General features: G+C 43.0%; 2 protein-coding genes and 1 long non-coding RNA gene across 5 annotated transcripts; 2 read left to right on the top strand and 1 right to left on the bottom strand.

Moving 5' to 3' along the window:
* The first annotated feature begins 16,861 nt into the window (after positions 1–16,861).
* On the top strand, positions 16,862–36,839 carry LOC133897552 (uncharacterized). Its single transcript, XR_009905930.1, has 4 exons — positions 16,862–17,067; positions 17,165–17,288; positions 17,753–17,827; positions 36,570–36,839. It is a non-coding gene; the product is annotated as an uncharacterized LOC133897552 (long non-coding RNA).
* A 5,427-nt stretch (positions 36,840–42,266) lies between these two features.
* On the bottom strand, positions 42,267–44,952 carry LOC133897386 (UDP-glycosyltransferase 82A1-like). Of its 2 annotated transcripts, none has more exons than XM_062338108.1 (2): positions 44,305–44,952; positions 42,267–43,758 (listed from the first exon to the last, which is right to left on the bottom strand). In XM_062338108.1, the coding sequence occupies exons 1-2, from the start codon at positions 44,792–44,794 to the stop codon at positions 42,782–42,784; spliced, it is 1,467 nt and encodes a 488-aa protein (XP_062194092.1). In that variant the 5' UTR covers positions 44,795–44,952; the 3' UTR covers positions 42,267–42,781. The 2 variants fall into 2 exon arrangements, with proteins under 2 accessions (XP_062194092.1, XP_062194093.1); XM_062338109.1 differs by having other exon boundaries at positions 42,269–43,737; positions 44,305–44,948.
* A 10,736-nt stretch (positions 44,953–55,688) lies between these two features.
* Positions 55,689–59,635, top strand: LOC133897517 (protein NOI4-like). Of its 2 annotated transcripts, none has more exons than XM_062338278.1 (3): positions 55,689–55,869; positions 56,889–57,083; positions 59,323–59,635. In XM_062338278.1, exons 1-3 carry the CDS (start codon positions 55,861–55,863, stop codon positions 59,368–59,370), a joined length of 252 nt encoding a protein of 83 aa, XP_062194262.1. In that variant the 5' UTR covers positions 55,689–55,860; the 3' UTR covers positions 59,371–59,635. The 2 variants fall into 2 exon arrangements, with proteins under 2 accessions (XP_062194262.1, XP_062194263.1); XM_062338279.1 differs by having other exon boundaries at positions 55,693–55,869; positions 59,326–59,635.
* Positions 59,636–72,089: the final 12,454 nt, after the last annotated feature.

The raw sequence follows: 72,089 nt of genomic DNA, 5'->3' as shown, positions 1-72,089 counted from the left end.
TTAAGACGTAGAATTATAGGCAGATACCATACCACCTTAGTAGGAATTCCTTTCCTCACCTCGCCATCGTCTGATTTACTCTTATGCTTATATCGAGATGCTTTGCACACTGGACATGAATGCAAGTCTGATAGATCTTTATAGTAGATTTCACTCATTCGGACATGCATGTATACTTTCCACATCAATCCCCAATGGACAAAGAACCTGCTTTGCTTCGTATGTGCTTTTGGGCAGCTCATTTCCATCTAGAAGTATGTCCGATAGGAGTTCTAATAGCGCCGTGAAACTCTTGTCTAACCAACCATCACTTGCTTTCAATTTAATCAGTTCAAGCATGGATGACAACTTTGTATATTCCGGTTTGCATCCAGGGAACAACGGCTTCTCCGAGTCCTCAATCAAGCACATGAATTTGTTAAAGTCTCCCTGAGTACTCAAGTTCATGTTTGCATCACACAACATCTGATCCAATCTATCGTCGTCGCCTGCACCACCACAATCATAATCATCTGCACCAAATTCCTCATCATCTTCTCTTCTTATGTCGACTTCAGGTTTTTCGACGATACCAACGTCTTCGTGTAACACATTCTGCTCTCCACCATATTTGGTCCAACACATGTAGTTTGGTTTGAAGCCCTAATAATCAAGTACGCTTGGATCTGTAGGGCTACTTTATGTCTAAGAAAGGATCTTTCGTTTCAACAATCGCAACAAGGACAATATATAAATTCAACACCCTTCTCCAATCGATCCTCCTCAGCAACTGCCAGAAAAGCCATCACACCATCAAAGTAACCTTGGTTCATACGAGAACCGTACATCCAGCCACGATCCATCTACAATGTACGAAGTAAATTAATGTCAAATCAACCTAATAAAGAGAGCAACTAAAATTTTCATCAATAAATGCAGCTACCATGGATGCATGCATGAATGAACCATACAAATGACAATTAATTCGAAAATAATGAATGATTATTATTATATTATATACATGAATACCTAAAAAATAAGGGCAAACATTAATTCAAAACTTGTCGTTAAATACTATATAGTTATTGATAATTTGTGTTTATATACCAAAAATCCAAAATTTATCTGCAACACTAGATTAAAGCTAGCCATTTATAGTAACACATAATTAAACTTTCATCTATACTTTGAGCTTCACATATACCTAGAACAACTAATATATTCTAGATCATCATGAAAAAAATCTAAGTCTAGATTTAGATTTACTTGATCTCTCAAGACTAAACTAGAACACAAATCTACATATCATCTAATGAATAGAACAAAACTATATCATTATGGGAAAAAAATCTAGATCTAGATCTAGCTAGCTCTCCAAACCAAAATCTAGACCATCTAAACCAAAATCTAACATAATGTTTACCTTAGAGTAAAAAATGTAAATGAATCTTCAAGTTTTCACCGAAATCTAACAATTTTTTGGGAAAAATCGCCCCCTCTCCCTCCAAAATCTTACACTGTTCTTCACTATTTGGTTGCCACTGTTCTGCTTCGATCTAAAGGTAGGGGATGATGTACTATCAATAGTACAGTTGGCTTCATGTTTGGAGCCATCTGTAATATACTATTGTGTTTCACCTCCCCTGAGTATTTTCTCAGAGGGCTCGTGTTTGGAGCCGTTTGTATTAATTTTATGGATGGATGTGTTTGGAGCCGTTTGTGATATTCGTTTTATTACAGACGGCTCCAAATATGAGCCATTTGTATTTGGAGCCGTTTGTAATATTCGTTTCATTACAAACGACTCTAAATACAAGCTATCTATAATATTAATACAGATGGTTCCCAATATGAAACGTTTGTACTAAAAGAGTCGTACCACTTCTAGAGGGTCTCGTTATTATCACATATGGTTCTTTTTAGAACCGTCTGTAATAATTTTTCATAGACGGCTCCACAGAACCGTCTGTATAATGGCGTCCTACTAAATCATTTCTGTAGTAGTGGTACCTAAAGGCCAAGCTCACCATGGAGTCTCTCTAGCCCTTCCAAATTTGTATCGGCACCTTGCGGCTGCACACCTCCCGTTCTACACTTGTCGCCTACACGTAAGCAGCCCTCTTACAGCAACATTTTTTGAAGCTTAGCTATTTTGTCACAATAATTAGCATATCCATGCTACTCACTACTACAAAAACTATTTTTTGGGATAACCAGGGTGCCTTTCCACAGACAGCTCATATGACAAACCGCCCAAGTAGTTGGCGGGGACCCTCTACAGTTTCTGGCCGCCCGTGGAAACAAATTTCTACATGTGACTTCTCAAGATAGCCGCATGTGGTAATGGTATGATTACTAGAGGTAGGCGATATATGAAGCCGCCTGTGTTAAACGTCATTTACTTGTAGTTCCTTATGTGAACCGCCTCTAGTATTAGGATGATTACTAGATGCGGGCGATATAAGAAGCTACCTGTGCTAATCATCTCAATTCCAGAGGTGGTTCCTTATGTGAACCGCCGCTGGTAATGAAATGATTATTATAGGCAGGCCACATAGTTAGTTGTCTGTAGTAATACATTTCTAGAGGCGGTTCCTTATGTGATCTACCTCTGGTAGTCTCTCTATAAAATAGTGTTTGCCCAGGAGCTCTATTAAGATCGAGCTTGCTCTGTCCAAATATAGCAGCTCAAAGGTGGCCGAGGGATTTGAAACAATGAGGGAGATTTTGTTTTTGAATTCCTCGGAGGAGATTGCTAGCTAAGGTAAGAGTATCCCATCCCTAGCTAGCATCTGTTTGAAGTTTAGGTCTAGATTTGAGGCTTAATTAGGGTTTGGATGTGATCGAGACAAGCACATGATTCTAGCCATTTTGATCCACGAATTAGCTAAAATTTGTGGCCAATGTTGATTCAGTTGTGTAGATTCACATGATTCTAGCATTATATTTTAAAAATGTAGCTTCAATTTGATGTTTTTTAGCCTCTACGAGGTTTTATCATAAATAGGGATTTTTTTGGATATATCTAGATCTAGATCTAGATGTAGAGGGAGAGAGAGAGTAATGAATCCGCAATGTTTTAAGCCATAACTTTGCGCCAATATAGATTCAATTGCGTGGACATATTATAATCATAACAAACCCAAATTTTCCCATTTTTTCAAAAAAATATTTTTTATTATGATTTTCTTATTGGAATAATTTATGGATCTAATTTATTGGTTGAAGCTAAAGATGGACAGAACATGGATGTACAATGTGCCAAGATATGGAGAAATATACATCAAATGACTCTCTACTTTTATTAAAGCCATCAAGAAGCACGCTTTGACTAAGGAGACAAAGGAAATATATTGTCCATGCTTTGAATGCAAGAACCAGAAATTGTGAGACAAATCAAGCATAGTCAAATCACACTTGATCTTGAGTGGTTTTGTCAAGGGTTACACATGTTGGTACAAACATGGCGAAAAATGTACATGCGAATCAAACAACAACATCACTGCTAATCAAATGGATGGTGAGCATGAGGGAGTCGAAGGCGACACTGATGTTATGATGGATGATGATGATAATGATTTCAATCTGGAGGAAATGTTGTGCAACACATAATCTCATGTTTTAAGGGAGATTAGAGGTTTAGATAATTTTGAGGCGTTACAGAAGGCAGCGAAGGAACTTTTGTATGAGGAATCAAAGGGTTGTGATAAGGAGTTTACGGTGTTGCATTTGTTGCTTGAATTCTAAGGTTGAAGGCCAGCAATAGTTGGTCAGACAAGAGTTTCTCAGATCTATTGAATCTCTTAACGAACATGCTTTTGAAGCCTAACTCTTTTCCCACCACTACTTATCAAGCGAAGTACCTTATATGTACATTGTCATTGGATGTGAAAAAAAAACATGTGTGGTGGAACCACTGTATCCTCTACCATAAAGAGTATGAAGACTTGGATAGATGCCCAATGTGCAATGCAAGTCGGTACAAGAAGAATGATTATTGTGAGGACGATGATGCTTCCTCCAACGCGAAGAAGAAGAGTATTGCTGGCCATGACAAAGAAGACAATTTTTCCAACATAGAGAAGAAGAGAAGAAATCCTACCATGGTTATGTGGCACCTGCTAGTGATCTCCTGCTTGCAGCGTTTGTACTTGAACCCTAGGGACTTTGAACTGATCTGTTAGCATTTTGATATGTGTTTGTACTAAGCTTCGACACCCCGTTGATGCTAGCCAATGGACAAAGTTTGATGTCATGTATCCTGATTTTGCTAAAGAACTAAGGAATGTAAGGTTTATGATGAGTACTGATAGAATAAATCATTTCGGTGACATGAGGACCTCACATAGAACTCGGCCAATGGTCCTGGCCATCTACAACCTTCCTCCATGGCTATGTGTGAAGCAGAAGTATCTTATGTTGTCTATTCTTATCCAAGGACTGAAATAACCTGGTAACAATATAGATGTATTTCTAGAAGATTGATGGAAGATATGGCGAAACTGTGGAAGGTCCGGGTATGGGATGAGTTCCAACGATAGTACTTCACGCTAAAAGCAATGATTTCCGTTACCATTAGTGATTACCCCGCCCTTTTTTGCCTATCAGGACAGGTTACAGGGAAGCAAGGATGTGTAGTATGCTTGGATAAAATCGCGTTTGTGTACCTTCCGTACTCATAGAAGTTAGTGTACACGTGACACCGAGGGTTCTTACTCAAAATTCACAAATACCACAAGATGAAGAAACATTTTGACAATACGATTGAGCAAGGTACTGGTCCAAAACCTCGCAGTAGGGTACTAGTGTTTGAAATGGTCATGGACATCGAGGTTATTTTTGGGAAGCTATCGAAAGGTAAAAAGAGGAAGAAAAGTGATACTTTGATTGGCATGCTATGGAAGAAGATACCAATTTCTGTAAGTATTTGCCCTACTGGAAGGACATGTACGATCGCCACAACATCAATGTCATGCATGTTGAGAAGAATTTGTGTGATAGCATCCTTAGCCTCTTATTGGATATACCGAGCAATGATGGAATCAAGTCACGTAAAGACTTGTTACATTTTTAAATCAAGCCAGAGCTACACCCTAAAGACAGACCAAATGGAAAATACTACCTTCCTCTGGCTAGCTACTCTATGACACCTAAGGAGAAAAAGGCATTGTGCAAGTGCTTACGTGGGGTGAGAGTCCTGTCTGCTACTTATGCAACATCAAGAATCTAGTGTCAATGAAAGTTTTGAAGCTAATCGACATGAAGTCTCATGATTATCATGTGATGATGACAGATACTCCCAATTGTAATCAGGAGTATCAAGCCAGGATACATAAAGGTGGTCATCACATGGTTATGTCCCTTCTTCAGTGCAATTGCACAGAAGGTGATCGATGCTGAATAGGTGCTCTACATAGTTACTTGATAGAGACTTTGTGCCAACTTGAGATGTGCTTCCCTCCATCCTTTTTCTATGTCATGGTACATCTCTTGGTTCACATTATGAATGAGATAACTGCACTAGGCCCTGTATTCTTAAATCAGATGTATGTGTTTGAGCGGTACATGGCATTCTCAAGGGCTATGTACGGAATCGTGCTCACCCAGAGGGTTCCATGATTGAGGGCTATAGTATCAAGGAAATCATTGAGTGTTCTATTGATTATATAAAAGATGCAAAACCAATTGGTGTACCTGTATCTCAACGTGAGGGCAGGTTGTCTCGGAGAGGGACAAAAGGAAAGAAAAGATTCATCGATGAGGATTACAAAGCAGTGGAAGAAGCACATTTCACCATCTTGCAACTGCTTAAGATAGTGGAGCCATACGTTGAGCAACACCTGAATGAGCTTCACACAGAAAATCAAGGCTGCTCAATTGACTCGTGAGAACTATTATGTATATATGTGTGTTTGTCGATGCCTATGACTTGAAATATGTGTTCATTACTATGTATTAATGAAGGTGCTTCTATTATTGATTTACATTCAATATATGTATCATTGTATGCATGTATTGAGAGAGACATAGAGATCGATGAGTGAGAGGGAGTACAGAGAGGACAGAGAGAGGGAAGAGGGGAGGGATGTCACGTCCCAAGTTCCATAATTGTGTGATTAAGATTAATCATGTGTCATTAGCATCATAATTAAATTTGAGGTAAAATATTTTGACATACTAGAGTTCTTCGTTTTGAGTCAATTGGATAAGAGAAAGAAATTTGGGAGAGAAAAAAATAGAATTCGTAGTTAAAGTGGACTCCTTTCTCTAGCACGTGGGCCCCACTTGGTGGGCCAACAACCTCTCTCTCCCTCACGTGCACCCACCTGCTCCCACTCCCTCTCTCCCATGCTCAACCGAGCTAGCAAGGGCAGCAGCTCCCTCTCACTCCCCTCTCAAGCTCTCTCTCCCTTTCTCCCAAAATCCGACCTCAAGAGAAGGATTTGATGTATGCATGTAGTACTGACGCGATCCTTAGCTCATAAGCTTCCTATCCCTCCAATTTGTTTGCTCTTTCTCGAAGGATTTGGGCCGACCATTTGATGTCTTTTGGTGTTTAGGGTTGAAACGTGAAGAACATCGGATTTCTTCGTCTCCCGAGCAGTTTCCCTCTGTTTCCTCCTTCAACTGATGGTCCTCAAGCCCGAAAAAGTGTCTTGGTTGAGTCTCCTAAGCTCCCATGGCATGGATGCACGAATTGGTTGGTCAAAATCTAAGAATTTGGAGCTAGGGTTGAAGTTCATGAGTTCTTGATGTTTTGATAGCAATAGCCAAGTTTTGGTTGATTTTGGCTTATGCGTGTGCTCCTATACGGTAGAGGAGGTCAAGATGATGATCTAGGTCCAAATATCCACCCCAAAAGTCACTGGAATGGTCACCGGCGAGCTCACCAAGTTCCCTCGGCCGCATACAGTGGTCTGACCGCGTTTCTTGGCGGTCTGACTGCCGTTCCAGGAGTCCGACTGCCCCGCGGGCTGATCTGACCCCCAAAACCCAAACCTCTCTGCACGGTAGCGGTCTGACCATGATTTCCAGTGGTCTGACCGTGACTCCCGACGGTCTGACTGCCCTATTGGTGGTCTGACCGCGGTCACTCAGACATAACTATTTTCAGCACATTTTATTGTTGTCTGAAACTTGTAAAATTCATAATAATTTCTCTGTAGCTCAAAAAATTATGAAACCAATTTTTTTGGTTTTATAATAACCAAATATACCTATTAAAAATGTCTCCATCCATTAAATAATTAATTAATTTTCTGAGGTTAATTAATTAAGTTGAGGCTTCGTTAATTCACCATTAATTCTTTACAAGTCCAAAATTAGCGAAACCAATTTTTCTAGTATCCTTATGACTTGTCTAACTGGAAAAAATGTTTTCATGCTTTATATAGCATATTTTATGGAAATTCATCATATGCATATTGTAGCATGCATTATGCATTTCACTCATGCTCATCATTGCATGCGCTTTTCTTTAGTGACCAAGGAGCTGTAGCGTGATACGACCGTGGTTAAAAATAACTCTAATCTTTCAAATTTCTGCTAGTGTTGCTTGGGTAATTATAGGCAGCCACCTGAGCAGCAAGGCAAGCAACTAAGTATAGTGCACCTTTGTTTAATTGAATGAAGTCTAAAATTTATGAACTATGCTTATGTATGTTTGTATGTGTCGAGTCGAGATTGGGTACAAGTGGGTAGATCCTATGCTGAATGCATTACTTCTACCTTGAATTGTTGTTCATCCTTTCCTTGTCGCCTTGAGTATGTTGTTGGTGTCTAGATTACAAGTTAAATCAAAATGCTTAGCAATGCATAGGTCATTCGGTAGAAGTCGAGCGGTGAATTGTTTCATTGTTCGCGAGCATAGGCGTTATTTACTTTCGTAATGATCACATTGTTGGATATGGGTTGATGATGGTTAGATGAGTGGTGAGTATGAGAAGAGATGTGGGCGGTGCTAGGGGTGTTATCTGCTCCGGAGGAAAGTCCTGGGTAGATCGGGAGGGGAACCCGGACACCGTACATCGCTTGTGTCATTTAAGCACCGATCGTCGATGTAGTTAGTTTTAGTACTTACCTTACTCACCACATGCCGATCTAATGGTAAGGGGAGCCGAAATACCTCTATAGCTATGATCATTTGGGCGTGAACATCGATGGTGTGAGCGGCCGGGCTTGTAAGAGGTACTAGTTTGCTCACATCTATATATCTAGATTGCTTACCGCTTATGTTTAACTTAACCATGTGGCTTTTCCTTGTTGATGGCTCAATGCATAATCCTTGGAGTCGAGCTATGTATATGTGGTCTATATGGTTTAAGTCTTGCGAGTACCTTCATACTTATGCCTACATTTTTAGGTGTTGCTGGTGAGGAAGAGTCCGTGTTTGGCTACTTCGTGCCTGCCGATCAGGGTGGTGGGCAAGAGTAGTTCATTCTACTCTCGGAGGTCATGCTTTTGAGGTGGAGCCTAAGGGCATGTGGCTCCACTCTCTTTTGTTTTATAGGTTTATGTTTTTGCTGCGTAGTTGTTGTTATCTTTGTTGTAAATTAATGCAAATGGTTGCAAACTAAAGACTTATAATATAACTTTAATTATTTGCTCTTTCTTAAGGTATGTTTTGATGCTAAATGTTGAAAGGCATGTGTTTCGATCTTAAGCACAAAACACATGCTGGGACTACCGGTATGATATTATGATTAATCATCGAGGTTGTGATTATGAATAATGATCCTCCTGGTGATTAATTAGAATATTATTTGGACGGCTCCTCACAAGGGAGGAGAGGCAAAATACTGCCGGCTGAAGGATTTAGTCAGCAGTGATGTCTTGGGTATCACTGCCGGTTGAATCCTTGAGCCGGCAGTGATAAGGCTCTTCATTGCCTGTCCACCGAGCCGGCAGTGATAGTTCACGACTATCACTACCTGTTGCCCATTGTCGGCTCCAAAACCGGCAATGAAAGTGGTTTTGGAGACGGTAGTGAAGAGGATTTCTGCAGTAGTGCCATCACCAGCAACCTCAAAGGTTGCCATAAGAGATGTAACACATTGCGAATAGAGGTGAAGAGAAGGCACAATCCCTATGTACATTTGTTCTAGCTTGTGTGCAGGCATACTAGAAACAAGAGAGATTGAGAGAGATTGAGAGAGAAATCAGTTATTGAATTCTTCAGAAAGGAGTTGAGTGATTGAACTCCTGGAAAAGGACGGTTTCGGAGCGAAACAAGAATCTAAAGAAGAAGAAAAATCTGTACATTTGCTAGCTAATATACGATGAGGCCAGCAGCTTGTGGTCTACCCCACTTGCTCCCCGGACGATGGTCCTATGAACTAGCCAACCCTTATCTTAGGGTAAAATAAAATTATTTTCCAAGCGTCGTTGGGCTAGGTGAGAATATGGAGACATGTAAATTTCAGGATTTACTGAGTAAGGTTCACCTCTGGACAACATCGGAAATGTTGACAAGGTTAGGAAATCCATATACCAGTGGGCTAAGGACAACAAAGAGCCACATCCTGATGATTTAGAAGAGTTGATGTCTCATTTGAGAGCTCTGATGGAGCACTTAGAAGGTGGGCCAACCCTAGCCGTTTTTTGGGAGAAGATCCTCGACTTAGCTGAAAAATAGACAGGTTCCTTCTAGGCAAGTAGGTGTCGCATGGTCGATGGTGATGCTCGGTGGTGATGTCAGATTTTAAGATCATCAAGGATGGGCGTGCTAATAGTAGACGCGATGTGATAGTGTCAAATCAATACCCGACAACATATCTGCTGAAGCATCATATAATGACACGAGGAGCCAAGTTGGACACATCGGCCAAGAGAAGTGTCTTGAAGCTAAAATACAGCCAGACATGGCCCGTATTGTCTTATTTCAGTTTTCAAGAACCATGCATATAACTAGGCAGCATACAAAAACACAGTATATATATAACCTACCGACTAAGTTTATTCAAAAAGGATGAGTACATGTCTTTTTCAAGCAAATACTCACCGAACCAAAGGGTCCATAGATGATGCCCCGACCTTATCTAAAGCATGTAGAGTTAATCTTCTGACTCTAAGGACCCAAACAAAGGAGTACTTACATTATGCTGAAAAGACTATGATAAATACCAACCACGTACAGAGCCAAATCTAACACACTAATTTTCAAATTTTTAAAAATAGTAATAAAATATCCCTTCTTTAGAGTTAGGGTGTTCTTTCTCGTCTCAAAACCATAGGTGGAAATTTATTTTCTAAATTAAATAATTAATTTAGGTTGTATTTATTTTTATGTGTTACTTTCATGCAGAGTAGAAGCATTACAGCTTTATTGTGTAAAAAATAAATTTTTGAAAACATTGAGGATCACCGTTTGAATTTTGAAAAAGTATTTGGAACAATGCTTTCATAAAAGAAAATTCTCTTTTTCCTCCCCAGGTCAAATCTCCTTCCTTTTCTTTTCTTTTCTCTTCCCTTTTCCCCCTGTAGCCCATTCTCCTCCTTTGGCCTAGCCAAACCGGCCTCCATCCTTTTTCCTGTCTGGGCTGCGCCCTGGCCCAGCCTGCAGCCACCGCCACTCGCCCCTCCCGCCTGGGTCACACCCAGCCCTCCACCCTTCTATTTGTTTCCCCAAACTAAGCTGCCCAAAAACCTAGTGCTACCACCATTGCTACGCCACCATCGAGCTCATCGCCCGATGCTCTCCCTACCTTCACACCACATCTAAGACCAACTCTAGCTCTGCATGCTCACAAAGAGTCAATTCCACCGCTCCTTCTCGCGTCTCCACCACTGGAACGTTGTCACCGATGAGGACCCAACGTCCTTCACTGCTAGCGTATCTCACCGCTTCTTGGAGCCACCCGACGCCCTAGGTGCATTTGTCAGTATGGGCCATGTCATCGTCCACATCATTGCTACCTCAGCCGTTGTGCCTATGTGTCTCGCCACATAAGTAGAGCTTTTACTAGTCACCCAAAGTTGTCAGTGTCTGCAGGGAGGCGGCGTCAGCGACGAGGACGGGAACGGCGGGGAGGCGGCGTCGGCTTCGGGGACAGGGATGTGGGGAGGCAGCGTCGGCTCTGAGGACGGTGATGATGGGGAGGCGGCGTCAACGATAGGGAGGCGGTGTCGGCGACGAGGATGGGCACGTTGAGGAGGTGGCGTCGACTCCGGGGACAGGGATAGCGGGGAGGTAGCCTTGGCGACGGGTAGGCAGCGTCGACAATGAGGACGGGCACAATGGGGAGGCAGCATCGGCTCCGGGGATAAGGACGGTGGGGAGGCGGTGTCGGCTCTGGGGACGGGGATGGCAGGGAGGCGATGGGGACTGTGGGAAGGCGGCATTGGCAACGGAGATGGGGACGGTGGGGAGGCGGCATCAGCTACAGGGACGGCGGGGAGCCAACATCGGCGACGAGGATGGGAATGGCTTGGCTCCGTGAACAGCGGCGTAGGGGAGACAGCAGGAATCAGCACTGGTTATAGTCCGGAGAGGCTGCGGCCTAAGTCTGGCTTAAATAGGAATATACTATCAGTGCCGTTTGTAAAACTAGCTGGCACTGATAGTAGAAATATCAATGCCGGTTCCTGCATACAACTGGACTAATAATTATTTTCCCCTTGAATTACAATAAATAGTTTTCAGCTGATACAAATTACAGCTCCTTATTTAACAGTCAAAGCATACAGTTTGAATATTTAGATACAATATTTAATTTTTCTTTCTAATGATGTTTGAGGCGGTCGTTGACTGTAGATCGATTTTGAGTGAAATAACACAAAACATAACTTATTTGGTCAAAGCCCCAATATTGGCCACACTTTTTGACATACCCTGATATAAATTACAGCAAATCCTAAATTAATTATTACATCAAAACTGCTTTCATTTAATGATTATAGCTTCGTTATGATCGCAACGTATATATGTAGGTTCCTCAGTGTCATCAAAGAGAGGCAGGTTGACATTCTCTTTGAAAGGAGGCAAGTTGTCGAATTGATTGTAGTGTTCCTCATCGACGACATCCTCAAGACCGATAATCTTTCTTTTTCCTTGTAGAACCGCATTGCATTCCTCCTTGTTAACTGGGTCCAACCGTGCATTGAGGTTGACGGTAGTCATATCGTACTTGTCAATATTCACTCCACCTGGGAGATTGACCTATTGGCAGCGGAACAAGGGGACATTCAACTGTTCTCCATATTGAAGCTCTCAAATCTCCACTATGAACCCATGTAGGTCTCCCTGTTGCCACCGTGGTCGTACGCATCAATACGGACACTGCTATTTATGTTAGTGCTCTTGTTGTACTGTGCTCTCATATAAAATTTATATCCGTTAATGTTGTATGCTTTGTATGTATGAATCATAGTTGACGGCCCATTAGCAAGCATTTCTAACAGTGAGTCATTTTTATCTTTATCCATCATATGTCTACGTAATCAACTACTGAAATTATCTCTGTGCGCTCTTGCAATCCAATCTTCTGACTTTGTTTGATTTGTGGACCGTAGTATTTGCACATGCTTATTGACATACGGGTCCACTACAGTTGCTTGTTGCAAAACTGCGAAATGTGCTTGGGTGAATGAAATATAATCGTTGGAACGGACTGTATTATGACCTAACGTCCCTTTCCCCTTAAGCCTTCCCTCATGGCGAGGTATAGGCTTACCAATTGCTTTCAGATCCATGTAGTTGATAGCGAACTCAACGACCTCCTCCGTTCCCCAGCCTTGCGCCATGCAACCTTCCGACCAACCTTGGTTACGAATATATTTCTTCAAAACTAATATGAACCTTTCAAAAGAATACATCTAATGCAGAAACATGGGGCCAAGGTACTTTATCTCATGCATAATGTGAACAATAAGATGGGGCATTATGTCAAAAAACGATGGAGGGAAAATACTCTCAAGCTGGTATATAGTATGGACCATGTCTTCCTACAGCTTTGTTAGTTTGCTCGGATCGATGACCTTCTGTGAAATTACGTTAAAAAACGAACACAACTTTATGATGGGGTCTCGAACCTTATCCGGCAGAATACCTCTAATTGCAACAGCAAGCAACTGTATCATCATCATGTGACAATCATGGGACTTCATACCAACTGACTTCAAAGTTTTCATGTTCACCAATCTCTTTACGTTGGAGGAGTAATCAGTCTGAACTTTGCACAAGCTCATCTTCTCTTCCTTGCTCAGGGTGTAGCAAGCCTTGGGAAGTTCGTTTGCCCCGTTGCCTAGGATTTTAGGATGCAGAATTTTCTGTAGCTTCATATCTTCCAGTTCCAACCGTGCATTGAGTGTATCTTTTGTTTTGCCAGGTATGTCCAGTAAGGTACCAATCAAGATGTCAAACACATTCTTCTCCACATGCATGACGTCGATTGCGTGTTGGACCATCAAGTGCTTCGAATAAGTTAGGTTCCAAAAAATTGATCTCTTCTTAAACATAGGAGCGAGTTTTCTAACTGGGAATTTTGTACTGCCTTTCCCCTTTCCAAGGACAACTCTAAGATTATTTACCATCTTATATACATGCTCCCCAATGTGAACCTTCGAAGCTCGACGAGTCTCCGCTGTCCTGTTAAAAGCTCTTTTATTCCTGCGGTACGGGTGATCCAAGGGAAGAAACCTACGGTGACCCATGTAGACTATTTTCTTACAGTTCTTCAGCCACAGCCCCCCTGTTTCATCCAAGCACCATACACATCCATTGTAGCCTTTTAAAGTGTTTTCTGACAGGTTAGCAAGAGCAGGCCAATCTTGGATCATTACGAACAGCATTGCATGTAGGTTGAAATGCCCACGTTTGTATTCATCCCAACCCTGTACGCCATGTGTCCGTAGTACAAGGAGATCTTCAAGCAATGGTTGGAGATACATATCGATATCGTTGCCAGGTTGATTTGGGCCACTGACTAGCAAAGGCATCATAAGAAACGTCCGCTTCATACACAACCAAGATGGAAGGTTGTAGATACAGAGAGTCACGGGCCAAGTGTTATGACTATTGCTCACATTGCCGAAAAGATTCATCCCATCCGTACTCAACCCGAACCTTATATTCCTCACTTCAGCTTTGAATTCCTTGTATTTTGTATCGAAGATCCTCCATTGCATTCCATCAGCAGGGTGTGTAAGCATTCCATCTTTCTTGCACCCTTCGGCGTGCCATCGCATCAACTTGGCATTCGCTTTGTTGGTAAACAATCGCTTCAGACGGGAGATTATAGAGAGATACCAAACTATCTTAGCGGGGGGTCTTTTATCCTTACTCTTCTCCCCTACGTCATCGCTATCGATATTGTCAATGTTGCGCTTGTACCATGATGCACCGCAAACATGACATGCTTCCAAGTCTGCATCCCCGTTGCAAAACAACATGCAGTCGTTTCAACATGCATGTATTTTCTCTATTTCCAACCCCAATAGATAGACAATCTGCTTGGCTTGGTACATGTTTTTAGGCAACTCATTTCCCTCTAGAAGCAAGTCCCTCAAGAATCATAACAACTCGTTGAAGCCCTTATCAGACAAACCATTGCTAGACTTCATTTGCAGCAATGTCAGAACAATATGCAACTTGTTGTGCCCTTCCTTACAGCCCAGGAACACTGGTGCTTTAATGTCCTCCATCATGCGCTAGAACTTTTAGTGTTGCCTATCACTACTGAAGTCTCCCTCTGCATTGTGAAACATTTCGTGAAGGTCGTCATCATCGTTGCCAACAAAAGTATCTTCGAACACTAACATATCAATGTCTTCGTCAGCCGTCATATTGTTGCCTCTGTCTTCCTAGATTGTGGGCTGCTCTTCATGCACAACCTCCTCATGTTCACCATGCATGGTCCAGCGGATATAGCCAGGCTTGAAACCCCTGCGAAGCAAGTGTGCACGGATCTACTCTATGCCTGAGAACTGCTTCTCATTCTTGCAATCAACGCACGGGCAACATATATAGTGATTATCACTTTTGGTTTTTGGTTTTCTGTACACCGCAGTAGCCTTCAAAAAAAGCATCCACACCATGAATGAATTCTTGGCCGTGACAGTCAGACTTGTATGTCCATGTCCAATCCATCTGCAAATGATTATCATTACATCTTAGCAATACATAAAAAACCAATGAAATGATAACCATGCAATATTTCAAAATGCACATCTAATTTATTGAATTACCTCGCATCTTGATTGCTCCATGTTAGATGGCCCATCACCTTCCGGCACTTGGTCTGGATCGGAGGACCCACCTTCTAAATACTGCCGCATCAGGTTGCGACTAGCGGGTGGATTTGCTATCCCTACAGCACAATATCATATTCAATATGTTGATCTTATTAGAGGTGATTTTAATCTTTTTTTACTAATTCACTACTAATTCACAATATTCATATTCAATATGTCAAAGCACACATGCTCTAAGACACATGCAGCTGAGAGCATGAGAGACTTCGAGTTCAGAGGTTGGAAAACAAAACAATATTAATCCTCTCTTTTCGAAAAAAATATTAATCCTCATTATTGAGGCAATGAAGTTGAGCCGAGTCAGGTCTAAATCGAATCGCCACAATAGACTTTCATTGTACCTACTTAAAGAAGTTTACAAGGTAACCTAAATTTGCATAAACTGAAAAGGAATGTGGTGGAATTTCTGACAAAAATGAGCGAAGTCACCAAAGCTTGCCATCTTTCACAAAGTCACAAATAAGCAGCGCAACACTTGTATCTCTTCCAAACAAAATCATCCACATAGATGGTGGTTTCAAGGCATAGATTTCCAAGTTCAGATGAGCTGTAGCCTGCCTCTTCTCCATCTCCTTACTGAGCTCCCTGACCCATCCATTCATTCATTCTGGCCGAACTCGCCGACGACAACAGCCACGCTGTTCGGCGGGTGTCAGCGGCAGGAGCATTAGTGCAACCACGTGGGTCCATTGGAAGCACGGGTGGCCGACGGTGATAACCGGAGCACAACCGGCGGTGTGCAAGGCAGCATGGCGGTGCACGGCGCCGAGGGCGGTCACACAGACTTCGTGCCAAGGGGAAAAAGAGGCACATGAAAGGAAGAGGATGACCCCGCGTAGCTCACCATGTGCTCGGTTGGCGCGAAGAGACGATGGTGAGGTGGCTCCACGGAGAGGGGCGCAAAAGGTTGGCGCGAAGAGCTTCGAAAAGAGTTGGCATGAAGAGCTTGGGGAAGAGGAAGACACCTTTAATAGACAATTGACTTATTAGTACAAGCTCGTAATATGAACCAGAACTGATACTCATTATCAGTGCCGGCTCATAGTTACCAGCAGACACTGAAGTATCAATGTCGGTTCAACCCGGCTCGATCGTTGATTGACCGTGGGAAGTTATGAACCAACACTGATACTTTATCAGTGCCGGTTCTATCCCGGTACTGATGGGGTGGCACAGAAGACTGATTTTGTTGTAGTGAATCAGTTTGACAACATGCCACCTTTGAAAGATCCAGAAAAGATTAAACTTGTAGAAGCAATCCTCGATAGATCTGTGATGCCCTACATGCGCCTTGATAGTGTAGGGAAAATAGTTCAAGGAAAATAGTGCCATGCTATGTAACTTAGTTTCCAATGTGATTTTCATGTTATGCAATTTATTTTCCAATGTGACATTAATGTTATGTAACTTAATTTCCAACGTGATTATTGATTTCCAAAAGTGAAAAATAATAAAAATATTAAATAGACCTGTCAACAACATATATAAAATTATTTCCACGAGACGGTTTATTACGTCCACCATATGTGGAAATGCATTTCTATAAACAGTTTCTTACATCCACCGCCTGTGAAAATATATTTCTATATATAGCTCGGCGTGAGGCCCCGAAACCCCAGCCCCGATTGACGAACTTAGATAGCGCCAACAGGCTACCTACGTGCGCCACTGCCATTGATGCCCTCTTCGGTGCTCTCCAGCCTTCGTTCCCCCACCGACACCTACTGCCCGAGCCCCTCCTCCCGGTAGGTGAAGCCAAGCCACCTCACTGCTGCCGTGGGATTCTTCGCCGTTGCGCTCCTTCTCCCTCTCCGGCCAAGCTCGTCCTACAGACCACCAGTAAGTGCTCTCCTCCGACTCCAATTCCATGGCTGGTCATCTTTGCTGTCCTCAAAACCTCCTCTAGTGCTAATGTGCCTCCCAATTTTTGCCGCAGGTAGCCACCTCTTCCACAGCTAGGCTCCTCATCAATCTGCCATAGGCACCTCCAACCCTAATTCCTCTTCCACCATGGCAATATCAGCTCATCTTCTTTGGTCTCCTATCTGTCCATAATTTTGGTGAGTATAGACTACTTGTGCCCCCAAATTGCTGGTTCCAACGTTTTGTACAATCTTCTAATTAGGTGATTGGGGACTGATCTTTTGCAGATTTGTAATGTGTATTTTCTTATCTGGTTAGAACTTGTTGTCTCCTCTTTTGTTTAGTTAATTTGCTGGTTAGAACTTGTTGCCTCCTCTTGTGTTTAGTGGATTGAACCTGAACCTAAAACGAAGAAACCGAAAAATGGCAAAAACTGAAAGCAAACCATTTTTCCTCTTGGAAAATTGTGATGTAGTAGAATGTGTATGTGTTCTATTACTGTCATTGAAAAAGTGAAAGTCCACCTGAACATGCCAATTTTTTTTTTAATAAACTGCATGAATAGTTACCAGTTTTCTGTATTGCCTGGTACTTATTGTATTAGTCTTATATCCTATCACATCTTGAAGTCAAAACTGATCTGCAAATCTGTCTCTTGTAGGTGGCTTCAAGCAAAACACCAAGGCAAAGTTTGGTTCTGCACATCCACTGGGACCTCTCTTACTAGAACTTAAAGGTAATAGACCTCTTCTTTATGCTACGATACATCAAAGAAGCTTGTGCATAGCCTAGGAATGCACACCTCAAAGAAGCTTGTGCATAGTCTAGGAATGCCAAATTGCAATGGTAGCTGGCCAAGGAGCCCCTCCTCTCTGCTTTCAAAAGTTAGTTTGATTTATAAATCTTGGTAGTGCTCTAATCCTAGAATATCTGCAAATTCTTCTGTATGTAACATTTATCAGTATATGTCTCTCCTAGGTTAATAAAAATTCAATTAATGAAATGATAGATTTTGATCGGACAATTAATAAGATGAAATGAAATGATACATATTGTTCTGGGGAATATTCATCTCAATGCTGGGCAAGAGATCTGTTGAATTAGTAGAACAGGAATCTCTTGTTAGACTTCATGAGCTCATATGATGAATTCAGTATCTCTAAGCTTCTTACAAGTTAGCTTGGCCTGGTGTGATGAGTTTTTTTGATTCTACATTGGACTTCATAATTCATGACATGCTATGTATGCATTCTATTCATGCTTCGACCTGTTTGCCAAGCTGGGTTATGTTTTTTGTCCTGGGTTATGTTCTTAGGCCCCAACCAAGAGCCCTGCCAAATCCTAATCTGGAGTGGGCCTAATTCGTCTCTCTAACCTTCCTGTCAACTATGCTTGCCACAACAATATATACTTCACATGATCACAAGATCAGTGATGGGAAGATGGATGGAGAGATATGACCATAGGTAGATAAAGATCACCAAAAGAATTCAGCACCTTTGCGTTGACCGAATATGACCAGCTGGTGATTCTGTTATAAGCAAGCCAATAGCAGAGTTGTCTTCCAGCTCTCTGTTTTTCTTTTTCTTCTTTTTTTTCTGTTGGAATATTCTTTCCAGTAGACAAACTTTTCTCTGTATATTAATCGATCATGAAGTACATCTAGAGATTAGTTTGTACACACTGGAATTTATACTAAGATGGAGCATTCAACCGCTTATATTCATTGTGTGCTATGAAGATGTAGCAACAATGAGCTCTTATTCTCAACCCATTATATATAGTTAGCAGCTGATTTACCAAACTAAATAAGGCTAAAGAGCAAGCTTGTTCTTATTCTCTTTCTGTTTTGCGAAGAAAAAGAGCAAGCTAGTTCAATGATACCCATCTACTGTGTTATTTTCTAGGCAAACAATAATCTAATGGTCGATTAAGTACTATAGGGAAGAAGATGACATGTACTCTTAAGAAAACCCAAGCACAAAGAATGCTCACACTAGAGGGCACCCCAACACAAGATGGGGCGGATGCAAGCAGAAGGTCGGATAGGAGCCTAAGCCCGTATTCGTTGTCCTTCTCCGACAACAGCGAAAGCGAGCGCTCATGGCACAGCCTGAGCCTTGTTCCGTGTGAGTGGGAGAGCCAACGTCGGACAAGTAGCCATGACTACGATCCCACCGAAGAGGTATTGAGATGATTCAATGCATTTTATACTTCTTAAATGGAGAAATATTTTTTGTTATGTAAACTCCCCTTATTTTCTCTCCAGAGGGTGCAAAGATCTTTGCGTCAATCATCTACGCCATAACTTTCCGCTTCCTATGTGCCTAAAACTTTAGGTCCCTCTGGGAGTACGCCGAAACGAGGACGGGATGAGTGAAGCTGAAACAAGTTGTTGTTTGGCACATACAATAACATAAGTTGGTGTTGAAAGGGACCTTGATGCACCTCGTGAGGCCTGTGCCAAATTCCGTAATAGTTGTGGATTTCTTATCAAGGAGTACATCTCGATCACAATAACTAATTTGCGATTGGTGCTGGATGAGACGAAGGAGTTCATGTGGGAAACATTGTAGAGAACCATCTAATTCCCCTCATGAACATAGCAAGCCCGGCAAACAGAATGCGTTGAAAACTATGGGAAAGAGCTTTCGGAGCTAGAAGAATAAGCTGAATAAGGAGTTTGTGAAGAAGAACATGGTACCCTTCAAGAAATATAGAAAAATTATGCCAGGCCAATGGGCAGAGTTTGTTCAGCAGAAGACCACACCTAAAGCCATCAAATTGAGTGAATTGTTCAAGAACCTTGCAAAGAAGAACAAATATCACCATCACCTAGGCATGGCTGGGTATGCCCCCAAAATTACTGAATGGAGGAGGCAAGAAGAAGAGGTTGGGTTGAGAAACCTAACCCATTGAAAAATTATGATGAGAAAAGCAGGAACTAGGTCCACTCTCGGTCAGAACCAACCGAGAATGGGGACTTAACCTTCAAAATCCCTGAGACCATGGAAGTGACCCAAACCATGCAAGAGATCAATAACGAAGGGTCTTCAGAGCCCGACCGTGAGAAAGACTTGCTTACCAAGGCCTTGGGGAGCAAGGAATGTCTGATCACACTCAAGGCATCAGATCAAAATTAGGTTGGAAGTATGGGTTCCCAAACGCCGCGGGCTAGTACAAGACCCGTAACAGATACAAGAAGACCCTAGTAGAAGAGGTACAAGAATGGATTAAGGTCCAGTTCATGAAAATGTTGAATTGAAAGAAGAAGGTAAGTGTGACATTAATGACGATAGAGCAACCAACTAGCCCAGGCTTTCAGAGTAGAGTTGGGTCCACTCAAGTCGATAACCGGAGATATCATGTGGATAATATCACAGAGGCTACCCCTTGCATGCTACATGTTTCAATCAGCAAGGGAGACTTCACTATCAAGGCTGCCACGGGCCAGGCCATTCCAAGCTGTGTGTTACACAATCAAGACATTCCGACTGGTTACGTCAAGGTACAAGTGGACTCAGTACAACCACTTTTTATTAAGTACAAGCTAGACATCAGCATACCTATGTATTGAGATTCTCGATGAGGCAATTGGCAACTTCACTCTGTGGCCCAGATGAGATATAATCTTTAGCCGTCAGTAGTCAAAATCACAAGCGTCGCGGCCACCCCTGTGCCTAGCATCTCCGCCTTTGCGCCCAACCTCTCCACCTCTAGCTCCTTCGCCCCCACGCCCAACCTCTCCACTTCCAGCTCCTTTGCCACCGTGCCTAGCATCATCTCTGCATCCGGCAGCTTTGCCTGAGCATCTAGCACCTTTGTTTGCTCAGGCATCTTCGCATTGTGCTTCAACGTCTGTGACTCTGGCACCTCAGCCTCCAACGTCTGCGGGCCTCTGGCACCTTGCGTCCTACGATCAACATTACTCTGATACCACTTCTATAAAACCGAGTTTAGAAGCAACAAAACCGGGCATAACACATGTATGCCAGGATCAAGTTTCATATATGTATTATATCATCAGTGTATCATCACAGTGTCATTATTACAATAACGATATTAACTTATTACAGAAGGACCTGAGGTCTAGAAGAAAACATAGCAGAAAAGAAAAGCTTCAGCGCTAGAGGGTCTTCCATCTTCCACAAGTGTCAACTGGGGGCACACTAGCCTAGAACTGGAGCTCCAGGCCGGGGGCACACTAGCCTAGAACTGGAGCTCCAGGTCAAAGTCATCATTATTGAAGGATGCAACTTCATTGTTGGCTTCTGAACAACAAAAGGATGCAATAAAGGGGGGCAAGGGGTATGGGTACATAATGAACTCCACAAGTGTAGGGAAAAATATGCTATGGGGCTTAAGTCAAGGAAATGTTAGACACTGGTTAACTGCACTAAGCAACTATGAACTATAACTCTTATAACAGGCATCATATTTACTAAGTGTGGAGACACAACTATGACAAGGGGGAGCAACTCATCGGAATCCATTCGACTACCAAGACTCACCAGGTAATTCCATTACCTGACCAACTATACCAAAATCCTGATCCTAGCTAATCATGAAGAAGTCCAAACCCGCTCTTGACTGTGAGCATGGCTGATCGATCAGATTGATACTCTGTAGAGTTTGAATAGCTTTCCACACGAGTCATGATTCTCGTGTTGCTTCACACATTTGGGGTGAGGAGTTGGAGTTTCACTACAAGGCCTATACAAAGCTCCCACCGATCCATAGGCACCAACTGAGGTTTCACCGCTAACAAACGATTCCATCGCTTCAGAAGCCCCCTCTTGTGCCACTCAACTATCCATTAGTGCCCACAGAATTAGAGAGTTGGCTAATTAGTTGGCCAGACCGTAACCATATAAGCCTCATGGTTGTGCGGTTTAGCCAGGTTACATACTTCAAGAACCAGTCCTTAGCATTACCCTCACACGTGCATTTCTGCACCATCATCATACAAACATTCTGTTGGGATCCCTATACCATGTTGCTATAAAATTACCATACCTGATTCTTGTTGTATAATTATTAGTCAAGATTAATAGTTACCCAACTATGATAGCACTAGCATATCCACCATTCGTTATCCATGATTGAACAACGGTGACAAGGATAATCATATAAGAGCTAGTAAACCCTAACATGGGATTCCAAATTAGACAAGCATGCAATGCAGTATAAACAACTACATATAAATCCTAAAACCAGAGCAAGATGTTCAAGGACACTTTCCTTCAGCTGAGAGTTGCTCGAAGTCTTCAAAAACTTGATCTTGTAGATTCCTAAACTGATTACCTCCTAATCGACACACCGGAAAAGCATACAAGGAAACTACTAAGAATAGTACAACAAATAGTACTAAAACTAGGTAAAAACCCTATAAAAAGATTCTACACATCGCTGCGAACATTTGAGCATGAAAATCCCCTAAATCAGAGCTACGAATAAAAAAGTTATAAGCTTTTGAAGTTCCAGGGGCGTTTCTACCAAAATTTTTTTTGTTTTCTAGGAATAAACCGATTTGTTTTTATACTGAAAATCTTATTTATGACATCATAAATCAAAATGGGGTTATTTTCCAATTGAAAAATGCATGGAAAAGGTTCATGGGCTCATGGACGTCAGCCTGGAGGCCGGTTCATGGGTCTATGGAGGACCGATTACATAAACCGAATGGGTATGCGCTTTCGGCCGTTGGATCTCGATCGGACGATAGGAGACGAAGGGGGCTTGGACCAGCGGTATGGACACAGACAGCGGTCGTCCGACAGCAACAGGATGGCTGGCGCATCACTGGAGTAGTGCAAAAATGCTCTACCAGACACGGATTTTGACGGGACAAGGAACAAAAGAGAGAGGAGGGCGCGAGGATCATTACCATAGACTTCACATCCCCAGAGACGAGCTGAGGGAGGCTGGTGACAGAGAGGGGCAGTTGGGTGGAGCTTGAGCTTGGTGTGGCGGCGCTCCGATGGCGGAGAAGGACTGAGGCGTGGCAGGATGAGCTTCTGGCAGCGCTGTGACACCAAAGAGGGGAGAAAAGGGATCAATGGCAGCTCGAACACGAAGAAACGGTGTGGCGACAGAGCTCACCAGCGTTGAAGAAAAACGCAGTGCCAAGGGCGAAACTGAGTGGGAAGTGAGGTGGGAGTAGGTGGAAAAGGTGCGGAAGCTTGCCAAGAAGGTGAAGGGAGACTTATATGCGCAAGAGGGAAGGTGAATTAGTTGGGAATCGGAGAAATTGGCCAACGGCCTCAATGGCTTTGATGGTGACGGTTTCCACATTAGGGAGGGGTAAAGGAGGGGGAAATAGGTGGAAACATTGTTGAGGGGCGAGGATCATGGAAGCGGCATTTAAATGGTGAGAAACAGCTTAGGAGGAAGTGGATTTGAATGGTCGGTAGACATTTGGCAGTGGGATTGACAGGCGGGAGGAGGAAGAAGAGGAGCTGACGGGCGGCTCCAGCCGGCAGGTGGCTCCAGCCGGCAGGTGGCTCCAGCTGGGCCTACCTGGTAGGGAGAGCGCGGGAGGGGTGGCTTGGGCTCGAGGGTAGGCTGGCTCGGCCAGGGCAGGACGACCCGAGGCCCAGCGCTGGAGGGAGGCGGCCCACATGGAAAAAGGAAAGGAGAGAGAGGGGGAGAGGGAGGAGATGGGCCGAGAGAAGGAAAATCGGCCCGGGAGCACTTTTACAATTTTGAAATTCCTTTTCTTTTTACATTTAAACCGAATTCAAAAGAGGTTAATTGAGCGCCTCCTAGTAAACTTTCATGTATAAAAACCTATTGCAACTACGACGGCATGAAGGAATCAAACACAAATATAACCTAGCAAATTTAAATTTAGAAATTAATTTCCTTCTATTGAAAAAAATTTGCAACTCCTATTTAATTCTAGAAAAACTTTAAACTATTGCAAAAATTGAAAATTTAGGATGTTACAGGAATCACATATTAAGGAATATGCATGTCCAAAGGTATGGTACAAAACAAAAAACAGAATATGACAGCGCTTGTGCAACTCGCCGCACAAGCGATGTTTCATACGCGGTTGCCTACGTATTCACTTTCCGTACCATCGCCAAACGAGACACCCCATGTAATCGCCAAATGGGTAGACAACCATAACTACCATCCTATGGTGGATGTTCATACGTTATTGATAATGTATTCATTTTTTTACCATCATCATACAGAACACACCGGGCCCCTACCTCGCACCGGTTGATCCCTTGATACTTACCGCTATTGGGATGTGTTGATGCAACATAATGACAAACAATAAAATTGCATAAACAAACAAACCAGCACGCATTACACATAGGGGAACAATATAGCAAGTTTGTACATATTAGAATGAAGAGATGCAAAAAAAAAACTTTAGTGAGTTGCTTTAGTGGTTTGACACTCTTGTTAACCTACGTCTTAAGCATGTTTAGACTACTTCAATAAACCAAGCTCTGATACCACACTGTGAGGAACCGTCCAAACATCATTCCAGTTGGTCATTAAGTCTATCATTTCCTTAATCATGACTCTGATGACTAATCAGGATACCATCTCGGTAGTCTCGTCACGTGTTTTGTGTCCAAGATCAGAACACATGTATTTTCAACATTTAACATCACAACACAGCTTAATAAAGAGTGAGTAATTAATATTAGATTACAAGTTCTTAATCATTTACCAAGTTATTACAATTTATAGCAAAAGAGATCTAGGAGGAGATAAAAACCAACTTAACTCCTAACCAACGAAAGAAACTACATAGCGGAAGACTAAAGACGATACAACAAAAGAAGGATGGAGTCATATGCCCTTAGACTCGATCACAAAAGCACGACTTATGAGTTGTTGCCTACTCCTGCCCGCCACCACCCTCAGCAAACATGAAGTAGCCAAAGACCAACTCATCCTCACCGATAGCACCTGAAATAGCAGCGTGAGTACGAAGATACTTGCAAGACTTGATCCATAGTGAGCACTTATAAATAGTCCAACTCCAAGGATTATACATTTGGATGTTAGCAAGGATGCGGCCACATGGTTAAGTAAATTTCATATGTGAAAGAAAATTTGACATACACATATGTGAGCATCTATACTTGACCAAGGTAATATACTAGCCCATGAGCATCAACTGAACATAATATAAAAGGAACCATAGGACTAACATATGTAAAGCACCATCTCAAACCATCAACCACATCATTCCACACTCGTAACTCTATGACTGATGCAAATGGATAAAAGCATGCTCATGACCGAGAGTGCGACATTTCGAAACATTTTTACACCATACAGAGGGATATTCCTTTACCTACATGACTTGAGGACCATACAACTTGCATGACCACACATGTCCATACAAGGGGTACTCATGTCAACCTTTTCCAATAAGCCCCGACTGTTTGATAATGCGCTGTTAGGTTCGGGATTCATCCAGAGCTACTCCCGGAGCAAAATGGATACCCCAACTGGCCTCATGCCTGACACTATTGACCCGCATGCCAAAAAGCCACCACTACAAAGTTAATCCGCGTATCATTCCCACATGGGACATGTAGTAAGCAACAATGATCGATGCTTAAATGATGCAATTGGTCTATGGTGTCTGGGTCGCTCTCCCGACCTACCTAGGAGAACTCCGCATCCAGACAGGACAAACACCCATAATACCACCCACATCTTGTCTCATCATCACCACTCATCCAACCAACACCATCAATCCATCATTATGATCATTGTGCAAGTAATTAATGTCTATGCTCGCGAACGATGAAACATTTCACCACTCAACTTCTACCGAGGACCTAAGCACTTGCTAAGCATCCCGAGTGACATTTTAAGTTACATAACACCATATTAAACCTAGGCTATAAGGATACGGATCAACAATTATTCAAGATAGGAGAATTAGTGCATTAACATAGGTTTTACCCGTCATAAACCCAACATCGACTCGACCTCATGCATAACATACATAAACCATAATTTATCATATATGATGCATATGATCCAAACTAATGGGAGAAGTATGCTTAGATGCTTGTCTTGCTGCTCGGGTGATAGCTTAATGCTACCCATCCAACACTCGCAAAATTCTGAGAGATTGGCATCACCTTCAACCGTGGCCAGGTCACGCGTCGGTTCTACGTTCACTAAACAAGAACACGTGCGATGATGAGCATGAATAAAGTGCAACAAAGTATGCCACAATATGCATATGATTAAATACCATAAACTATGCTTTATAATGCAATAAAACATCTTTCCTAGATGGCACTAATCATAATATGAATTGTCCAAGAGGTTTCATAATTTTAGGACATGGTATTAATTAACTGTGATCTAATTAAGCCAAAATGCAATTAATTAATTATAAAAAGTATTTTTTTTTTGAGTTCCAACATTTTTAAAATGTAGTTAATACTCATACGAAGCTAACACATCTAGATTCATGATTTTTGGAGTCCATATGAACTAATGATGAAAGTTACAAGCTATTAGCATAAAAGAAAAACGCTGATAAACAGTAACTCCAGAGTCTCTGGATAATTTTCCGGACTCTCCGAATCCCAGAGTCTCCAGAAAATTCTCCAGACTCTCCAGACTGTCCAAAGAGGCTCCTTTAAGGGGAAAAACTCGACGGATTTGATTTGCAAGCCTCACCAATCTAAAGGAAAATATGTTTGAGATAGTTCATAGAGTCTAGAACTCACTCACTAACCTAGCAACATGATTCCTAATTCAAACCTCATTCAAATTCTCTAAATTAGCTCCAACGCTCAAGAAATCAAGAACTCCACTCCAACTCAAAATCGACCAACCAAATCACGCATTCTCATTGGGGGGAATCCTAAGGGACTTACCCATGGTGCTTGTGGTGGTTAGTGACCGTTGGGGTATGGAGGAAACACTCGGGAAGAGGAAGACCGCCGGTGCTCTTTGTTCTTCAACCAAGAACACTAAAATGAGTTAAAACTGGCTCGAATCTTTTGGAAAAATGAAAATGAATTGGATGGATGGGAAGCTCATGAGCTAGTGATCGCATGAGTACCACATACGTACCTCATTCGGCTTCTAGAGTGCGGATTCGAGGAAGAAAGAGAGAGGGAGCTTGAGAGGGAGGAAGGGCAGCACGACTGCTGTGTTGCTCGGGTGGGAGAGCGTGGGAGAGTTAGAAGGAGAGAGAGAGTAGGTGAAGGCTGCTCCAAGGGAGTGATGGAGTGGTTGGCCTCCCATGTGGGTCCCACGCTAGAGAAACTAGTCCGTTTTAACTGCAAAACCTATTCTTTTCTCTCCTAAATTTCTTTCTCTCATCTGATTGACTCAAATCAAAGTGCTCTGATGAGCCAAAATAAATTGCTCCAAAATTAATCATGACCCTTATGATGCATAATTAGACTTAATTACGTGATTACAGTTTTGCACTACTAAAAAACCAGGCTTATATGCCGGCCCATCACTGTTGGTTACTATTGGGCCGACGATGATGTGGCATCACTGCCAGTTCATAAGCCGTGAGTGAAGAATCAACCATCATGGCTTATGAACCGGTACTGATAAGTGTCATCACTATCGGTCGATGGATTGAGCCGGCAGTGGTGTCATGCTCCCTCATCACTACCGGCTTGATCCACCAGCTGACAGTGATAGCATAACATCACTGCCAGCTAGTTAAATGAGCTGGCAGTGATGCCCCCCTTCCCCAGCTTCTCCAAGCTCAAGCTAATAGACAGTTTGATCAGAACTTTCTACCCCCCCCCTCACAAACTCTCACATGGTAGCACCCACTTCATTCCTTCTCCCCCTTTGATTCCCCCACCACTCAAGCTCATTTTTGGTCAAGAAAAAGGTCTAGATGAGCTCTCTCTAGCTATTCAAACAAAATCCCTTCTTTCCTCTCCATTTGCTCATTTTCCTTTTCTTCATTTTTTGGGCAAGTGAACCCAGGATTTTTCCCAAACAGCAAGCAAGCATCTAAGAGGGTCTTGAGCTCAAGTAAGTTGAAATCCCTAAGTTAAATCCTATATTTAGCATTTTAAATCAAAATGTTACCTTAAAAACCAAAGTTGATCTTATCCCTTATTTTGATTTTTAACGAATTAGAAAATTTCGCAATGATAATTACGTATGAAGGAAGATCCAATTGTATTTTTGATATTTTTTTATTAGCAAGCTCCAATATAAAAACTTCATGTATGAGTGTATTTAGTTTTCATGTTTCCTTAATGATTTATAGATAAGGGTTTGAATAATAAAGAACATTTCTAGAGATGGCACCTGTCGGTGACACAGGAACCAGGGGTCCCCGAGTCCCAAGGCCAGATCAGCAGTTTGCCACGTGGCACCCTCCCGCGGGGACCATCTCCACGAGGTACGAGAAGACTAAGTCCCGGGAGAGGATGCTCGGAGCCATGAACAGTGGTCCCCGAGTACCCAAGTTCCTCGATGACCCGAGAAGACCAAGCGCCGAGAAGAGAGTGCTCGGGACCGTGAACAGTGGCCCCCGAGCACTCAAGTCCTCCGACAACCAGAAAAACCGAGTACCAGGAAGGGTGTGCTCGGGGTTACGAACAGTGGCCCCCGAGCACTCGAGTACCTCGAGGACCCGCACAGCCAGTTCCGGGAGAGAGTGCTCAGGGCCGCGAACAGTGGCCCCCGAGCACTCAGTTCTCCGAGGACTCGAACAGCCAATTCCGGGAGAGAGTGTTTGGGGCCGTGAACAGTGGCCCCCGAGCACTCGGTTCCCTGAGGACCAAGAAAGGGCATATCCAGGAGAGAGTGCTCGGGGCTGTGAAACAGTGACCCCCAAGCACTCGGTTCCCTGACGGCCTAAGAAGTCCTTCGCCGGTGGCCCACACAGAGGTCCAGCGGTGAGGTGTCAACCAACTGCTGTCACTTCTAACTGCTCCTACCACGCTCCGTGTCAGTCCCTGCCACGGCCTGGCAGAGAGGCGTGGGGACATTTAATGCACGGGTCCCATCCCGTGTCATCCGGCGCGCCTCGGGATAACATCGTGAAGCCCAAAGCACCCCGCCTACCGCCCTGCTGTGTCAGACTCGCTCTGACCGAACGGGCACGTCGGGCTGCTCGGTGGCTGCCCGGCGGGCTCTCTTCGCGGCACCCATTGCAGAACGGCATCATGACGAACGAGACCAGACGGGGGCGCGTTTTCAACCCTCCCCGTCACTTCACGCAGTAGCTCATGATGGTTGCTTTCCATTTATGGCACCTTGAAACTCGTGCCCTCCCTTTCTGGGCACGCTACCCGCCGTCAAGTATTTAAGGAGGAACCGGTGGACACAAAAAGAAGATCGAGATCTGGACAAGTTGGAGCACAGAAGCTGAGATCACTGAAGAACAAGGAGCCCGAAGCTCTAGGCTAGACAAATATTCTTGTAACCAGCAACATCTCCGAGAAACATTCTCAGAGCATTTATAGCATACACACAGGAGTAGGGCATTACGCTCAGTGCGGCCCGAACCTGTCTAAAAAACCTCCTGAGTATTTACTGCATTCTGCATCCGATCATTCCATTCCACCTGCCATCGCATTTACGCCTATTTATTTCACCCGCAAAACAGATTCAGAATCATCCCCCTGGCCGAGTCTCAAAGGGGGTCCCTCCGGATCCCTGCTTGAGGAGTTCACCCTCCGACAGCACCAACAAATACTTATCAGAAGTGGACACGAAAGCATGCAAAAGGCAGTCCTCCAACCCAGGCTATTTGCCAGTAGGAGATGTTGAGGTAATTTATTTGTTGGTGTTCACAAAATCTTCTCGATGTTATGAATCTGGATTTACAATAATGATATAATTGTATGGACAGAAGATGGATGTACGATGCGAGCCCTGTGAGCACAATGTACAATAACAACATTGATTGTTTCTGAGTATAAGCCGCAATGCACAAGTCAAATACACAATCTCAATACATGTGTTGTCCATGTGTTGATTGCAAGAACAAGAAGCAGTTTTCCACTACCCAACAAATATGTTCCCACTTGATGCCAAGGGGCTTTATGCCTGGTTATACTCATGTCACCTGCGAGAGAAGCTGAGATCATATAGGAAGGGCAATACAATGGTAGAGAAGATGAAGATTTGTGCATCGATATGTTGGCTGACGAAAACACCGATATGCCATCTGCACGAGATATATTGGTCAATGATGATCTACAGTTGATGTTGGTTGATGCCAACTCTGACGTCAATGGTGATGATCTAGAGCAGATGATACGTGATGGGGAGGGGAACTTCACCAATGAAAGAGAGTTTCAAAAGTTCCAACGTATGGTAGAGGACTCTAAAACACTGTTGTTCCCGAGCTGTGAGAAGAAGCACACAAAGTTACGTACCGTGCTTTCACTACTACAATTGAAGGCAAGCAACGGGTAGTTTGATACAACGATGCACTTTTGCCCAATCTTCTGAAAGGTAATATAATAAGTCGATTGGTGGAGCTTCGACGTTGATGATCCAAAGGCTCCGAACCGAACAGATCGAGAACCTTTGTAACCACTACACCACTACTCCATAGTTATCTACCATGCCAAGATGCGGTTAACCTCACCAAGAAGGCTTTTCCTGCAAGTGAATCAATAACACAAGAAAGAACAGGTAGATGCAATCTGAATATTGTTAATTACCAATGAAGTACTCGAGTTTGGGGTTCAACAAACCGATAAACGGCAAAAGTGTCTAATATAGAATAATCTAAGCTAAACTTGAGCCTAAACTATGATGGCTACCGTATATTTATAGGGGGACATGAGAGGGTCAACCTAGGATTGTGCAGCCATGGAAAGAGGAGTGTACAACCTGGACTCCTACCTTGACACAATTACAAAACCACACAGGTTCTAAAACGTTGACACAGCACTTTATTCCTTTGACTCTGACTAAACTATAAGGAATATTTGGTTGAGCATAGATCCATTAGAAAGGGCTCAACATAAGCTTTCTAGCAAGTCCAAGAACACCTAAAACAGACTTTGTATGAGAGACTTATACCCGTTTTACTGATGTGTTATCCTAGGACTCGACCACGACCTCGACCAGAGCTCAGCCTCGAGTCTGAGTAGACTTGGCCTTCGAGGGGTGACGTCTGGATAAGGTTGTAGTGCTTCTCCCATATTCCTAAGCAATAAAATATCACAAGAATTTAGTAGTAATCCATCCAAGGAAACATAAATGCAAGAAACGAGTTCACTTGGTGGTCTAATTGTCATGCACGTGCTCTTGTAATTAGACCTTGTATGATTTGAGGATTATTGGTGGTATTGATCGTATTCGAATGAGCCATGGGATCATCATACAAGCTTTATAGAGTTGTTATTGTTCTTGCAGAAATTGTTTCCAAAGGGCAATGTGCTACTAGAAAACACGTACCAGGCCAAGCAGGTTGTGTGACTATTGGGGTTGGAAGTGCAGAAAATATATGCATGTCCAAACGGTTGCATGTTGTATCACAGAGAGCATGCAGACTTGGAAGAGTGTCTTGTCTGTGGTGCATCACGGTACAAGCGTGACCGTGATGATATCGATGATGAAGTAAAGAATAAAAGGCCTCCTGTCAAGGTGATATGGTATTTTCCTATAGTCCCCCGTTTGGAGCGTTTATTCGCGAACAAATGCATGCCAAACTGATGTGATGGCACACCGAGTAGCGCAAGGATGATGGAATGCTAAGAAACCCTGCTGATTCTACACAGTGGAGAAACATTGATAGGAAATAGAAGCCTTTTGTAGAAGATGTGAGGAATATAAGATTCAGGTTGAGTATGGATGGGATGAATCCATTCGACAGCATGAGCAATAGTCATAGCACTTGGCATGTGACTCTATGTACCTACAACATTCCTCCTTGGTTGTGTATGAAGCGGAAGTACATTAGGAGGTCGGTGCTGATACCAAGGCTGAGGCAATCTGGCAACGATATCGATGTCTACCTGAAACCATTAATGAAAGATCTTGTAATAATGTGGAACAATAGTTTGTAGGTATGGGATGCATACAAACGAGAGAACTTCACTCCAACGCGCAATGCTGTTCGTAACAATCTAGGATTAGCTAGCCCTTGGCAACCTATCGAGTCAGACTGCAAAAGGCTACTGTGCATGCGTGCATTGTTTGGTAGAAATGGAGAGCTTGTGGCTGAAGAATAGCTGAAAAATGGTGTACCTAGGTCATCATAAATTTCTTCGCAAGGATCACTGTACCACAGAAACATGAGTGTATTTGATGGGAAAGTTAACTTGATCACCTCCTAAGTATCAGACTAGGAGACAGGATATGAGATGGTAAAGGGACTTAAGGTTATCCTTGGAAAGGGACACGGGATTACACCGGTTCTGAAATCTAATCTTAGAGCTCCTATGTTCAAAAAGAAATCTGTTTTTTATGACTTAGCTTATTGGCCAGATTTGGTGGTTCGACACACAATCGATGTCATGCACATTAAGAAGAATATGTGTGATAGCTTGATTGGTACGTTACTAGACATACTTGGTAAAACAAAGGATACACTCTAAGTACAGAAAGACCTAAAATGTTTGAAACTCAGATAGGATCTATATCCCAAATATATGTAAGAAGGCAACAAATATCATGGTTCCGCTAGCTATAGTCTATGCAAGGTCGAGAAAATTGCAATGTGGGAATACTTGCATGGAATCAAAGTTCCATCTGGTTACTTCGCAAACATAAAGAGACTAGTAAACATGAAAGAGTTGAAATTAAATAGCATTAAGTCTCATGTCATGTGATGATGACACAGATGCTTCCAATTGCAATTAGAGGTATTCTGCTGCCGAAGGTCTGAAATCCAATCATAAAGCTGTGTTCATTCTTCAACGTGATATCACAGAAGGCCATCGATCTGAACAAGCTAGATAAGCTACAGGAAATGTGGTTGAGACTCTATCCCAGCTTGAGGTGTTGTTCCCTCCATCGTGTTTTTGATATCATGGTGTATCTCATTGTTCACATTGTGAAAGAGATACAGATTCTTGGCCCCATGTTTCTACATCAGATGTACCCTTTCGAGAGGTTCATTGATTTCTGCATCGACTACATGAATCTCAAATCGATTGGTGTGTCTGTTTCTCGCCATGAGGGGAGGCTATAGGGGAAAGGGACGATAGGTGCAAACTCATTCTGCAGTAATGACCCATTTTATTCACACAAACACATTTCGAAGTTCTGCAACAATCAGTTATAGTGGACCCATATATCAAAGAACACTGGAAGATGCTACGCACCAGAAACCCAGGGAAGTCAAATGTTTGGATTGCACAAGAGCATCGAGATTATTTTGGTACCTAGTTATGTAGACATCTAATGTATAAGTAGATAGAGTGTGCTCAGTTGACTGTGTTGGCTCACGGAACGTCAACTATCATCCTCACATTCCAAGGATATGTCATAAATGTCTATAAATTTTAGACGAGAGCTAAGGATAATAAGAGCACCGACCAAAATAGCGGTGTCCGTATAAATGCCTACGACTACAATGGAAATAGGGAGACCTACTGCGGATTCATAGAGGAGATCTGGAAGCTCAACTATGGAGTATTAAAGATTCCTCTTTTCCAGTGTCAATGGGTTAGAATCCCAGGGGGTGTGAAGATCGATAAGTACGGTATGACTATAGTGGACCAAAAACTCGTTGGATTTAGAGAAGAACCATTCATACTTGCAAATAATGTTATACAAGTCTTCTATGTAAAGGACATGTACCCGGCTAACAAGGACGAGTGGCATGTGGTTCTTCAAGGAAAAAGAAAGATTATCGGAGTGGAGAATGTTGTTGACGAGAAAAACTACAATCAATTCGATGCGCTACCTCCTTTCGGAGAGGATATCGACCTAGGTTCCATGGAAGACATCGACAAACCTCCCTATGTACGCCATGGTCATAATGAAGGGCGAATTGTTAAGACAAAGTAGTTAAATTGTATTAATTACTATGTGTGGATTTGTTTTAGATGCAATTATACATCACCTTTGTTATGGAAGCTTCAATTTGTAATTTATGGTGGAAGATGTCTTTATTATTGAGCATATTGATTTTTGATTTTTAATAATGAATTAGCAATAACACAAGCTAGCACTATTGCTATGTATTACTATTTTTTATTTTTAATGAATTATCTATAGTTATGAGCATATTTATTTTCATTTTTAATGATTTAAAATATTTATCGATGAAATTAAGATATATAGGAGGCTCCAATTATATATTTTAATTTATTAGCAAGCCCCAATATAGAAACTTAGGTATGAACATATTTATTTTAATTTTTTATTGAATTAGAAAATTGAATCAGGAAATTTAGGTATATACAAAATATAATTTTGGTCTATAGCAAGTTCAAATTTAAATAAATATGTATTAGGATTTTAGGTTAAAAGAATATTAATAAATATAGATAGTACAAACTCAATCAAAATCACTTGAGTAGCGCAATGGTTTGTTCGGTCTTACTTAGTGCAGGTCATAGGTTCGAGTCTCTGCGCTCGTGCGTGAAGTAAAACAAATTTTTTGCACCCCCAACACTAGCAGCGAAAGGAGTTTCACTGCCAGTGGGCATATTGTCTGCAGGTGGACTTATTAGGCCAGCAGAGAAAGTAGTTTCACTACCGGTAGTCCTCTTGAGCCGGCAGTGAAGGTACCATTTCACTACCGGTGGTCATATTGAGCTGGCAATGAAAGTCCTCCCCTATAAAATGGTCAATGCCCTGCGCTCTGACACATAGAAAATTTTTCCCCTTCCCTATGTCGTATGCCAAAATACCTCCCAATGCTGAGGAGCCCATGCCGCCAGAAGACCATGAGCCCGCATCAACGAGCCCATGCCCGTTGTCCATGTCCTGCTCGACATTGTTGTCCTCCTCCCCGGCGCCATCGCAGCCCTCCTCCCCGGTGCCATTTTCGTCCTCCTCGACGCCCAGGCCATGCCCCTGCTACCTAGACCCTTGTCGTCTTGCAGGTATCGGCCGTTCTGAGCTTTAATTGTGTGCTGCATTTGACTAATTTAAGCTCTTGGAGGGGGGAGGAGGGGTTCCAGTGGTGATTGTTGGGGTAAATGGTCGATCCTGAGGACCACATTAGCTTGGAATGTTAGATTAGAGGAGAGGAGAGGGGGTGTTAGTGGTGATTGTTGGTATAACTGAATCATCTTTCTTATTTTCAAGTTTGTTGATGTACTAATGGTATAGCATCGGTACATCATTTACATATTTGAAGAGAGAAATAATGTGTGGATATTGCTAGCTGGACAGAGAGATTGGTTTATTTAGTTGTAAAGAGAGTTCATGTGTTTAATAGAATCAATCATATGGCAATGTAAATCGATATTGCAATGTAATTACACATGCATATCACCAATACAATATATTGGTTGATTTAGTTAAAAAAGAGAGTTCAACTTTCATGGATCTAGCCAACTTAAAAGAATGTGTTTTTAATATAGACTCCTGGTTGTCTGCATTGTTTCATGTTTTTCTATGTGTGGAACATACACACAACTTGTTAGTTTCATGTTCTTCAGTAGCAAATGGTGTTAACTATGCTGACACTCTATTTGATTAGGATGTGGATAGGGTACATTTTTTTTAAGGTTGTTTTAGAATTAGAATTTTTGGCTCATGAATTTTGTATGCATGGTTTTTGTTTCACAGTGGTAATACTATATGCTACCAAAGTACGTAGATTTTGATGATTCATTTTTTAGTAGATTGATCTTTTCTGTAGTTTTTTAATGTAATAGCACTTTGATACCAATTTGAGCTGAGAACATTGGGTCATGTGTAAGGGCAATTATGATCCTACTACTGTTGCCTATTCTATAGATTTTTGTTAGCTTATGCTGTTCATTGTTAGATGAGCAAATGATGAAAATAGATAATTATCTCCATAATCTGATACAAATGCTACTAGGTTTCTAGATTGATATTAATATTGAGTTGTTATACACCGTTTTCAGGTAAATGCTCTCTACAGAGAAGAAAATATTTCTTTTGAAATACAATAAAATAGTGGCGATGATGATATGGCTCGAGGCCGTATTTCTTTATTACTTCTAAGACTTTAGTATTGATTACCTATTCAGAGAGAAAGCATTCTTCTCAAGTAAGCATTTATGTGCCAGTCCTACTAGTTCAGAGAGCAGCTTCTCTCAAGACGAGCTGGATACCCTATCTGAGGTTGACCTAACTTTTAGGTCAACCTCAGATAGGGTATCCAGCTCGTCTTGAGAGAAACTGCTCTCTGAACTAGTAGGACTGGCACATAAATGCTTACTTGAGAAGAATGCTTTCTTCCTGAACAAGTAATTAGTATTGAAGTCCTAATAAGGCCATTTGCTAGAGCCACTATGCCTAATAGTTTTTTGCAAGAATATTCTTTGGTGTTAGTGTGGTTTGTAGTATATCATTTTTGCATATTCTCTGAAATTTAGGACTGCTATGACATGGTATGTTGTTCATCATGGTTGGCAAAGTGGAGTGTTCTCCAGTTGAGAGGAATGTCATGCACAAGTTAATGGATTCAAAGGAGTATGTTACAAAGAATACAAGTCCAAACATGAAGCTATTGTGGCATACAACAGTCAAGCCATCCAAGCCGAGCTAAAATTGGCTAACTTCGAGAATAAGAAGTGTGATTTCACGTGTAAAGATGTCATAATCCTAGTTCTGGTTATAATTATCATTATTTTGCTATGTAAGATGATGTATATTGTAAGATCAATATGTCAACTGTCAGTACCTTTATACCTATTTTGCTATGTAAGATGTGACTTTTTTTGTTAAATGTGGTCGTAATGTACTCATTTACAATATTATGTGTATGCATTCTATCTATCAACTCCTTCATAGTTATCTCACTCTTTTGACAACCTCCATCCCTCCCTCACTGGCTTTATCTCTATCTCCCTCCTTTCTTTGCTTTTTATATGTAGAATACTCAACCGCTCGTCGTCATCAAATGCAGAACTCCCAGGAAGGGATGGCATCACCAATCGCCAATCCAGCCCAGGTGCTAGAAGGAGATGTAATGCCGCCGTCAAGAATTGAAGAAGGTAGCCCAAGCCACTACCTCAAACTGGTCCAAACAGACACCTGTGGAGGTGATAAGGTAATTCATAAGTAGATGAATGCATCTGTTCTACATATTATCTTATAGGTTCCAAATAGTTTTTTCACTTATACACAGATGCTTGATGCTTCAGAGGGTCACGATAATGAGAAATCCTAGGAGCGACATCATGTCCGAGGTCCCTCGAAGATGCCTACGGGATGATTTGTGATCACAGAGGTCTCACCAGCAGGGGAGCTAACTACACCACAGAGAGTTTAGTGGCCATACATGTCAGTCTCTGGGATTGCTATTAAGGATCACGTGTCCATTAGCTACAGATTATGGACTGGTGAACGAGGTGAACTGCACGTAGTTCCTGATTCGATCAAGAACAATATCTTGTGGCCCAAGATATTAGAGAAGTTTGACTTCCCTGAAGAGACATATATGGAATTAGTTAAGCATAAGACGCTAATGATAATGGGCCTTTCATTTAAGAACTAGAAGAGGACACTGAACAGAACGTATGTGCAGAAAGGTACAATACCAGATTTCCTCAAATGGTTGCAACTGAAAGATTATTGGTAAGCCTTTGCGGAGTACAAGTTGTCGGAAGAAGTACAGAGGTTGAGTGAGGTGAACAAAGCAAACTCGAAAAAGAACCTATACCCCCACAAAGTTGGCAGTCGTGGGTACGTGAGAAAAGAAAGGCAGTGGTAACAACAGCTAGATGAACTGTGTGAGAGAGGTGTCACGCATGAGACAGAGGGCTGGAGTGAACGATCGACACACTTCCTTCTTGAGAGGGGTGCTTCTTACTCGTCTAATGGAAGCTTGTCCTTTATGACCTCCAAAGACCTGGAAGTGAAGCAAGATCTTGCAAAAAAGCTCATGGAAGCCCATAAGTAGTCTGCATAAGGCTCGTTCAAGCCAAATAGGGATAGGGACGAGCTCACCTTGGCCCTGGGAAACAAGGAGCATGGTGGTTGCGCACGAGACGTTGGGGTGATGGGTTTGAAATATGGATTCCCAGACGATGTCAATAGTTAAAAAAGTCAAAAGAGATCCCAAGCAGAGCGAGATGCAGAACGAGAGGTAGAACAAGCTAGAATGATGGAAATGCTTGAACAAGAGCTAAAAAAGGAGAGGGAACATACAGAAGAAAGAATAGCACAAGCAGTACGACATGCCCTCATGCATGAACAGGGTGCCATTATGAGAGAATAGGAACGGCCGACAGCATCTCCTAATGTTGTGCACTCCAGTCTCAATGGTCGTCGGAGTAGCTGTGCGTCCACGGGAGTTCTAGAAGCTGATTCCATCACTTATGTTGTGGACCTCATCACAGCATGGACACCGTGTCAACTACACATTGGTGCTAGGAACGTTACCATCAAGGTGGTTTTTGGCGTGGCTTATCCCTACGGCTCCCATGAACATTTGCACAGACGTCCGATACCAGAGGGCTATGCCGTGGTCAAAGTAGACGAGGCAGTTGACTAGTAATGCCAATGTTGAGATGGACTATCCTACAGAGGAGGAGCGAACACTAAGGAGAGAATGAGCACACATTCATCACGTGGGAGAAGGTCTACATAGTGTTTCAATTAGGAATAGCTCTCAAGAATCTCTACTCTCCACTACACCCCAGGCCACCGTCACCTCGAAGATATCCCTCTCCTCAGCCATCTCCCAAAAGAAGTCCACCTCCTTAGCTATAGCCTCTAAGAAGTCTATCACTCAAGAACACAACACCATCAAGAAACCAGCCATCAGCTCGGAAAACAAGATCAGGTTCTGCAACATCCAAGCAGACTACATCATCTGAGAAGTCAGTGATATCCAAGAAGTTGACGAAACCCAAGGATGTCTATTCACTCACTGTAGAGGAAACCAAAAAGATTATGGACGTCAGTGTCACATCTCATTTCCATCCTCCACCGAAGCCTATTGTGTCTGAAGATGCCTTGAAATTTTTCATGAAAATGGCCAAAGCTAAACAGATGGGGGTGCCTTCAAGTAAACCGCCGACTGACTATGAACACATCGGCAAGAAGTAGACCAAGAGCAAACCAGGCCCAATCATTAAGGATGCTCCAAGCATTGCATACTTTCTGGCTCGTTCAAGAATAACAATAGAGGAACTAGCACAGCTTACTTTGGAAGTGGATATATCAAAGTTGGATGTTACATGACCATTTGAGTTGAGCAAACCTTTGGTCAAACCAAATATAGAAAGAAACCTTACAACTGAAATACACCGATTACATCAGTGGTACTTGGAGCAGTCTAGGTAGGGTTTTCAAGCGTTCCCCAAAAGATACAGAGATAAATATTTCCTCAATGGGGAAGGCAATGCGGATGGCTTATTCTGGTTGGATTTCTTGCACTTGTATGAATTATACAAGGAAGATGCCCTCGATGTGGCTATAGTCAAAGCGTGGACTCTGTAAGTGACTTATGCATATAATTCACGTTATATGATCTTGTACCTTGAAATTGCATAGCTAACTTCGCTCTTTCGTAGTATGGAGATCCAAGCATACAAACAAGACATAGATAAGAAAGTAGGATTCATCAATCCTAGGCTTATAAACCAGAAACTTGTAAAAAGTAATCCAGACTTCACCGAGGACTACTTATTGAAGTGTCGGTTTCACCATAAATACAAGAAATTCATACTCTTACCCTACAACTATGAGTACGTGTTTGCACGCTAGGGCATCCTCATTTTATGGGCAACTTTATTCTAGCACTAATTTGCTATGGTGATATATTCTGCAATTTTCATTGGATCTTCTTTGTCATCCGCTCATACTTGAGCAAGATCATTGTCTTGTACACACAAAAGAGAGATAAGACGACTTACCAACACCTCATCGATATGCTAAACAGGTTAACTCGATCATTTAATCTTCTCGACGTTTGCATCTAAGTTTAATTGGTGTTCATATTCACATATAGGGCGTACAAAACATAGTGCAAGAAGAGTGTTATCCACATTCCATTCAGGAAGCAGTACGATGTAAAAACTGACTTTCTGGTACACAATCCATATTCATGTTTTGCATTTCCTACTGAATAAAAAGGTTCAATTCATTCTACTAACAAATCCTTTCTTCTAGAAGTGTATGAGGTAGCCACCCAGCAACAATCTCTACACGTTTTATGTTCTTACTTTCATGCACGCATTCAGACTTGACGGAGACGCTGTTAGGTTCAATGATCTTGAGGTATGAAATAACATATCGATGCCTTCTTTTCAATTTCTACACGTGTTCAAGGACTAATTCTTTCGATTCTTCAAACGCAACGCTCCAAACTACGCACAAGTGTATTACAACCTACAGAAATACATGCCCTTCAAGAACAAATGGTAAGGTTCTTCTTGGAACATTTTATCAACCCAAACAGCGAGTTTCATGAACCGATCGTGCCATCCACACATGGGAGACCTTTAGATGACACCGTACCTTCTAGTAGAGAGTATGCGACAAGGAGGAAGGCTATCAAGGGTCTTGACAACGTATTATATTTCACCAATTAACACAATATTAATAAATGACATTAATTACTATTTATAATGAATGACATGAATTACTATGTATGATGTGAAGTTGATATTGTCGGACGACTCTTTGATAGAATGGCCTTTCAACAATGATGCGGAGATGGAGTAAGAAGCAGCAGCCAGTAAGCATGCCTAGGAGGAGTATGAGAGGCTAGCCCCTCAGCTGTGCACTGTGGAGGAGCAAGAAGTAGTGTCCCATAAGCATGCCCAGGAGGAGAAGGGTGAGAGGTTGGCCCGTCCATTGTGCACTACAGAGGAGCAAGAAGTAACGTCCCATAAACGTTCCCAGGAGGAGGACGACGAGAGGGTGGCTCGTCAGTGTGCTACGGAGGAGGCAAAAGACTCAAATCGTAGAGGCGTTCAGGCGTCAGATTTCGATGTCTTTGACATGTCGGTGAGCCTGGAGAATATGTGATGCTACGATCGATCAGGCATGGCCGGGTCCTCCACTCCAGAACCATCACCCCCTCGACGTCCCCGAACATACACACGCCATCAGTCATCAGTGCGGAGACGTGGTCCTCATAACGGGAGAGGTAGAGGGATACTAGATTGGCTCAAGTCGACTAACTTTTTAGGGGGTGACCTCTAAGAACTATTATGTATATATGTGTGTTTGTCGATGCCTGACTTGTAATATGTGTTCATTAATATGTATTAATGAAAGTACTTTTATTATTGATTTACAGTAAATATATGTATCATTGTATGCATGTATTGAGAGAGAGACGAAGAGATCAAGGAGAGAGAGAGAGTATAGAGAGGACAGAGAGAGGGAGGACCAAGGGAGGAGAGGAAAAACGCTACCAGCTGAAACCTTTAGCTGGCAGTGATTCCAGCGAATCACTGCCGGTCGAAGGCTTCAGCCGGCAGTGATGCCTTGGGTATCACTACCGGGCAAATCCTTCAGCCGGTAGTGATAACCCCTTTCACTGTCGATCCACCGAGCTGGCAATGATTGTCCTCGACTATCATTGCCTGTTGCCCACTGCCGGCTCTAGAACCGGCAATGAAGGGGGTTTTGGAGCCGGCAGTGATGAGGATTTCTGCAATAGTGTCGGGACGTGATAAGACATAGGAGAGGCAATGGACCTCAAGGTGGTGACCAGAGTGGTGACGGTGCAGGATGAGGTCGGATTGGGAGGAGAGAGGAGCCGGCCAACCGGTGGGGATAAATGGAGCTGCCAAAGGAGACAAAGAGCGGCATTTATTTTCGACCGGTGGTTCAGATTAACCATGCATGATAAGCTTCACCCCTTGGTATCTCATAAGCTACTAGATTATTACACACTGTTCTAGTTTGGAACCATCCCCAATATTGTTTCAGATAGTTTCACATTAGAATCGTGGGGATACTTTATTATCTCTGACGGCTCTTGCCGTATGACTTGTCTTAGACAGATCAGAATTGGGACTGTTAAAGAAAGCATCATAGACAAGATGTCTCATATGACTGCTTGTGTGGTAATGTTTATTCATCAACCACGAAGTTTATTGCACATCTTCTTTTGCCACCTTTTCTTGTGTTTCAATCAAGAACCACGTAAATTTGGGACAAATTAGAGCAAATTGAACCGGTCTAACAGGTCATGCGATGAATCAGGTTATAACCCTTGCCGGTTCGGTGAGTCCAAATCCCATGAAATTGTTGGTTGCATACCAAATCATCATGCAACTTGTTGTTCCTTTGAAAAGGAACTAAATAGCCAAAGAAAAGGGCAAGATAACTTATAAAAGTATTTGTTGAAAATACATCAGGTCATAGGGATGTGAAGGAAAACTAATGTTATGGAGGGCATAAAGTTTGTGACTTTTCGGGGTTGATTGGTTCCCCCCCTGTTTTGAAACAAGGCTTTCTTATTCATTTCACAACGCTAAGGGTCTGTTGGGGACACAGAGAATACATGAGAAGCAAGGCGATCCATAGCAGTGCATTACTAGCGATTCAAATTAATATGAATTCCCAGTAAAGGTGTTGAGACATATGGACCATCGTCATTCGTTCTGCGAAGTGACCTTTGTTACTTGCCCCCTGTTTCTGTGTCGTGATTCTTGATTCCTTCCATGAATAAATCGAGGCTCATCTTGGCAACACGTACCGCGTCACCACCCATGATTTTCTCCCTCAACTCGTTTACCTTCCCCTTCAAACGGCTTCCCTCTTCGCCTTCCATGACTCGCTCAATGCAATCTTTCACATCGCTCTGGTCACTACTCACCAGCGCGATCCCGGCCTCCCACATGTTAATAATGTAGGCGCAGTTGATGAAATGGTCTGCAGAGATAGGGTAGCATATCATGCGGACCCCGTACCGTACAGCTTCCAACATCGAGTTCCAGCCGCAGTGCATGATGTAGCACCCCACGGCCACATGCTGAAGAACGTCATCCTGCGGTGCCCACGAGATGATCTTGCCACGGCTGTCAACCTTCTCTGTGTACCGGTCTGGGAGGCCCGCTCGCCACGAAGGGTGGTTCTTCAAAACCCACAGGAACGGCCGTCCGGAGGCCTCCAAACCACGCGCGAACCCGGTTATCTTGTCAGGTCCGATCGGTGCAGCCCAGCTTCCGAATGAAACGTAGATCACTGACTCAGGACTCTGCTTGTCTAACCAGCCCATGCAAGTCTCGTCAGCCAGCCACATGGTAGTCGTCTTCTTCAAGTCGTCGCTGAGCAGTACTGGTCCAACGTGGAGGATTTGCTGGCCCTCCGGTGGATCATACCGGTCGGAGTCGCCGCCTTCGTCGCGGAAGGAGTTGACGAGGATGGAGCGGAGGTTCTTCGCTCGATCCACTGTCTGAAGCCAGAAGGCAAATCTTGATTTCTGGGATAGTGCGCCGCCGCCGCCGCCGCCGACGAGCCATGGAAAATCTTTCATCCTCAGTTTTAACTTTGCGGGCAATATGTTGACATCTCCAATGTCCTGGTGTTTGTCGAAATGATCTTCATCGATTCCGTCTCTTGGTAGTAGGATACCTTCATGTGCGTATGGACAATCTGTTAGCGCATAATGTCTGTACACCTAGCATATGAATTAAGCAAAACCGTTTGTTTATCCATAGCAACGAATATGAATTTAGTTAGTGTTTTTCAAGGTACAGAACGCTAAAATTAGGTGTGACAAAATATACAGGGAATCTGGATTGATGCCTGATGAGTTGCTGGTGTTAACAGGTTGCATCCATGCGAACCCAAGGGAAATAGTAAAAAAAATATTGATGCACTGCATGGACTGTATATTTTAAGGCCATCCTAGCAGGTAAGAGAAGTTGATAAATTTAGACCATCCAATTTCTTAACTAAATGGTGTTATTAAAAACGTAATTAGCGATTTAATTCCTCTGATCTTGCAGCCAGCGGTTGGCCTTAATTTCCACAGCAAAGGTAATCCGAGATTGCAATAGAATTTTTTTAATAAATAATTCTTCCGAAGCATGAATCGTGACTAAATAATTTGATTTTTTAGTCTACTCAATATTTCCTCCGAAGGGAAATAGTCAAAATAAATGATGCAATGCATTTTTGTGCAGTACGTAGGCATACCGGATTCCGAGATGAAGCCCTTGCCGATCAGCTCCGGGATTACCGCCACGGTGCGATAGGTCGCCAACATCCCCACCCAGAACCCGACCACTGGCAGGCCGCACCGCGCGGCCACGGGTATCGCCCACGACGCCAGGAGGTCCACAACGAGGCACGAGACGCGAAGGGCCCCTATGCCGCGCTGCGTCGTCAGCATGCCCTCCAGTTGGGCCGGCATGTGGTGCTCCATGGAGTGCACGATGCTAGCGGGTCCCGGGGGTTCATCGCCACCGTCGTCCGGGACGCTGCTAGGTATGGGCACGAGGGCGACGCCGGCGCCTGCTTCGCCGGAGTACTGGCTCATGCGGCGGTGGATGAAGTCCGGCACGGCGACGGTAGCCGACACGTCGCCGCGGACCGCAACGGCGTGCGCCAGGTGCAGCATCGGGGCGACGTGGCCCTGCGCTGCGAACGGCACGAAAACGATGTGCTGCGCGACCTCGGCGGCCATGCCACCGTTTGGTGAAGGCCTAAGTTATGAGCTAACGTCTATGTGGTTTCTCCAGTAAGGTGCGGCCCGGGATTTATAGATGCAGCCCTGGACTTCGATTTGTGTTCCCCTTTGCTTCCGTGGCACTCAATGAGTCAATGTGTTCTGTCATACATTTAAATAGAAAAAGGAAAACAAAGAGAAGAAGAACTGCCGCCATGCCTTTTTTGTCTTTTGCTGAACTCGTAAATGGCATTTATCAAAAAAGATAATATTATTAATTACAGCAAGACCAAGCAGACAGTTGTTCCAGTTAAAGGACCATGAGTAAGAAGAACGACAACTCTCATCTCTATCTCTAACTCGTCTCTATCACTATCTCTATCTCTATCTCTATCTCTATCGCTACCTCTCAAAGAGAACTGCTGTGATGCCGTTTTTTTCTTTTGCTTAACTCGTAAATTGCATTTATCAAAAAAGATAATATTATTAATTGCAGCAAGACCAAGCACACAGTTGTTCCAGTTAAAAGACCATGAGTAGGAAGAATGTCAACTCTCATCTATATCTCTAACTCTTCTCCATCACTATCTCTATCTCTGCCTCTCAAAGAGAACTGTTGTGATGCATTTTTTGTCTTTTGCTGAACTCGTAAATAGCATTTATCAAAAAAGATAATATTATTAATTGCAGCAAGTCCAAGCACACGGTTGTTCCAGTTAAAGGACATGAGTAGGAAGAGTGTCAACTCTCATCTCCATCTCTGTCTTCAACTTTTCTCTATCTCTATGTGTATCTCTATCTCTATTACTTACAAAAGAGTTCTTTACGGTGCACCCTCTTACTTCCATAGGGGTTAGATGCTTTCAATCTTGGCCCTTAATTGCTGATGTCCAAATTTGACTAAAATCACATGTAACCTGCTGTAACCGGTTGTCAAAAAGCCCAAACCAGGAAGCATTAAGCAATTGTACTCAATCCAAGGAGTTAATTTACTTTCCTTTTACACCTATAAAGATAATTTACTAATAAAATTTTCTTTCCTTTCAGACATCGTGACTGTACGTTCAATTTCTTTCCATTCTTTAAGATAATGGTTGCAACTACGAAAAGCTATTTCAATATTATAAGTTTCACATAAAACTTTAAATTCCTTATTATCTATCAAATCTTGACAAACCTACATAGAATTGATTTCAGTTGGTCTCAAAAGGGATGACATTGATTAAAATTGGTACAGCCTCCTTCATAAGGAAATTGTGTTATACGTTGTGGTAAAAAGATATTTAAAGAAAGCTTTTTTTCCTGATACTCCATTCCAAATCTATTACTCATTGAATAGTATGCATTATTGACATGCTATTACTGGCAAATTAATTATTACAGCGACCTATTACCTCGAGGTAACAGGCTACCGTGCATGCTATACTGTGAACATTAAATTGTTATTAATCAGCGGAGCCCCGGCGCGTTCCTGGGGGCGTCAACCAACAACAATGTAATTTTGATTGCATATGAAAACAAATATTGATGTATACCATGCTGGCAACAACAATGTAAAATTCTCAAAATATATTGGCAATATGTTTTTTCCGAACATGACGGCAATATGGAAATGCTTTCGGTGAGTTTTTATCTTGGGAAAACATAGCAATGTTATGGTTATGACGTGGTTGAGCAGCGGCATCTGGCCTCTGATTATGAAATGCTTTCGGTGAGTTCTTTATCTTGGGAAATACATAGCAATGTTATGGTCATGACGTGATTGAGCAGGGGCATCTGGCCTCTGATTAAGAAACGACATACTGTAATAACATAGTGCTCAAGTTGCTAATGTGGTGGGAAGTGAGAGAGAATAGAAAATACAGAATGGCAGTAATCCGAGCCTGCATAGCTAAGATGCTTATCATAAGTACCACCCTAATGCAAAGGCATGAGGCATCAGGGAAACATAAAAGGGAGGAAGCGAAAAAACACCGAATTAAAAATTTACGAATACAGTTGACAAAGCTGCCCAGGTTGCCTGTCACTACCTTAGAAGGTTATCACATACGGATATTAAAACTTATTACAGATAGGTTTATGTTCCATCTCTATAAAAATATCTGTAATATCGAGCTTATCATAAATGGGTAAAACTCTATAGGTAACATAGCTACACACGTACCATTTTTGTTAATTTCTATCTATATCTTATGATACATCACAGATGAATTTTTTAATATCCGTCAATGTGTTACAAATAAAAAAAGGTTTTGTTAATATCTGATTATGTCTTATAACACATTACAAACGGTTTTTGTTAGTGTATGTCTGTGTCTTACACATCACAAATGGTTTTCCTAATGTCCATATCTGATACTATTTTCTGAAAAATAGGATTTTGGATGAAGGAAAAATAAAAAAATCTTTACACACGCATGCCACGTCGTCGCAAGTCACCAATGCCATCTAGTCACAAGTCAAATGATTTTTTCGCACCAAATACGAGTGAGTTTGGTTTGTGGGCGTCAAACATGTGACCTCCAGCCTCTCACATAGCTTAATTACCATCGTACCTATACATCATTGCTGATAGAAATAGGATATTGTATCCTTTTGACCCTTATTGTTCAAAACATTGGATAATTATTTAAGCATCTCAATAATTTCAAATGAAAATGTTATAATATGCAAAGTTGTAGATCTCATCAAAAGCTACAATTTTCATATAAAATTTCTTCATTTGAGGAAATTTAAAAATTTATAAAATATTTACCCTACAGACACAAACAGTTTTTCTTAATGTCTGTATGTGTCTTATGACACATCACAACCTGTTTTTGTTATTGTTCGTCTGTGTCTTATAATACATCATAGATGATTTTTTTTAGTATCCATCTGTGTCTTATGACTTATCACAAATGATTTTTCTTAATGTATATATGTATCTTACACATCATAGACATATTTTCTTAATGTTCATCTGTATCTTATGACACATCATAGTTGGTTTTTTTAATACCCATCTGTGAATTATTATAGTCGGTTTCTATTGAAAACTGTCTGTGACTTCTGGCACACTGAGATGGTTTGTAATGTTAGAGACATATCTGTTTTAGCAACTCTGTTTGAGTACTTTGTCACTGATGAGTCATTGGAAATCTTCTATGGCACTCTATCTAGTTTCACTATTTTTGTGGTCGTGTGTGTTTTAGATTCATATTTTGTGTTAATATCACACCAAGTCTCGGCATTATCCCGGCAAATTAATAACCATGGAGGAAACCTGCTGCAACCAAAAACATTTGATTTAATATATTTTCTGAAAAGTGAAACATGTCTCTACATCTATGAACTGCAGTAGAAAGATGTTTGATGGGGGGAATGGTATCGCGCTAGTTCTCTGACCCCCATTTAGCTTCAGCCAGCCTTGGGAAATCTCATACGAGGGTGGACAAAGATAACATGATAAAGAAGTGATTTTGGAAGTTGTCTTGCAGAAATGAAGGTGAAGGGAAAGGCCAACGTCAAATACAGAAGTCGGGGGTCTCAGGGCATACCAAGGGATTCGATGGGGGCACGAAGGAATATTGGCCGGAGGATAAAGGCTCGGAGGACAAAAGCACCCTTCGGGAGACACGGTTGAAGAGCGTGGCGATAGGCCATCTACGATGAAATGAATGATCCGAAGGAGAGCCCGAACGAGGTCAAGCATCAGTCGAAGGAGGCCCAAAGGTGGTCTGCCATTAAGTCGAAGGGTTGGTCGACGCGCGCATTTGAACACACATGTCACTTCCTAGTCGATGTAAAATTGTAATAGTGTAGTGACTGTAATACCCTTGGAATATTCTAAAAACATTCCAAAGAACAAGGAGATTGATGTAATGATGATTGAGATGGTTGAGGTATGACTATAAATATCCCCACCCAACTGATGTGATAGATTTTAATAGTTAGAGCATCATTAATTGTTGGTTCACTTTGTGAGTGTTGTTTACTTTGTTGCGATCGAGGTCCCAACAATGTTAAAAATGCATGTATAATTGTAAAGGATAGTGCAACAATTAGCTGAGAAAATGCATGTATAATTGTAATTTGCAGCCTCATTATGATAAAAACCTTTACAGAGGTTGCAAGATCTAACTTGAATGATAGAACTCAGTAGGAATTGGTTTTCTCGTGGGGATTCTCATGGATCCTATGACGCCCATGGTCTACCTACCTGCATGAACATGTCCATGCTCTCCATCTATTTGAAAGGAATATTTATTATCCCAATAACAAATTGTTGGTGAAAGAAAATTTCTTCCACGAACAAGTGTGGCGAGAGCCTCATCTAGAGAGGAGACTCAAGCTTGGAGAAGAAGTGGAGAGGAAGGAATACCCATGTGGTCATCACCAAATGATTGGTCTCTAGGCTTGATGGCCACAGGTATATATTTATAGTGCCATATCGTGTGTAGGTATACAAGTATGCCCCTTACAAAGATAGTGACACAATTTATCACTATATCACAGAGACTTAGACCGGTTTAATCATACAACATGGATCTAGGTAGAATATTTTTACCCCATATTATCTACCATGGCAAATTCTATGGTGTAAACTGGACAAAAGAGTGGGGCTCGACTAGTCGTAAACTACGGCATCGCACTATCGTGGGTATCAGAGTAGCCTCCACTTGCATCAGGATGTTAGGGCAGCCACCACTTCCACCGGCATTAACTGCCAATCACTTCATGTTAGGCCAATTGCAGTTGGTGTTCTCCTTTTGCAGATATTCCCCCCGGAGATCAGCTACTTCGGCTATCTTGAGAGGCAGTGCCCAGAGTGGTCCACGTTCTCCGGGAACTTTTAACTTCTTTAGGGAGTCCAGAGCCTGAGGGATCCAGATGAGCTCTTTATGGCATATCGTTAGTTATGTTTGTGGGTTAGGATATTTCCCCCTACAGTACCTCCTCATCTGGTGGCCACAAGGTGCGGAGGGGTGAGTGGATGCAGAAGGAAATAGCTCTAGCTCAGCCTCATAGTTAGGATATCCTAACATGAGTTCTTGCCTTTAAAGTGCCTTTCCATGGCAACCTCAAGCGGCGATGATAAAGCTTGATGGGGAAGCTGTAACTTGAAGGAAATCGCATGGCGCGGAGCCCAAGGTCGAGAGCCAAAGGTGTCAACATAGGTCCTATGAGGTTTTGACAGGGACAAAGCAGTCCGAAGCATAGCGGTGGTGGCCCGAGGCATGATCGTCGTTTGACCCGTAGGGTGACGTGCTTGGCGGAGGTGATGAAGGGGAGAGTCTTTGACCCCTTCGGTGGCTTGCTGCAGCAAGGCTCGACAACGATGTTTGTTACACCCAGTTTTAATAGACAAAACCAGATGCGACTTTATGTGTACCCAAGATGTTTAACACACATAAGGACGTCAAAGGTGAAGTAATAAAAGCAATACTTTTATTAAATAAACGTTAATTATTATAGCAATTGACATATATTGTCTTCTATGATATATGCAGCGGAACAGAAGCACTGGTGCCCAACAATACCGTAGGCAACCGACCAGGAGACACGCGCCTAGAATGTCACAACCTCGTCTTGATGGTCTTCAACACCTTCACTCACTGAGCAGCACCATACACGTCGCATGGCATAGGGAAAATAGCAAGTGTGAGCACATGAGACGCTCAACAAGTGTGGAAAAGATAATGATATGCAGGCTTTCAACAAGAATAGGCTAACACATGGTATATTTGCGTAAATGCAAGTAATGAAAAGATATTTGGACTCAAAAAGTAATAAACAATTATTAAGTGAATGTAACCCATACAGTGCAACACCCAGCATACAAGGCTCTCCACCTTGCATATCATAACCGTCTAGTACTCACTGTACTATAACCAAAATCACAACCAAACCCATAACCACAATCCACTAATCATGTGAGGATCCAAGTCTCTTATAACCATGAGTACAGTTGATATATCAGATTTTACACTCTAAGAGGTTGTCCAGCTTTCCCCACGAGTCAGTGAATTCCATGTTGCTGTGTTTGCAAGACACTTAACACACGCCAGTGGTGTACTGCCAAGAAATCACTAAATTACATTTCCACTAACCAGAGCCTAATCCAGTATGCATCTGCCCACTAGGTTTCACCACCAGGATTTACGCGAGTCTAACTCCTACCAAGAAGCCCTATTTTGTGCTGACACAACACACACTGGATAGACTCTAACTAGTATGTCACACCTTACCCATATCAGCCTTGTGGTTGGTATGTTACTTCTTAGGTTGTCACTCTATGAACCAGTCCTTACTTAGGTTACTTGAGCAAACACTAAACCAACAACATAACCATGATAACCACCAAAACCACTTTGCTCAAGGTCTAAGGTTCCATGTTGCTAGACCATTAACACATTAACAACCATTGTTGCCTAAGTTCATTAATCAAGTATATGACACTTCCCAACATCCCAAAGGCATGGCTAAGCAATTCTACCCACCAAAGATACCTAACCATAAACCATATAGGTTCCAAGGGATGATAATGAAAAATCTAGTGAAAACCCTAATATAAGTGACTACCCATCATATTGACAGACACTGCATGCAACTTTGTAAAATAAAACAATTTAAATCATAGGTTCAAGATGATCAAGAACACTTGCCTTCTCCTTGCTATTGCTTAGTGTACTCTAGCTTCTGATCTTGACGTTCCTCAAATTGATCCGAGACGTTGTCGACTAATCGCGAATTCTACCGACAAACAAAAGCAACATCGAATAAACAACAAATAAGCTCCAAATTGTAAAAACAAAAGAAATAGAATGATAGATTGGGAACTTTGGGTGAGTTGGACAAGGAAAACATAATTTGACTGAAGTTTTTATGGGTAAAGATAAGGTTGTAGGGATCTAGATGTTAATGAGAGAAAACTAATATAAATATGTGAGGATTGATACTTGAAATTGGCATGGTTGGATAGATCATCATTTTAGAAAAATTTGAATGCAAGAATCACTCAAATCGGAGCTAAAACAAAGAAGTTATGAATAAAACAATTTTATGGTTAAATCTGAAAAAGAAAAGGACTAATTTTGAATAAATAGAAAGTTTAGGGACCTATTTAAAAATATAGAAAAGTTTAGGGGTTGATCTATACAAAGACAGGGGCTTATATGCAATTACAAAAGAGTTCAAGGTCTTAAATGCAAGACTGCCTTTTTCCTAGATTTATGGATTTATCTTTGTACTGGAAATTGTTGAAATATTGACTGGGCATGCTAACTGGGTTGACTCTACTGATGTGGCACACACATGGCAGCCACATGGGATCCATGTGGATATTGACTGGGCACCAGGCTGACTGGGATTAAAGGGTTATACGTGGCAAGATCTGATTGGTGGCGGAAAGGGTAAGTTAGATCTAATCTGAGCCTTAGGTTCCAGATCCGATAGCTTGGGATGAAACCGATGGGTTTTGGCCAGCGGCTTGAGGCTGGACGGTGGAGGAGGATTGCCGGAACTTCACCTGAACTAGGCTACAGTGCGCGAGGAGCGACATTGAGCGGTGGAACGGAGATAGAAGCGAAAGGCAATCTCGATTGGGGCCTTACCGAGGGCAATGCAGCTTGGGAAAGTGCTCAGTGAAGACAAAGGCAGCAATGGCACACGAGAGCTCGACGAGGGAACATTTATGGCGTCTGGGGAGCAGAGGAGAGGCCACAGGCGTGCTTCAGAGGCACCGGTGGAACTGTTGGTGAGTATGTGGACGCCGGTGAAGCTTCGGTAGAGAGATCGTTGAGCTTGATCGGAAAGTATCAATGGTGGTGGTAGTGGGTGGACTTTCTCGGCGATTTGGGGAAATTGGCACAGGGGCACGAGTTGGCGGTGGATCGAGATAGAGGAGGCGATGGGGACCTCGGTTGCTATTTATGGGCTAAGGAGAAATTGTGGGCGATCGAGAAAAAGGAGCGGTGACGTGCCTGATCGAGGCCTGGACACCCTCGGCGATGTAAGAATCTAGCTAGCGGAACTCGAAGCGGAAGGAGTGGTGCCGCTACGCAACTTGGTTGAATGAAGGATGACATCTGGTGATATATGCCCTTCCTGCAAGATCGAGCACGAGTTTGTAGTTTTTGAGTCTTTCTTCCATTGCAGATTTAATATTCCTGCTTCCAAGTTTCTTCTCAAAGTGCTCAATCGATATCAAATTGAACTTCACCACCTAAACCCCAACTTTGTCACCATGTTGAGTGTTTTTTTCATCTTTGTAAGGCTTTCCTTGGCATCAAGCCAAGTTTGAATCTTTTTTAGTACTTTTATAAACTGAAGAGGATTATCGTGAATAAATGTGTCAGAAGGTGTGATTTCCAATTGAGGAGTGGAATAAAAAACTTCTATATCTTGGTTCCCCTAACCTCCTCTTGATTGAAGGATTGGAAAAAGCTTTGGTTTTACATCTCCAATTCCGACCCGATTGGTTTTCCTTTAATGTATAGAGATCTTTGCCCCATCCAAAATCTTTCTTGGACACAAGAGCACTAAGAGTCTGACCACACCACCTACTTCGCCAACATGATTGGCATGCTGAGGCAATTTGGCCTAACTGGGTGGCATGTGGCTAGAGACTTTATTAGTAAGAGATTGAGTCCCTTGAAGGCGCGAACACGCCTGGCTTGGGATTACAGTGGGGATGAGGATGCTTCCAGGGATGTTGCCGGATGTAAGGCTTAGTTAGCAGTTTGCCCTTTTCATTTTGCTATGACCTTTGAGCTTTGTCGAGTAAACCTTTATTCTCTTTTTCAGTCATGCCTGCACATGATGTCACCGCTCGATTGAACAAGCTTTTCTCTTCCGGCGCACCGGAGTGCGACATTCTGCCTTACTCCTTAGCGAATCATTGACCAAACGTAAGGATTTTCTTAATGGAAAAGTATGACCAATTATTATTTATTTGATCTGACTTTTCTGTATGACTGTAGGCTCCAGTTTTTCACCAAGAACATATCCTTTCGAGCGAGGTCTTTGATCTCGACGGCACTTGTTCCAGCGATGCTGTCGACAAGGGGAAAGGATCAGCCAATGAGGAGGCCAAGGGGTCTCTTCGATCGAAGAGATCATCCTAGTCTTCTCACCTTCTGCCTGATCCAAGCCCTCTCAAGCACAAGAGAAGGAGCCATCAGGTATTGAAATCGAAATTCTTATTATCTTCTTATTTCCTTTCAAATTATTAAGTGGATACTTGAATGCCGTCGGTTTGGATGAGTGGCCTTTTGTGAGGGAACGACGAGCGTACCCGCCCAATCACCTCCTTGAGCAACCACCACTCTCGATGACCTGACCGAAAAGGTAACTCTTCTCAAGTTATCGATTTTCTTTCAGTCATTCTACTAATGATGAATTTGTGTGGGTGGATTTTTTAGGGGACGTCTAGTGTGTCCTCACAATCGCCAACTCGAGGGACCGTCATGCTTGATGACTCAACTAAAGAGGTAATTTCAGTCGAATTATCGCTTTTTAGTTGGTCATACTTTCACTCGCTTGCTGGACCAAGAACGAAGAAGGTGACCACAAAAAAGGCCAAAATCAAGCATCATTTTGCACTTCCCAATTTCAAAGAGGTTTGTCCTGGATCCTGATCTAGACCAGTTGGCTGGCAATCTTTTCTTTTCCTCTTCCCTTATTCTGTTGATTGTAGACTATCGACTGAGACACAAGCCAAGGCTGCCAGTGTCTCGGCCAATCATTCGGGGCTGACTTCCTTGATTGACTCAGCCTTGGCTCCAATTCCTCAGACCAGAGATCCTGCCTCGAGCGCGCCCGAAGAAGACCCGCGGCTCAAGGGAAACAAAACTTCAATATCAATCCCAACCAATGACCCATGGGTGGCGATAAAGGCTCTTTTCCAGGTTACAGTCGCTGAGGTAGCTACCGCTGAGGCCAACCACCACAAGAACTTTGAAGCCAAGAGGGAGAAAATTGAACGTAAATTTGTCCCTGATCACAAGTACGTGATTCGATTATTAGGTGACTAACAAAAATTACTTTCCAGTTTACATTTTTTAGGCCTTGAATCCTCCTGTAGCAACAAGGAAAAACTTCATGCTGATGCAATGAAGAAGATTGATGATGACGTCAAGTATTGAGAAAGACTTAGGAATTAAGTGAACACCGCGTGAGCTAAAAAGAAGGCCATGATGACTGAAAGTGATGCTGCCATTGCTCAGCGGGATGCTGCTGTCCTGGCTCTTCAAGAGCTGAAGGAGCAGACACTTGACCTTATGTCACAAGCAGTCTCTGTAAGCGCCGCCATCCGTGACTAGCATGTAATCGCGTATAACTTATAAATATTTGGTATTCGATTTACTAATTGTCCACAACTGCCAAGCAACAGGCTTAGCTGGTATCTGAGGGTGCCACATGCACCTTGCCACTGCCACGGTGGCTAGCCACATCATAGTTTATCACCTGTACAATGAGAAATTTTTTATTTTGCACATAAGGTGGGTGATATAACCTTGTCAACCCCAGCAATGGGCTATTGATTAAAACGGTGTCCACTGTTAGGGCGAGTTTTAAATGTTGCTCAAACGTGGGGGCAACATGTGCCTATTTTTTTCAAATCCAAAAACGGCCACCTATTTTTGTATTTTTCATAAAAAAGTTGTTTAAAAAAATCCTGCTAAGTTATTTACAATTTCGTCCCCGGACTTGGATAGCACATTCTTTTTGTTTTGCTTTCTTGGACCACAGCCTCAGCCCTGAGTTGATCTTGGCTTCCTCCAGGCTGTAGTGCCACCGGGAATCCAGCAGGGTCCAACCCAGCCAAACCGGGATTCTTCTCCGTCTCTTGTCCAGCCCACCACGACTGACGACTGATGACAGGCAGCACCCAACCCAGAGCCCCCAGACCAAACTGATGGCATGCATAGTAATAATAACACCAACCCAATTAATTAGCGCTCACTCTTCTTCCCTAATACGAGTAACCAAACCCTCCAAACCGATTCCTCTCCCCTTCCCCTTTCCTTTCCCGTTGCGGTGCGCTGCTCTTCCCCTCCTCCAATCCCTCCCTCACCCGAAGCAGAGGAAGGAGAATCGCCATGGCGGCGGTAAGGTTCTTGATCTCCTTCCTTCCATCCCAGTTTCCAACGGCTCATATCCCTCTTGCACCTGATGGTTCTTGTGCCGGTGCGGTTCAACCTGGAGCTGTTGTTCTTGGGCGGGTGCGGTTGATCTGCGGGCTGGGCCGTGCCGGTGGCGGAGGGGTTGACGGTTGATCGGCGGCGGGCCGCTAGGAATTCGTGGGCGGTTTGGCAGTGGTGATGCCGCCGTTTCTGTGGTTTCTAGGTTCTTTCGAATGTTGATTTGTGCGATTTCTTGCTGTTGCTTGACGCAGGGTTGGGACCTGCTCAGTATCTAGATTCGTTGGTGCAGCAAGGTACGTGCTGTTGTTAGGATTGGGTGATTGCGTGTGTCTATGGAATTACGGTTTCGAGTCCGTAGCAGTGTGGACTGCGTCGCTGCCCTTATTAAGTTTATTAACGAGTGGTCCTGCAGGTTCCCAAGTCAAGAGGAATGTTGGATTGATGTTTGATGACCTGATTTCTAGGTCATAGACCCCGTCTCAGTTCTTGGATGTGCTCCTGCTCTTGTATGACTTTTGTGTTGACGTGTAGTAGGAATTGTAATCTTTGGGTTCTAGGAGCTGCATCTGCGAGTTGAGTGAAAGTACTTTTATTGATTAAAATCAAGAGGTTGATGGTGATTTTGGTTTGTAGAGTAGTGTTGCTGGGCACAAAGTGGGACATCCTGTTGTCTCTACATTTGACGGTTACTGTTTTGCAGAACAAACAGCACTTGTTTATCTGTTTCCTGAATTGGACTATGTTGTTGCTATATTTAGATAAGGCTCAACATGTGATTAAAGCGCAGAGCTTTCTTTACTGGTTAACGCTTGGGCTCTGGTTTGTTGTAAACTAGTGTGAAATTGCGATTATATGTCCACAGGCTATGTTTCATTTTCTTGACTTGATAGCTGGTGCTTGGTCATAAATCTTTTGTATAGCGAATTGCATTTATAGTGAAAATTACATTTGTATAAGAGTTTTTTCCCCTTGAACTCTTACAGGGAAAAGGAAGTCCGCTGCCAAAATTTGGAGAATGGGATGTGAATGACCCCGCCTCAGCTGAGGGATTCACTGTAATCTTCAACAAAGCCAGAGATGAGAAGAAGACTGGTGGCAACTCACAGGGACAAGATGTGCCCACAAAAACTTCACAGCTATCTGGGGAAGGGTTGTATGCAGCAAAGGGGAACAGTTCTGTAAGCACCCTGTCCTTTCCCTCTGGGTGTCCCATTCATGGGCTTTTTAGCTCTTTTCATAATTAAGTAATAGTTTCTGATGGCCTAGAAAAACAACATGGTGTTCCAAACTATCAAGATGGATATACTCATTTACTGATCCTACCATGCTGTCCAATTATTCTGACTATAGTTTTTTCTTTTCAAAGAACTGCATTGTGATCCAAATCAGACCATAAGTCTACCATGTACTGTTGCATCCTTAGTTGCTCATGTAATAAGTTGTAACACACCCTTCTATCTGTTCTTATATGTAGTGGACTAGTGGGTCTGTGGTGGTCTGAGCCATTGAGACATCGGTAATATTATCATTGCTAAGCTTGAGGCTCTATCATGTTCATTGTTGATTCATGGGCACATAATGTGTTATGGGTAGAAATTACTGTTCATTCACGTGAACAGTACCACAGCCTAGCCGTGTGAGATCAGGGAGGTTAGGATAGATTAGTTAGTATATCTATTGGTTTGTTATGCTCTTATCCTATCTAGAGTTTGTTAGTCAAGTTGTTAGAGTTAAGCCTATATAAGGTACACAGCTGTCACCCTTTGTAATCAAGCAAAAAAGAATTAATCTAAGTCTCCTTAATAGTCTAATCCCTATCCTAGCAGCCGACGCCATCTGACTATCCTCTCGGCGGTTTTTATCCCACTTATTGATCCTATGATCCTAACATCTGGTATCAGAGCTACCAAGCTCTGAAACTGGGGAAGGCGCGAGCTCTCAGGCCGTGGCCAAAATGGTAGGCAACATAAAGCAGCAGCTCAATGAGGTGCTTTAGCAGGTGGCCACCATGTCCTCGCAGGTGACCGCCATGTCCTTGCAGCTCTCGGTGGTCGACAAGAGTTCGCTGGACGTTGCAAATCAGCTGGCCGCGTTGCAAACCAGTGCAACAGCTTCTTCATCGGCAACCCTCCTAGCAATAACTGTCGACAATTTAGGCATCCTGCCTTTCCCGCCATGCCCACCTCCATTACCGCCCACCACAAACATCCACCAAATCCAGTTGTCACATTCACCATCCCCCATGGCTTCTATTGCTAATCAATCTACGTCGCCGCTGCCACCGAAGCCAACCGTGGTGCTGCCTACCACATCATCCAACACCATGGCTTTTGTTGCTGAGCTACCTTTAGTCCCCGAGGTCAAGTACCCATTCGAGGAGATCCTGGGCACAATTGATGAGATGAAGTGCATGCTAAAGAAGATGATCATGACTGAGGAGAAGAAAAAAGTAGCAAAGCATGTTGCATCAATGTGGGCTACCAAAGGCTACAACCATGGCCACCACTACAGCTTGAGGACAAGTTGTGTTTGGAGGGGTGGAGATGGCACGGATTACTGTTCATACACATGAACAGTACTGCCATTGTAGCAAGAGATTAGGGAGGTTAGGATACATCAATTACTATACCTATTGGTTTCTTAGGCTCTTATCCTATCTAGAGTTTGTTAGTCAAGTTGTTAGAGTTAGGCCTATATAAGGCACACGGTTGCCACCCTTTGTAATCAAACAAAGAAGAAGTAATCTAAGTCCCTCCAATAGTATAATCTCTCCCCTAGTAGCTGGCGCCACTAGGCTATTCTAGGATCGTAACATAATGCTACTATTAGATGAAAAATATTAATATAACTTGCTGAAAATGTGTGACAAATCATAAACGAGCTAGCATAGATAGTTGCAGTAATTCAACTTAATGCGTATTCCAACAATTCCATAGGCCCCCTTTACAGTTAGAAAGTCTATAACCAAAGTAGTCAACACTGTCTGCCTGTTCTACTTTATCAGCGCCATTGCTGTAGATAGATCAATGTTTAGCCTAGTCATGGCGCTGGCATCTACGCTGGTCAATAGGAAAGTCTGGGTAATCGTGCAAGTATGTTGATGTTTGGTTAATACTTGGGAGTTGTTTTGGTAGGCAGGGATTAGTTGCACTCCCTTCAAAATGGCAGGAAATTAGTCCATTTTCCCGTCCATTCCAAAGGAATTTTTAGACTAATCACCATGCATACATACAAAACCTGAATAGGAAGTAATGAGCGTGCATGAGTAGCAAATGTTGCTGATACTGCTATGTGTAAGGTGTGTATGACATGACCGCCTGATTATTACTAATGGTAGCTCTTGCATAACTATTTACGAAAGTTTTGCCTTGGCATGGTGTTGTTTTGATGTTTTCATCGAGATTTATTTTTTGTTAGCAGAAGAAATGGTTCTGCTGCTTGCAATCAACTGATGCTGAATCTTGATGCTGAATCTTGAAGGTCATGAGCTGAAATCGATTGTGGAACTGAAATATGGCGACCTTGTTAAACTCAGAAAAGATTCCCCTATTTCCATGGGAACTTCTTTCTGAAAATTTTCAGTTATGTAGTGAAGATGTTGTGGGGAAATGAGTAATGTTTAATGGTCTGGTGTGTACATTATTTACATCCTATATGTGGGATGAACATTGGTGGTGTATATGAGATGCATAAAGTTGTGTTTGGTCAAATCGACTCAATCTTGAAAGTACCTTCTGTGCAGAAAGTGGAAAAGAAAAGGCAAAAGCGACACTGATGGGCCTTTCAAGTTCGATGTGCATGTGATTCCTTGCTGTCTGTTGACCTATGCTGCTTTCGTTAACAGATGAATGTGGCATGCTGTGAAGAAACATTAAGCTGCTATATATACCGTTCCGTCTAACCCGTGTCACACCCGGTTCTCTAAAAAAACTCTAGCCACCTCTCATGCTCCTCTTGGCCCGTGACAGTGAGCGTGCTCCTTTCCATCGGCTCTCCTTTCTGGCACAGCCCTTCTCCCCGGCGAGTCCTCGACGGTCCTCCTCCCTGACAGTCCTTCTCCCCGGTGAGTCCTTCTTGACGGCCCTTCTCTCGGCTGGTGAATGATCGTGCTCCTCCCTGACAGCCCTCCTCCTTGGTGAGTCCTCCCCGACGGCCCTCCTCCTAGAGAGTGCTCCCCGGCGATCGTGCTACTCCCTAGTGAGTTCCGCCGACTTTCGTGCCGTGTTGGCTTGTTGTGGTTCGCCGGCCTTCATGCCGTGTTGGCTTGCTGTGGTCTGCCAGCCTTCGTGCCTTGTTGGAGAGGTGTGGCTTGCTATGGTCCGCTGGCCTTCATGCCGTGTTGGCTTGCTGTGGTTCGTCGGCCTTCGTGCCTTGTTGGAGAGGTGTGGCTAGTTGTGTTCCGCCGGCCTTCGTGTCGTGTTGGCTTGTTGTGGTCCGTTGGCCTTCATGCCGTGAGTTGTTTGTGGGTATTGCTCTGTGATGAGTAGTTGAATTGAGATTGAGCCTTTTTATCTAAGTATGATAGCATTTAAGCCTGTGGTTCAGAGGAGGCTTGTTAATTTTCGTTTCTATATGATATTGATACTGATTCAGTTCCTTTAGCCACTGTCAATTTGAGTTATCTAAGTATGTTCATGTTTGTACCCTTTGCTGGTCACAGCAACACAATCCATTAATCTTTTAATTTATGTCCAGTCTCTATTTGCTTGTTGAGAACTTAGATAATAGCCCAATCGATGATGAGTTCAACAGAATATTTAGGGGGCATGACACCTAATGTCTTGGGGCCAATTGTTATACATAATCTGAATACAATTTTATACATGTTTAATACTTACCGTTAGCTCCTTGAGGTACACATGATGTTTATTGATGTCACTGTTGTTTTACAGTTCTGTTATTTTCATATCATGTGTATAGAATTCCAGAGATATATGATCAAGTGAACTAGTGTTGCATGATACCCTGATAGGCTTAAAGTCTCAAACAATCATGGTGGCTAAGACTTTTTCGATGTATAAATGTTTGTTCTTGGTAAAGAGGAGCAATGTCGTGCATCTGGCTTATCTTGTGAAACAATAATTCACTAAAATGAACATATAAATATGAATTGGAATCATTATTGTAATGTTCAATTGTTAATCAGCACAAAGATTTTGAATGATAGATAAGAAACATACCTTAGCTTCCTTTTTTAAGATCTAAATGAATGAAGATTGAATGCATCTATAGAATATAGGCCATCTTAATTATAATGGGAAAATCCACAATCCCTCTTTTCATGATACAGCTGCTAGAATCCCTCTTTTCATGATATAACTCCTAGAGACTAGAGAGAGAGATGTGCCTTAGCCTCAGTGAGACCTATTGTAACATCCTGAATTTTAGCATATAAAAATATAGCAAAATTCGCTCCAAATTAAAACTTTTTCTAATTATTAAACTAGTATAAAACCAAGGAAGTATATATTTGATGTATATATACTTGTATGTATATATTCAAATATATTATTTTGGCTAAGTATTCCAAAGATCACTAAGTTAATTTCTAAATTAATCGTTGCATAAATTGAGCATATGCATTTTGGTTTATTGTTGTTATGGTTCTTTGTGTGGCGATTCAAGTGTTGTATGCTTCTCAGTTCGAATCTTTTCTAGTTCTTCTCAGTAATTTCCTAATCCAAATCAATTCGTAAAGATCGATCTTCCAATCCAACTCAAATCTATAATTCAATTATTCAATTGAGTTATCCCCATTTAATTTTGTTCGACTCGAACTGAATGTCTCTCAAATTCGAATCCCAATCTTGATTCAATTCTTCTGAAATCCATTGAATTCGATTCTCCTGAATTCAAACATTTCTCAAATCCCGAAGCTTCAAGTATGAATCTTTCTCCTAATTCAAATACCCTTATTTGAATTAATGCCAAACTCATATTCGAATACTCCTATTTGAGTTTAATCCTATATATCTCAAATCCATTTTCAATTCGAACTCATTTTGAATTATCACCAATCCATTTCGATTCGATTGCATTCAAATTGAATCACTCAATCTCAATTTGAATATTTCCAAATCCTATTACCAATTCAAATTATTCAATTTGAATCCTTGCAAATACAAATACAATTCAAATACATCTATTTGAATTATCACACATTTCATTTACAAATTCAAATACATCTTTTGCAATTCAATATATTTATTTGAATCAATATTCATACAAATATCTCACACTCTCTAAATATCTCACACTCTCTCTCTGTTCTTCTCATGCCCATCCCCTCCCTCTGTGCTCTCTCTCCCTCTGATCTTTCCACTGCGCCGGCCACCAAGGCAGGCCCATGCTCCTCTCTCTCTCTCCCTCTGATCTTTTCACCACCATGCCCTCACTGATCTTTTCATCTGGATGGCAACAGCCATTTGCTCTCCTCCCTCATGCCTTCGCCTGCAAGCCATCGCACCCAAGCATACATATACACAGGCAAACACGCACCAACACAGCACAGCAGTAGCACATCACACAGCCGAGCGCAGCTCCTCGGCCGCCGTTCAGACCGCCGACCGCTCGGTCGCGCCCCTCGGCACCGTCCTGGCCGATGGTGTGCACGCGTTCTCCGGCCGCCGCGTCGTTCTGCGCCCCGCCGGCCCCGCTCGCGTGCTGCCCCGGCCTCTACCGTCGTCGCCCTGTCTCCCTTGCGCCGACGCGCCACCACCGGTGAGCCTTCGGCTTCCACTCTTCTCCCTCGATCGCGCCACCCGTGCTGCCATCCGCGCGCCGCGTCGCTCGGCCGCCGTCTGCGCAGCCGCACCGCCTGCCGCTCGTCGCCGCTCGGCCGCCGTCCACGCGCCGCGCCCAGCCGTGCCACGCTGCGCACAGCCACCGCCTGCGTGCGCCGAGCCGCCGTCCTCTGCGCCGCCCCGAGAGACCGCCGTTGCCGGTCTTCTCTCCCCGAGCACCGGTGTTGCCCTCCTCTTTCCCGGCGCCGCCGCCCCTCTCTCCGGTCTCTCCCTCTCTTCTCCGGCCGCTCCCTCTCTGCTGGAATTCCGCCGCCACCTCCGTCTCCTCTCCGGCCGGCTTCTCCTCTCTCCCCGGCCGCTCGCCAGCCGCCCCGCCCGGCCGACCACCTTCCCTCCTTCTCTCTCTCCGGTCGCCCCTCCCCGAGCTCCGGCACCGCCGTCTATCTTCTCCCCGGCTGACCGCCCTCCGCGCTCGCCTCCCTCCGCCTCTCTCTGTGAGCCGCTCGGACAAAAAGGCCACCCGGCCTTATCCTTTCTCCTCCCCCCTGCCGTGTGGGCCCCACAGGCCGGCGTGTTCACCGGCCACGGTCCGCGGTGGACCGCACACCGCAGCCCACATTGGTCCACGACCCATGAGCCGAGCCCACTCCCTCTGGTCCACGGTACACCCACCTCACAACCTCCCTCCGGTCCACAGTCCCGCGGACCGAGTTCGCGGAATAGTCTTCCTTTTTAATTTCCTGGAATTATCCTTTTCAGTAAATCTTTCGGTAGCCATATCTCCTCCGTTTTAACTCCGATTTTGGCGATTCTTTCGCCGATATTCCTCTAAAATCATAATCTTGATCCCTGCCAAATCTTGTAAATTTTGGAGTTCGTTTATTTTCTCATCCTGTATTTAATTCGTGTCGTAGTGTTAAATCTAGATTTAGATCTCGTCTTTTAATAAATAAAGTCGAGTTAGATAATCTCATAATTATGTTTAGGTTGTAATCATAATATTTTCGCATGTGATAACCTAGCTTAAGTAGGTTAATTCCTTTTCTTAATAAGAATAACTAAATGTTGTTTCAATTAAGTGTTTAAGAACAAATTGATATTTTATGTGATAATTCATGTGATAGTTTATAGATTAAATCTTAGTTATAATTAATGTAATAGGTTAACCCGTGTAGTGGTTAAATAAATAAATATATGTTAATAGAATATGATAGAATAATTTACACGTTAATAGTTAATTAATTGAATAACCTTTTGATAATTAATTAATTAGATTCAAAGGATAGATTAACCTAATTAATTAATTGTTTGTATGCTTTTATGATAGCATTAGAGTATAACTTAATTAGTGTGGCAATTAAACAACACTAGGTAATTAAGGTTAGTTGCTAAACGGCCATGTTTTAGTGCTATAGATTAGAGTGTTTAATCTTCACACTTAAGCACTTATAATTGTCTAGAGTTATACTTATGTATATATGTATACATGTTCATATACATATAAATGTAAGTATTACACATACGTTATGTCGATACACGTGCACTCACCTACACGTAGAGTCTCTAGCTGTCGTCCTTCGATAGTTAATCTAATAAGAGTTTACCTAGTTAATCGTGATTTGTTCAGGTTTTCTCTTAAATTGATATAACAACTAGGTTAACAGCTTAGCCTAGCTTCGCTAGATTATCCCGTTATTCCCTGTGTACTAGCTTCGTGTTGATTAGAGTTGCCGATCGTCTTCCGCTAGGTTTAGCTTTCGTCGTTTTCTTCATCGTTCTTCTTCCGCTTTGATATTTCATTTGGTTTTATTCTGGTGTTCAATTGCTTAGTCATTGTGCACTTTTTGTCGTTAATCTGCGTAGACTCGAAGTCGAGGTTCTAAGTAAGAACGCGAGGAAGGAACTGAAGGCAAGATCCAACGATGAAGAAGAACCCTGGGAAACTCAAGAGACAAGACCAATCTTGAATTGACCCTTCAAGAAGGCAAGTTCTATTTCCTTGATCATATTGAACCTATGTTTTCGAATAATATATATGATCAACTAAAATCGGACTTATTATTGCATGTGCTATATATTGCATTTTCTTTCAAACCACTTGTAATAGTTAATCCTATCAACACTGCCATGCCATACATGTCATCATCCAGAATACATATCACCCTAGGAATACCTGTTGTTAAATATATTAACGATGGACGACGTCTTGATATCTAGCATGCTTAGGATTGAATACATCTCCTCGGAGATGTCGCTTTTAAAATACGTCTCCTCGGAGATATTGCTTTTAAAACACTTCTCTTCGGAGACAAGATTTACTATTATCAAAAATAACTCATATACCATGATTCCTTGATGGTTGTGAATTCCGTGATGGTCGAGAAATCCTTGATGTCATGTGGGGTATGGAAGGTGATGTGTAAAAATGGGTGAAAACTGTTTTGGCGCGGGCAGGTAGAGTAGTCCTCCGGGGAGGATGCTCATGGGGGCTTGAGTTACATGGTGGTATTCATTGCCCAGGAAGATGCCTAGCCCGGCCGCTTAAGGACCGAGTCTTGCGCCGTCATGCTTAGCCACCCCGTGCAACCATGCGTCCTGTATGGGCAGGACTTGATTTTCCTTCACTGGACTGAGTTGGGCATCATACCAGGAGGCTGAGAGCAACGAGCAGCCAGGGGTCTATCTGTCCCGCTGTTTGGAGGTTCAGGGACCGGCTTAGGCTTAAAAATGGAGGCTGGCCTTCGGAACATGCAGCTCTGGAACTTGGCGTGTCTCGTGGAAAAGCCCGGCAGGAAAAGTGTTTGGAGAGTCTCGGTATGATTCGCTCCTCCGCTTGCAACGGTTGGAGGCTGAGCATATCGTATGGGTAAAGCTGTACAACCTCTGCAGAGTGTAAACCTATTCGAATAGCCGTGTCCACGGTCATGGACATGCAAAGCATTGACCTCACTTGAATAGACATGGACATGCAAAGCATTGACCTCACTTGAATAGACTCCGGGTGCGTGTGTCTTGATGAGTGAGTGTGTGGATTAGATGTCCGTGTGATGTGGTTCCTGGCTCGATCCGCCAGAAGCTGTGTGGTACTAGAGGTACACCAGATGTGATAAAAGGGACTGCGGAGTGAGGTATAGCCCCTCCCAGGACTAAAAACCCCCAGATACAACTTGTTACCCTGGTTTTGGTTTTAAAACTATTTCGACAGCTTTGCTATCAGGTCACCTTCTAATGCGTTGGGCACTTGAGGTGATACTCAGTACCAACAGAAGATGCCTGCCTTTGTTTTCAAAAGCTTTGTTACATTTATTTCAAAAAGGTTAACGGTGGAGAATATAACTGGATATCTGCATAAAACCTGCTTTACGCTTAAAACTATGCCGTAAAGCCTTATCCTTGAAATATTCATTATGCATCTATCAACCCTTTGAAGTAGTATATGACTTGTTGAGTACCTTCCGTACTCAGTCTTGTTGCTTTCAGATTGTTGAGTTGGAGATCAACCTCAACCCAGATGAAATCGAAGAGAAGAAGTCTAAGGTCGCGTCCGCACCCGAGTTGCCTGTGGCATTGGGTTGCATCGTCGTTTCGCTCCGCTGCGCTGTAGGCTCTTCTGCCTGGCTGGTCTGCTGTGGATTCTTGTCCATCAGACCATCTTTTCTCTTTTCAGGTATTTATTTTACTTATTTGTATTCGAAGTATGTATTTGATATCATTCTGTTGAATTCTGTGCATATCAGCTACTTGATCCAGGGACTGATACAGGAGGCACAGGGGAACCCGGGTTCGGGGTCCTGACACCTATCCATGATACAGCCGCTAGAATTTACCTAGTTATGCCTGATAAGTTGGAAGTGGAACATTACAAAAGAGATGGACCTAGTTAAAACACATACCTTAATTCCTTTTCTTTCCTCTATTTCTGCGAATAATCTTCTACCATTATAACAAGTTTTTAATAAGCATGCGACTTTTTCTATTTTGAAGATGGCATCTGGAGATGAACTTGAACTGCCTCTGGTCTCTTCTCCTCAACAACAAGAGGGGGTTACAGCTCAACAAGATGCGGAGGCCACTTCTCAGGAGCAAACAGAAGAAACTTAGGTGCAGAAGTGAAAGCGAGGTGGCCGAGGTAAAAACCAAATACCCATGGGTCACTACACCATAACTCACGTCAATGAGGCGAGCGTGCCAACATAGCCTCAACAATCTCAGGCAGCATTCCGTAGAGCATGCGTCTCACTTGGACGGACAAGGGTTAGGATAACCTACCCAAATTGGAAGGTTGTGCCATAGAGCGAGAAAAACTTCTTATGGGAAACAATTTAAGCCCAATTTGACTTCCCTGAAGGATGCTCCTTGGAGGACAAGAAAAGACAGGTAATAGCCAAGATGAGCAAGGTATGGAATACCTTCAAGAGCGAGTTGTATAACACATGTGAAGCATGATCTCGTACCAAATAATATTGCTTATGGGTACTTGGTAGATCAATGGGCAGAGTTTGTGGCGAGGTGCCAGTCTGAGGAATTTTAATAGCAGAGTCAGCTTAACAAGGCATGTCAGTCACACAACACGCACCCCTATAGATTAGGCACTGGTGGGTACGCACGCAAGAAGTTAGACTGGGACAAGGAGGATGAGCAGGCAGCTCGGGAGAACTATTCCACACCATTTTCACAGATCCCAGAGAGGCGAGCTCGGAACTGGTTCTGAGGAAGGGCTGTACGCTCAACTAATTGTTCCATCACCTTCAGGAAGCAAGAAACCGAGCAAGTGGCTCAAAGGATCCTGCAACTTTCAGAAGAATCCACTCAAGGATCATTCCAGCCATCTCAAGAAAAAGACATACTAACCTTGGCTCTGGGGAACAAAGAGCACCCGGGTCGCACGCGTGGTATAGGTGTTTCCATTCCATAGAAGTTGGGATTCCCTGACGACGCCGATTCATATAGGAGCCGAAGGAGAAACAAAGTTGAGCGTGAGAAGCCGAGCGTGAACGAATGAGAATGGAGATTGTCGCTGAGGACGAAGCAATGATGAAAGAGCATATGGATATGCTTGTAAAAAGGATGGAACAACGAGTTGAGGAGCGAGTACGGGCTATGAGGCAGTAGGATGCAGCCACGACACTTGAATCTTCACTGGCTCAACACTGGAGTAGCTGTGCATCTGCACCAGATAACGCTCCAGATAACATGTTTGATCAACATGACTTCCCTATCGGTGGATTTGAACGTGATCCCCCCCCCCCCCCCGTCGACGACATTCAGAAAGAGGTCCCTAGCGAGAGATACCCCATCGATGATATAGAGGTGGCCACCAAGTGCAATCTCCTACTGCCCACCACTGTTTGCTCCGATAACATCATTGAGGTTGGCACAGGCTTGGCGTTCTCATGTGGCGGGAAATAGACGATTCATAAACTCCCGCTATAATTTGGTTATGCTAGGGTGTCAGTGGACTTGGTGTACATGAATTGCACATCCCTCCCACTTCCTATTCCCCAGAGGACGACGTCAAGACACTTGGGGAGAACTTTGCAATCAAGCATCTAAGGATAAATTTTGTTGATTTGAGTTCTTCCAATTCTGCGCAATCAAGTTCTGCACGTTGAGCTTTGGTTAATTCAACTTCTCAACTATACAACTCAGTTAATTTTATACCTTACATTTGTTATGGCTTTGTCTAATTAGGCCGTATTGCTTGCAAGATTAAAAAAATTAGTGACATGTAAAACATTTTTAGAACTGGTTTAAAGAAACTACGATGATTTATTGAAATTTGTAGCTAAAGATAAAAAATGTACAAAATGATACATTAGGTCTTGTACACATCATTTCACTACTGGGAAAATTATTTTTACGAATGGTTTGAAAACCCCGTGTGGGACAGGTTTTCAAACCGTATGTGGAAAAGAGGCTGTATAAATCAGATTTGTACAGACGAGTTTTGAACCATCTATACAAAACTTTTGTACAGACGGCTCCAATCACTAGTCGTCTGTACTATTGAATATCACAGACGCCTCGGAGTCATGAGCCGTTTGTGATATAGTAATAGTACAGACGGCTCCAAACAAGAGTCGTCTGTACTATGTAATATCATAGACGGCTCGAAGTTTTGAGCTGTCTGTGATATAGTAACAATACATGCGACTCGTTATTGGAGCTATCTGTACTATGGGATAGTACAGATGATTCCAATTTTAAGCTGTCTGTACTATATAATAGAGGCCGTTATAAAAAGCATTTGTACAGACGGTTATATTCCTAAAACCGTCTGTACTGTCATATATACAATACATAATCCATATATTACTGAATATAACTAACATATCAATAGCAAAATACACACAATAGTATGACACTTTGTAAATCGAACGTCTTCATTCAATATCACAAAGTCAATATTACGAAGCCTCGCAACATCACAAAGTCACACAGTCACAAAGTTTTTGAGATCATAAAATTCACCGATCTCGTTTATGATCTCTGCAAGTATGAAATGTATGAGCCATTTTTTAATATACATTAGACTGTCCTTCACGAGATTACCTGTAGAAAATTTATATGTCTGTAGAAGAAAATTGAAGTAGTTAGGCACAATGATGAAAAATACATTTTAATATACTATGATTACACTAACCGGCGGATATATTGGTAGACTAGAGCCAACAATTTGCAGCATATACTGGGCAACATAGAACCCACAGAGGTTGGTACCCTATGGCATCTTGTGACACTGCAGAAATTTATGCACGATACATTTAGTTCTATGGAATGCATATTATAACGATAAATTGATGTGCGACGGAGGAATTATTATTGGGAACTGATGTTGGTGGGTTGCCGACGGTTTATCTCTCAGTACAATCCCATCAATCGAAACATACTTTGCGAACACCCTTGTCAACAAGCCTGTCAGATCTGAATACCTCTTTGGTCGTAGTACATCGAGTCGAGGTATATGCATGTTGATTGTGTGTATAGATACAAACTAGCATCCAATGGTCTCGGTAGTTGTACGGTAGAAGACTAAGGTCCTTCAATCCACAGAGAGCGACCATGGCCTTCGCATCGTATTTCTCGACCTCCCCCGAAGACCAAGTGATCGTTGACCTACATAAGACTTGTGGGTCGAGGAATCCGATTCTTGGATTCTCTCTCTTGGCTTCTTGAATCATAAGTCTACACATAAGAGTAATGTAGATGAATGAGTTTATCAATGAGTTAGGTGGTTCATTACGCATAAACTGTAACTAATAACACTTACAATGTCCAGCATTTCAGTAGATCGACATCCAGCTTGTCAAGACAGTAGAGGAGAAATAAATCCTCGAAGGTCATGAGGAAGGTTCCAGCTGGTTGCAGAAAATGTTGTCGCTGGTACTTGGTGCTGAAACAAGGAGAAAGATGTTTCTCCTCATGGAACCTCTTCATGTATAGGTCGTGCAGAATCATACTTGCGCAGTCCAATTGCTCTAACGCTTTCTTGCTCAGTAACGGCTAGCCTGCCACGTAGGTGTTTGACATAGGTTCTTCTTCTACCTCCTTCTTGTCTTTCTCTTTGCTGGCTCTGCGCTTTCTGGGAGGTGCCATTTTGGCGGACTATTGGCCAGATTTGCTAGACAATTTTTGTTGCTCATGTGGTGCAGGAGATTTGACCTTCGGCGGAGCACGACGAAAAGAGAAGTCGCTACCGTCGCGTACTGGAGATAGAGGCTGCGTAAGCGGTGGAGGGGCAACGAGTGTTATGAACTTCTTCAGCCACTGGATGATGGAGTGGACGGCCTTATAGTGCCATTTTTAATGTTCGGCGACACAATTACCTATCGGCAAAACTTTTCCTGACAAAAATCAAATGTCTAGAAGGAAAGAGTGTTATCTAACCTATACATTTTCCTGAACACACAATACGACAAGTTCTGAACAATCTACCCACAAACCAATATTCTTCTAGCATATGTCTTTTTTTTTCTCGATAGATACCTCTTTTTTACATCATGTCACCATCAAAATATTTGAAGGCAAGAGTCAAGGTTCACCACCATCTGGTTCGTCTCTTGATCCGTTCCACTTCTTCCTTGTAGGTGGAGAGAAGCACCTCCTTGCATCCAGTGGCGGGCACACTTGGGGGCATCAGTGTATGTACACCTGTTGGCACAAGAGGATATCTTGCGTGAACAGAGTACGATGAGACTCTCTTCCAACGAGGAAGCTCAAGCTTAAGGACCGCGGTGAGCCAAGAGGAGAGAGCGAGAGAAGGGGTGTGTCTGTGATGGACCTAAGAACTCAAGAGATTTTACCAGGTTCGGGCCTCCTAGTCAGATAACAGCCCTACGTCCTGTGCTTTTGCTTATGGTGTGTATCAACAAGAGGAGTTTCTACATCTGATCAGAGGAGAAAAATCCTTCCCCAGGGGTCTCCTCCTCCTTTCACCTCTCCTGTGGAGCTTATTTTATAGGGAGAAGGAGCAGCGGATATTACCACCCTGCCCCTATGATATTATCCTACAACCACATGGACAGGAGGGGTTCTGGATCCTTCATCTCTATACACATCATGTGGTAGCGGGGTTATAATGGTTCCTACAGTAATGCTATAGTACACCATATAAATATCTCAGGCTGGGGCGTTTCCCCCGAACACCCCTTCATCCGGTAGTTCCGAGGATCTAAGGGGCGAGCGGATGCATGGTGAATTAGCTCCAGCCTCTTTGCAGTCTGGATGTCCCGAAAGGTCTCCCGTCCTTGAAAAAAGCTCTCAGCGATAACTGCACGCGGTGGCGGCGAGGTTCGGCGAAGGAGAGGCCTGACGAAGCATCGCGGTGAAGCCAGAGGCGGAGTCATCGGTGAAGCTAAGAGGCATGTCGGAGGTAGAGCCATCCGGAGCCTACAATGATGGAGTTAGAGATGGAGTCGATGATGGGGTCGATGATGAGGTCAAGGTGGTGAAGTCGACGACAGGGATGCATGAGGCAGCCCGTTACCCCTTCAGCGGTAGATGCGGAAGCAAAGTCAATGGCGAAGCTGAGTGGCGTAACGGAGGTGGTGCAAATGACGAGGCTGCACGAGGCAACCTGTTACCCCCTCAGCGGTAGATGCGGGAAGTGGAGTTGTCGACGAAGCTGAGGGGCATGACAAAGGCGGATCCGTTCGAAACCCCAGGAGGCAGAGAGCCAGAGGCGAAGTCGACGACATGGCTGTAGGAGGCGGCCTGTTACCCCCTTAGCAGTAAATGCCACAAGTAGAGTCATCGGTGAAGCTGAGGGGCGTAAAGGAGGTAACTCGTTTGGAGCTGTCCGGAGCCCCCCCGCGGCAGAGAGACGGAGGCAAAGTCGATGACGGGGCTGCGGGAGGCGGCCGGTTACCCCCTCAGCGGTGGATGCTGGAAGTGTAGTCGACGGCGAGGCTGAGGGGCGTAACGAAGGCGAAGTTGTCCAGA

Source organism: Phragmites australis, chromosome 17 (assembly GCF_958298935.1).
Source record: "Phragmites australis chromosome 17, lpPhrAust1.1, whole genome shotgun sequence".
NCBI classification, from domain to species: Eukaryota; Viridiplantae; Streptophyta; class Magnoliopsida; order Poales; family Poaceae; genus Phragmites; species Phragmites australis.
Note: the sequence above shows the minus strand (reverse complement) of the source record. Positions and strands in the feature narration are given on the sequence as shown.

What these genes read in the sequence shown, in the direction of transcription:
- LOC133897386 (XM_062338108.1), bottom strand. Translation starts at nt 44,794, where the DNA reads ATGGCCGCCGAGGTCGCGCAGCACATCGTTTTCGTGCCGTTCGCAGCG. An exon ending in GGGCTTCATCTCGGAATCCG is followed by an intron (nt 43,759 to 44,304) that starts GTATGCCTACGT and finishes ATGCGCTAACAG; the next exon opens with ATTGTCCATACGCACATGAA.
- LOC133897517 (XM_062338278.1), top strand. An exon ending in CAGCAAAGGGGAACAGTTCT is followed by an intron (nt 57,084 to 59,322) that starts GTAAGCACCCTG and finishes ATTTTTTGTTAG; the next exon opens with CAGAAGAAATGGTTCTGCTG.